At 40.2% G+C, this 72089-nt stretch overlaps 2 protein-coding genes across 2 annotated transcripts in view; one reads left to right on the plus strand and one right to left on the minus strand.

The window, feature by feature from the left end:
- The first annotated feature begins 25591 nt into the window (after nt 1-25591).
- Nucleotides 25592-26615, plus strand: LOC145799684 (uncharacterized). Its single transcript, XM_082889297.1, has 2 exons — nt 25592-25943; nt 26125-26615. The coding sequence occupies exons 1-2, from the start codon at nt 25592-25594 to the stop codon at nt 26613-26615; spliced, it is 843 nt and encodes a 280-aa protein (XP_082745423.1).
- A 36730-nt stretch (nt 26616-63345) lies between these two features.
- Nucleotides 63346-72089, minus strand: part of LOC114261444 (oxoglutarate-dependent flavonoid 7-O-demethylase 1) — an 11063-nt gene continuing 2319 nt past the window's right edge. The window contains exons 3-4 of the mRNA XM_028201721.2: nt 71236-71560; nt 63346-63878 (exon numbers count right to left, since the gene is read on the minus strand). Of these exons, the coding sequence (XP_028057522.2) occupies nt 63612-63878; nt 71236-71560 (592 nt within the window). The 3' untranslated portion in view covers nt 63346-63611. The remainder of the gene's footprint in view (nt 63879-71235; nt 71561-72089) is intronic.

The raw sequence follows: 72089 nt of genomic DNA on the forward strand, positions 1-72089 counted from the left end.
GTGGTTGGCGCCGTCGAGAGGCAATTCTTTATCCATAAAGGATATTACTGGCACAACATCCAAGAGGTGACCAACGACACCAATTGGTCAGTGTTGGTATCAATGGGCAGTTTGGTTCGGTTCATCTCTTCGAGTAGGGCTCGTCTATGCTCTTTGAGACGCCATTATCAGTCCCCAAATGGATATTTCGGCTTGGATCTTCTTTAGTTGTTTCAAGACTAGGTTTTCTTCAACATCCCTCTCCTTTGCTTTCTCAACCTCTCTGTTGGAAGACTCTGGCTGATCTAAAGTCAGGGGTCTAAAGTACCGACCACTGCGGGTCAGATGATCAAACTCATCAGTATACCACATATCATCAGTGGTATCATCTTTCCAATCTTTATCCATGTATGCATGGCTTAGATCGCTATCTTCCCACCATGCGGTTATGGCTAGGCTGCTATTAGGTTCTATTCTAAGCATGTTAACATCACGTACCTGTCAGCATACCATTCTTCCTCCACTTCAGTTCGGGTTTCAACATCCCGGTACCTTCTGCGTTTCCTTAACATTCTCTTTTGATCATTGGGTTCCCACTCGATTTTCTTGGCATTTTGAACACTGCCAGTTGTGGACTAAGCCTCTTCTTTTTTGTTTCCTCTTTTCTGTTCCAGAGCCATCTTCGCCTGGATCTCCTCTATCCTTTCCCTTTGAAATTGTTCTAGTTCTTGTTCTTTCTTAGTCCAAGGTGCAGCCTCAGCCTTGCCACTAGTAGTAATTTTCTCTTCTGTCCTAGTCTTTCCTATCTGCTCCTCCACATCCGACTCTTCCAACCATACATTGCTTGTTTCTGGCTGGCTCACGTTCCCCCATCCTATTTGCACACAGCTTGTATCTTCTTCCTCAAAGAAGTAAAGATCCTCCAGATCCTCTTCCAATTCTGTCAGATCCTCCTCTAGGTTTGCTAAGTCATTCAGGCCTTGCTTGGGCCACTCATTCTGATTCTGTACCATTTGGCCTTCCCCAATAGCATTAATGTTGAGAAACTCCGACAGCATGAGTACCGGCTTCAGCTGATCGAAGGCCACAATGTATAAACTAGGATCATACTACTTCACAAGCGAAACCCCCTTCTCTATGACACGGGTATCAGACGACTCTATGTTCAGTGCATTCTTCTCTCTCTCAATTTCTACTACCACGGGCTTGGATTAGGTTTGTGGTGTTGGATCCATCATGCAGATGCCTGTGCCTACTGGAATAACTACCTTCGATTTTGGTAGGTGGGATAAGGTAATGTATGTTCTAGGGTTGAAGGTGGGTGGTAGTGTATGGATGCGATTAATTTTTCTGGACGGAGGGACTTGGTTGTGTACAGGAAGTGGGTTGGTTGTTACATTGGGTTTGGAAGGTGAAGTGATGACTTTGTTATCAATGAGATCCTGGATCTCATGACGTAGATGATAGCACATCTCCGTGGGACGGCCATGTTGTTGGTGGAAAATATAATACTAGATAGGGTCATGTTTGGGTGGCAATGAGTCCGGGAGTAGACGAGGATCAAGAGGCTTGAGATACCCCTTTTGCATTAATAGCTTGAGGGCATGGGTTGGGCTCATATGAAGGGGAGTAAAAACTCTTCAATTCCGGGGTCGGTCGGTACTTTGTGAAGGTTGTGAGGTTGTGGCAGTAGCAAAGGGATCAGCCGTCTTGGAAATTGAAACAACAGTACTGACATCCACAGGCCATGGAATAGTTACACTGCTAGCATTCATACTCTGGGAGAATGGCCTTCTTGTGGGTTCACTTGTTCTATGGATAATACTCTTTTTTAATGCACTCTCAATATAGACCCCCAGCTCATGGAAGGAAGCAAATGTGGACAGCGGTGCCACTATCATTTTCTGCAACATGCCTGGCTCAAGGTTCTGGATGACTAGTCGGACTTGTTCTTTTTCGACAGGCCTATTTGTCATTCAAGCTGCCTTGCTCTCCACCGGGTGAAAAAATCAATGAATGATTCTTTGGAGTTCCGGGTAGTGGCCTCCAGCTCGCTAATGGTTACTTCTATCTGGGTGTTTTATGAATACTGGTTGATGAATGCCTCAGACAGCTCCTCCCAATTCTACTTTGTTGAGTCTTCCAACTTAGCATACCAGATGGCCGCCACATCAGATAGGGTTCTCCCAAACAAGGAAAGCTTTTGTGTCTTAGACAAACCCATGGGCCTTAATACATCTGAAAACAACCGGACATGCACAATCGAATCCCTATTCCCATCAAATCTGTCGATGTGGGGCATCTTAAATTTCTTTAGTAATCTTACTGAAGCCTCAGTGTACCCATCTTCGATGTCCAGAATGGAGTTGAAGCCCTAGGATTTCTTCAATGGTTTCTCTAATCTAGCAATTTTGACCAAGGCCAAATCAATTTCATTGATATCAAAAGGAAAGATTTCTACAGGAGGTTGAACCGGAGGTCGATAAGCTGGGGCTGGGGGAAACATGTCTTGAGGATTTGGGACTGGCAGATTTTTTACTAGTGGGGGTAGATCCGGGTTTGGCCGAGTAGCCGGGATCGGACGCATGGTTGACGCTGATGGCCTAGATGTATGTCGTAGATCGGCGATAATTTCATCATGTGCAGCTATCCTCCGGTTTACGGTGTCCATGGTTCTTTGGAAAGTTGTCATCATGAGAGCAAATTCCTCCATATTTTGTGCTATATTCTATGCCATATGATTGAGTGAGCACAGATAGGTGTTTACGGAATGCTTTGTATTGGTGCTACCAACTATCTGTTCCTTCTTCGTCGGGTGACTGGCGGAAGTGAGAATAACACTGGCTGGCCACTAACAAGGTCTTGAGCTTTACAAAGCCTGCCAAAATGAGTCAGTGCTGGGGCTCACTCATAGCAACAAGGATGTATTCCTCTCAGGGTTCACTCTGGCTGAAGCCTGGGTAGTGCAGACCATTTTGGCCGCAGACGAGGGCATGTATGTTAGCACCCAGTCTTTCTATTTCAAAAATAAACTCCAGCATCTGCCAAGAATGAGACTCGAAAGAAGTGGCCCGAAAGGCGTGACAGCACTAACAGATGTGCCGCACAACCTACATGCCTTTGGACTGGGCTATGGACCCACCAAGGAGGACTGGATCAGAAAAGGAGAAGAAATCAGAGGCAGAGCCAAAGCCAAGCAAGCCAGGAACACACTATGAGCTCATCCACAGGCTAATCCAGGGAACGCTGAATGGCCGCTTTGCTTGGGAGGGAGAAGATTTCCCCTTTTGCGACTTTCTCGAGCCTTGGGTGAATTCCATGAAGCATCGTGTCCCCAGGTTCGAAATCTTCTTTGATCTGCAGCTGTAAGATAGTGATACCAAGTACTGAAGCTGAACAGAGCATGAAAAGTGACTTAGACAACAGCAATCTTGGAGTAGGGGTAACATTGGCTTCTCTCCAAACAAATCATGTGGCCTACTCAGAGGACTTGTGGGATAACCTTACTATCTCCGTGATCGGGAAAGAACAGGGTGTGAACCCCACCAGTAGCAATTTGGATGCATTAGAGGCACCATCTCTTGTTTAGCAACTGGAGGAAGGTTAACTGTCCGGTTCCGAGTCCGGTGATGAGTTAGAATCTGATTCCACTGAGTCTGTGAAGTCGAAATTAGGTTCAAGCTCGTCTGAGTCTGAGTTTGGTATTTCTGGGAATGGTAACCCGAATACCAAAGTCCTATCCAGGTCTTCATTTAGCTTTTCTTTTGAGTCTGTAACCGAAGATATAGACCTTTTGAATGAGAACTTTGCGAATTCTGTGTACTTCTCTATGCCGTTGGTTTATTGTATTGACCAAGATTTTCAGAATTTTAATGAAGACGAAGAGGAAGGAATTCCCCTGGTTTTGAAAAACTTGATGAATCAAGAGGAAGAGAGGTTTACTAAACCTTGTGCTGCTGAAACCATTGCCATTAATGTGGGTACTGAGAAGGATCTGCGTTTGGTCCAGATCGGGTCCATGTTGTCTTCGGAGGAGCGTGAGCACTTAGTCGTTTTGTTAAGAGATTTCAAAGATATTTTCGCGTGGTCCCACAAAGACATTCCTGGAATCGATCCTGAGATTATATAACATCGGACACCTCTTGACACCGAGGCCCGACATATCAAGCAGAAGTTGCGTAGAATTCATCTAGATTGGACGTTGAAAATCAAGGAAGAGGTCACCAGCCAGATCGAGGTAGGTTTCTTGTTAGTATCTGAGTATCTGACTTGGTTGGCCAACAACATCTAGTGCTGAAAGAGTATGGTAGAATCTAGGTGTGTGTGGACTTTTGGGACTTGAACAGAGCCAGTCCGAAGGATGACTTTCCTCTTCTATACATTGATGAGTTAGTGGACTTCACTGCGGGCCATGCATTGCTATCCTTTATGGATGGATTTCTGGGTACAACCAGATTCTGATGGCACCCGAGGATGGAGAGAAGACCGCATTCACTACGCCGTGGGGTGCCTACTGCTACTAGGTTATGCCGTTTGGGTTGAAAAATGCTAGACCCCTTTATCAGAGGGCTGCAACCACTATTTTGCATGACGTGATCCACAAAGAGGTCGAGGTGTACGTGGATGACATGATTGTCAAGTCCAAATAAAGAAAGGGCCACTACACCGCCTTGAAGAAACTCTTTCAACAAATTAGAGAATACAGATTGAGGTTAAACCTGTAGAAATGCACCTTCGGCGTAACGGCAGGAAAAATGCTTGGCTTTTTGATCACACAGAGGGGCATCAAAGTAGAACCTTCCAAAATCCAGGCCATCCTAGAAATGCCACCACCGAGGACTGAAAAGGAGATGCGAGGCTCTCTGGGTAAAGTGTAATTCATAAGACGGTTTATTTCCAAATTAACCTTAACTTGTGAACCCCTATTTGGTCTCCTGAAAAAAGGGAAGAAATTCCGATGGGATGATTGATGTCAATTTGCCTTTGAGCAAGTTAAGCAGTACCTCCAGAACCCGCCTGTGTTGTCACCGCTAGAGCCGTGGAAGCCTTTGATTCTATATTTGTCAATGACGGACACAACTATGGGATGCATGCTCGCTCAGGAATCTGAAGATAGGGTGGAGAAAGCCATCTACTACTTGAGCAAGAAAATGCTGGAATACGAGACCCCCTATACTCCGTTGGAGAAAGCTTGCCTAGCCTTGGTATGGGCTACAAGGAAGTTGAGGCACTACTTTTTAGCTCACTCTATAATCTTGGTTTCGAGATTAGATCCCATCAAATTTCTCTTTGAAAAACCAGTGCTTATAGGTAGGCCGGCTAGTTTGTTGCTCCTACTCTCCGAATTCAATCTCAAATATGTCACCCGCAAGTCTGTTAAGGGAAGAGCTGTAGCGGAGTTCTTGGCAAACCACCCAATAGAAGGAGATGAGGCAGTGGAATACTTGTTCCTAGATGAAGCAATTCTACAAGTTGAGGAGGAAACTTGAATGATGTATTTTTATGGGGCGTCCAATCAGTACAGTTATGGGATAAATGTGTTACTGATAGCACCCGACAATTCCCATATACCTTTAGCCTTCAAACTCCAGTTCAAGGTGTCCAATAATGAAGTAGAATATGAAGCGTGTATTGCTAGTTCAAAAGTCACCCTAGAACTAGGGGCAATAAGATTGGATGTTATCGGCGACTCGAACTTAGTTGTTTCTCAAGTGAATGGAGACTAGAAAGTCCAAGAAGAAAATATGAAGGTTTATCAACAGACCCTGGATGTTCTGATTCCTAGGTTTGAAAAGCTAACTTTCACGTATCTACTGAGAGAGAACAACCAGTTTGCTAATGCTTTAGCAACTCTATCTTCTATGGTAGACATCCCACTTGGGGTCTAGATGCGTCTGATTATCATCGAGCAGAAATTCACGTCGGCTTATGAAACTATTGCCGCAATAGATGAAGTGTAAGACAAAAAACCCTGGTACTACAATATTTGGAACTTCTTGAAAAATGAGACATATCCACCAGGGGCACATGCCAAGGGCAAAAGGGGAATATGGCAAATAGTCATCCAATTTATCATCTACGGCAGTAAATTATATAAAAGAGGTCATCTGGGAATGGACAAGTTGTGTGTCAAAGAAGAGGAATCAAAGCGCCTGATGGGGGCCATCCATGGAGAAGAATGTGGGGCACACATATATGGAGTAATGCAAGCCCGGAAGATTCTCAGACAAGGTTACTACTGGTCTATCATGGAGGAGGATTGTATTAGTTTTGTTCGGTGATGCCACAAATGTCAAATTCATGCCAATCGCATGAATATTCCGCCGTCAAAGCTTTACAACATGACTTCGCCATGGACTTTCTCGATCTGAGGAATTGACATTATCGGTGAAGTCACACCAAAAGGATCGAATGGGCATGAATAAATCTTGGTGGCGATTGATTATTTTACAAAGTGGATGGAAGCTTATGCCTACGCAGTGGTGAAAGCAGCGCATATGGCTAAGTTCAACATAAATAATATCATTTGCCAGTACGAAGTCGCAAACGAGATCATATCTGATAATGGCTCTTGCTTCAAGAAAGAGGTGATAAACTTGTTGAAGAAATATAATGTGGCTTTCCATAAGCCATCTACATACTGGCCGCAAACTAATGGAGCTTTGAAGCCACCAACAAGAACATCAAGAACATCCTGCAAAAGATGGTTGAGACCTACAGGAATTAGCCAGATAAATTGTCATTTGCACTCTGGGGCTACAAAACTTCAATCCAAACATCTACAGGGCCAACTCCTTATTCTCTCGTCTACGGGATGGAAGTTGTTTCGCTAATTGAAATAGAAGTCCTAGCGTTGCGAGTTATGGCTGAGTGTCAGATAGCAGAGGCAGACTGGCAACATAGTAGATTTGAAGAGTTAATGTTATTTGATGAGAGAAGGCTAAAAGCAATGTATCGTGTTCAGGGCTACCAGGGCAGGATTCCCAGGGCCTTTAACAAGAAAGTTAAGTCCCGAAATCTCAAAGAGGGGGATATGCTACTGAAGGACAACCGAACTCCCATTCATGACCCCAGGGGCAAGTTCAGACCCAATTGGAGTGGCCCTTACATCATCAAAGCTATCTGGTCGGGTGGAGCAGTTATTCTCATGGACTTAGATGGATTGAAATTTTCACAACCGATCAACATGGACAAGTTGAAGAAATACTATCTCTGAGAGGCTCCCTAGGCAGAAAACCCGAAAGGGAGAACCTAGGCAAAAATTAGAGCATGAAAAATTAGAAATAAAGAAAAACTGAGCTCGCAAGGTTGAACACCCTAAAGGGAAACTTTGGCAAAAGTTAGAGCGCAAAAGGAGAGAGTTAATACTCAAATGAACTTGAACCAAACTATGCAAAGCCTGATTCCCATCTTCATGATACATAAGAAACTTCATCCTGAAGTTCGACCGTAATCACCTCTGTCCTATCCATGTGTCTAATCAAGCCATCATTGTCTGTTCTTTACTTGAGAGTTCGATTGTGGTCTTTATTTTGGAAAGAAGAGCAGGTTACAATGCCGAGTCGTAGTGGTATTCAATCAGGGGCATTTATGATCTTTTGATTCGGGGTTGTGCATCTTGAGGATTGATTCCGTGCGTGTCAGGTAGTGATCTTTTTCGAAAATGGTTTTGGAAAGTTTTAATAAAAGTTGATTTTGTTCAAAATTTTACCTTTTACAACTTAGACCATTTTTGGACCAAAAGGAAAATTTTTAGTGCTCACAACTTTAATTCCATTGATTTCAACATAAAGTTCTCGAACTGTCTGATACAAATCGAAGTTTCTTTTATTACATCATAAATTTGAAAAGAAAGGTCAAAGCAATAAACTAGGGGCATGGGTGAGTTAGGTGCTCCTGCGTCCTCTGCTTGTGCTTGCGGAAGCTTCTATGACCAAAGTGGGCCCAACTTGTGCCTCATCCTCAAGCCAAGCCAAGTATTCACCAAAAAAAGGGCATAACTGAAACTAGGGCCAGGGGCCAGCAGTTCCCTCATCCTCCAGACAATGAGGTACCTAGCCAAGTGTCAAGCATGAATCGAGAATAAAGCCGGGTACTCTATCCCTTCCTCTGGGCAGGTCTGATCATGCCCGAACTGACATCCGAATCAGAAGGGAAAGTAGAACAAGCAATGCGTAATGCCAATCAACTGTATGCCAGGCTACCGAGCCAGGCTGTAACTCATCTTGGTCAGATTAAGCCAGGGGCAACGCCAAGCTATGTCGGTTGTAGACTTGCTGCACATCCAGTTGCACTACCATCCCTCGTTGGGAAAATCCACTAGCCAGTGGCAAAAGAAATAAGCTCAAACTAAGTACTCAGAGCAAGAGTGCACTACCTTCAGCTTATCCATAAGCCATACCTTGGAAGGGATGAAAAATAAGAGAGATTAAAGAATAGAGACATGTATGTTGAGAGAAAAGTAAGAAAAGGGCTTTGAGAAAAAAATAGAACATGAGTGCTGAGTGATGTGAGAAACACATATAAGAAAGGGTGGGAAACAATACCTGAAGAAGTAGTGGACTCCCCGCGAACCTGGCAGCCTCTCGCTAATGAAAAGCATCTAAGCCCATCAGAGTCTCGGCCAGCGCCAAACTAATGCAACTCTTACCTTCTTTAAGACCGTGGGCCACTTCGACCAACCGAATGATGGATCCGTCGAAACTAGGGTCAATAAGGAAATGAGCAAGTATACATAAGCAGAGGGCATGTTGCCAAAAACCTCGCCAGAGAAGGTCTCCTCTGTTGCCGATGGCAGAAAATTGATGAATCAGGCTGGGTACGTCTAGCTCTCCGTTATAGGCCAAAGATCAAGCCTTGTGCAAAGTGAGCCCACACATCCGTCCCAAAGCATGGGCGTGGCCAAAATGGGGCAGAGGCATGATTTTCTCATCGTGCCGGGATTCCATCAACGCCCAAAATTCTTCAAGTGTTGAACACATTTCTTGTGTGCTGAAGTGAAAAACATGTGTAATCGGGTCCCAACATTGGACCACGGCATGGAGAAACAGAAAACAAAGCGGAGTACGGCTGAACGAAAAAAATGCATTTATGCCGAAACGCCAAAATTTTACTTTTTCCATGGCGTCCAAAGTAGCTATCCAATCTGTGAGGCTTTCAACTAGAAATGGCTCCATTGGTGGCAAAAACAACAGTAAAATGAAGTTCTGGTGAAGAAATCATGAAGCAGAACCTTTTGTAGAAGATAAGGCTGTAGTGGAGGCCAGCTGTCAACAATCTGGGGGTTCCTCAGAATTATGGCCTGCAGACCACTAATGGTGGCCGGTAGGCCACCTTCTCTGTCCAGTAACTCCCATCTCTGGCCGTTAGCTCTCCTTTATGGCCTGCCGTCTACTTATGTGTTAGGCAGTGTTGGCAGCATGTGCTTTGTCTTGATCTTTGAGTGTTTTAAGGTCTTGTTTTGAGTCTTTTGGTTTTAGCAAGTGTGTTTATTTGTTTCTGAAGTGTTTTTGATTTGTTTATCAAGTTGTATTTTGTATGTTCTATTTTGGTTGTTGGTTGGCTCATTACCTGGTTAAGGACATCGTGCCAATACAAGTGTTCAATATTCATTTTCAAATTCAAGTCCATGTCCATTTCATGCAAATATGGTGAAAATTATGTAAAAATTATAACATTTTTTTCATAAAAAACTACGAGGTTTTATTCCAATCATGGTTTTTACGAAAAAGGAGTACAAGCTTCAAAAGCAAAAATGATAACCTATCTAAAGCTATACATGTGCTAATGCTATAAAACAAAAAAGAAACTAAGCAAAAAATACAAAAACATCAGCACCGGTCATCTTAAGCTTGAGAGGCTCTCTTTGTCCTCTTCCTCGGTGTAGACTCGAGAGCACTATCCCCATCAGCACCACTGTCAGAATCAGACTCTAAACCAAAGCTAGTATCATCTCCACTCCCTACCTCAAAGCCTGCTTCGACGTCACCTCTACTCTCGAACACCGAGCCAGCATCATCATCTCCACTCTCAGATGACTCGGAATGCCGACTCCCTGCCTCCTCGGAATCACTAGTTTCAACATCATCGTCGCTCAAAATGGGCTCTGAAGGACTGCTCTGGCCTCGGGTGCCCCTATCCCTACCTCGACCGCGACTCACATCTCGGCCACGAGCTGGGGCCTGTCTCTCTTTCCTTCCTACTGCTAGAGGAGGTATTACCAATATTGGCACTGCTGCTGCTGCCGTTGGTGCCCTCAATGTAGATGGAATCTGAAAAAACAAATAGTTGTCAACATATCAGCTACAGTTTGTGTATCATATACATGCATAGTACGCAAAATAAGTGTCATGCAGAAATTAGATGCAGTATAAGTATAGTGTGTGAGTACAGTGTGCCAATGCAGTGTATCGGTGCAGTTTAGGAAGGACTACAGTTCGAATACCGATGTATCAGTGGAAATATGATAGTTTGATGAACAAACAGAGTTAGTAATGAAATGCATGTTGAACTGAAGGAAATTACCTGGATACTGTGGAGACCAAGCAACATCTTCCTCCTTTGCACCATGCCCATCAGAGAAGGGACGAGCTCGAGAAGGCTCTTTGTATACTCTATAGGTGCCTGCAAGTGTGTTTGGGTGATCAATGTCTGGGATAAACATATTTGAAATGGAAATACGGGGTGCAAATTATAAAGTATTGTCCATACCTGTCATGTGCCTCGAACTCTGACATACTTGTGCTCAGCATTTGCCAGCTCGATTGGAATCTGATAAGCAGTCCCAGTCGGCCACCAACATGTGAGCGCAGTGGGAAGCTCTGGCCAACAGGTAGTCTACTCAACGGAGGGAGCTCCTCTAGTGTGGGCCCTAGTCACCCAAGTCGCCTCGCCCGCCACAGGAGCCCCTGTTCCCTCGCCTACATGAGCACCCGTCAAAGGAGGCATAAAGTGGGTCTGAATGAATGTGGTATAATCGCCCTCTCTTCTAAAGAAGTTAGTGTCTGGGCCTACCATGAACTGTATGACTGCGTCAACTGATAAGCTATCTGTTGTCCTCATAGACGTTGGGATGGCATCGGAACGACTAGATCAAGCATACCCACAGTCTGGTGAACGAATCTCTGGCTCAGAAACCTAGTCCAGTGGACTGGGCCCTCCAGCAGAATCTGAAAACGCGATGTACCCCAAACTCCTGCATACTGGTCTCACACCTCAGCCGACATAGTCACCCAGGGCTGCCACGTGATCTGCAAACAGCAAATGTATAGATTTTTAGTTATAGTCAGTTGCCAAAGTATGAATCAGAGCAGTATTAAAGCAAACATGACTGCGAGTTTTGAGTTACCTCGTTGGCGACCACTGTATCGAAGTAATAGCAGAAAAATGTGAAAGTCTCACGACTGCAGTGCCAACACCAACCATCGTATCGTGGCGAGCAAGGGACAACAAGGGAGAGCTCCTCCATGGGCTCTAGAGCGAGAGCCAAAATATACACGTAAACCCACAACTACAAGGAAAGGGCAGCGACATTATCAACAGAGCATGAACAGATACAGAAAGTGCAAAGCAGAAAGCATAGAGCATGAATAGATACAGAAAGTGCAAAATGGAAAGCACAAAGTATAAATAGATATAGAAAGTGCAAAGCAGAAAGAACAAGTGTTCAACAAATATAAAGCAGAAAATGTTAAGTAGAAAGTATAAGTGTAAAGAGGGAACTGAAATGTATACCTCCTAGGCTCACCAGTAGCCTCTGATCCGCTCTCCCCTCATGCGGGAGGTGGAGCTCATGTAGCCGTAAAGGGTAGCAAGCCTAGCTCCGCTCCAGTCACAGAAGTAAATCCGAGGTAGGGTCACCAGGGCACTCAGCAAGTATAAACCAGTGGTGTTCCACCTGTTCGAAAACAAGGTGGTACCGAGGACAAACATTAGGAAGGCCCGAGCATACTACTCCATCTCCTCTGGTGTATTAGGCCCGCTCCTACGAAACTACTCGGCGAGCCAACTGTATCTCACCATGGCCAGTCGGTATAGTGGTGGGTGTGCTCCCAGCAGGTGGATCCAAGCGACCTCCCACTCGCCCATATCCTTGTCGAAAGGGATCGGATCACGCCTACTCTTAAGCCTATGATCATAGCAAAGTTGTAGGGAGTCATTGTCATCTTCCTGGCAATAAAGAGGTGGAAGGAGTTAGTGGTGTCCCACCACCTCTCCACCAGCGCTCCGAAAAGGGGGCAGCTCGCTATGACGCGTGATAATCTGAAGTAAAAAAAGTCAAAGCCAGCCTCATCAACGATATCTTAGACCCCGATAGAGAGCTCATCGTACCAGTCCCTCGTCATCGTCGCTCTGTACCCCCTGTAGGCACGAGAGTCTCCATGTGGCAGAGAAAAAGAGTGAATCAAGTAGTGATGAAAATGCAATCAAATGAAACGCAGTGCAAGAAATGCAGTTAAAGGAAAGGTAGAAATGCATGAAAACAGAGTTCATACCTTAGTAGCGCTGGAAGAAAGGTGGGCGTCCGGCTCCCTCAGCAGGAGGTCCTCTGGTATGTCATGAGCGAAATTGTTAAAACATCTAATGCCTCCATGTAGTAATATATGCGTGCGGGGATGATATGTCACCGGATCGAAGGGCTGCACTCTCAGTGGTAACGGCTCTAGGTCGAACTCAAGCACGAACTCCACCTCAAGGTCAGCCTCAATGTCCTCTGCCGCCTCGCCAGCCTTGGCAACTTCTGGCTCCTCTACCTCGGCAATAGGTGGAAACACAGGTGGAACCTTGGGAGGAGCTCCGTCGTGAGGTATATCATTTGCCATCTGGAAAATGGGTGAAAAGTAGGTGAAAAGTGAAGAAAGATAGAGAAAATAGGGTAAAATTGGAAAAGTCAACCCTAGGAGAGAGAAAACAGGAGAAAAAAGTCAAAATCGAGGAAAGTTCACGAAACCCGAGAGAAACTCTAGGGGAACAAGCCTAGAGTAGTGAAAATCCAAGAAAAAGAGACGAAATCAAAATCTGATTAGTTCAAAATGTAAAGAATCAAGAGGCTTTTATGAAAAAAGTTTGTGTGGGGTGTTGAAAAACGCGTGTAAAGCGTTTGAAGTTGTGAGGAAATGAAGTATGCAGTGGTATACTTAAAGACCAGAAGAAAAAAGTCTAATTTGCCCCGAAACTGCCACAGGTGGTCGGCAGGTGGTTGGCAGTTTCTTTTGATGGCCGACAGGTGCTATTCTGAGCTTCTTTTTCCCGAGTAGTGTATGGAAGGTTCTATTTTGGGAGCTTGCAGCTACTTTCTAGTGTGTGAACGTGTCCCACTTGCTACTACGAATGAGGTGTATCCTTTTTAAGCATGTTGCAATGCCTCCGAGAGGTAAATCAGAGGTTGCCACCGAACATGGTTTTTATTTGTTTCATCAAATTATATCTTTGTTCTCTTCTATTGCATAGAACATGCATTTTCATATACGCTTATATCAAATCTGTGCCTTGCATCGTATATGATTCATGCATAGAATGCGTACTCGTATGTGTCTTCTGGTCTTGCATAGACTATGCTTTCAGTAGCCGCATCTGTTGGTTTTCTATCACTGTGGTGATTCGTAATCTTGTTCACTTTGTGCATCTATCACACACGTTCACTTCATTTTGTGCATTTAGCGCACATGTTTATTTTGTGCATCTATCTCACTTGTTCATTTTGTGCATCTATTGCGCATATTCAGTCCTCCTTGTTTTATCTCAAGATGCGTGAAGCATGAGTCCGAGCGATTTTTCTTGTATCTCAAGACGCATGAAGCGCGGCCCTAGGCGTGTTTTATCTTGAGATGCGTGAAACATGAACCCGAGCGATTTTTCTTGTATCTTAGGGCCCGTGAAGCGCAGCCCTGGGCGTGTTTTATCTCGGGACATATGAAGCGTGAGCCCGAGCGATTTTTCTTATATCTCCGGACGCGTGAAGCGCGGCCCTTGGCGTGTTTTATCTAGGGACAAACGAAACGCGAGCCTGAGTGATTTCTTTTTTAGCTCAAGACGCATGAAGCGCGACCCTAAGCGCGGTCCTGGGCAGCTTTTATCTCAGGACGCGTAAAACGTGACCCCAAGCAATTTTCGTTTCTCAGTTTCACGGGACGCATGAAACGCAACCCTAGGTGGTGTTTTCTTTCCTCATCTCGTGTTTTGGCATGGTCAGAGTGTGTTTTAGAACTTTTTGCAGGGAACCTGTGTTGGTTTTAAGCTTGAAACTGCCCATTCATATGTTGTTGTCTTATTTTTGCTTGTTGTATTTGTTATTGCTTATTGCATCATCTTGAATGATCATAAGTTTTCAAAATAACCGGTTCCACGAAGCGTGTGAGTCCAGCTTTCAAAGTTTTCTTTGCATGCATATCATTTGCATCTTGCCTCAGAACTAAGCTGGTTTGATTCCTTGCAAAGGGATACGTAGGCAGTCTGCGGGTGCAATCATTTATTTCTGTATTGGTTGTTTGTCCACATCTTACGGCCTCGTCAAAATGGCTCATCTTCGGGCTTTGACATTCACTCACGTCATTTCATGACTCCGAGTTCTGTCAAAGAGGGGCAACTATAGACACCCCATTTTTGATAGCCCTTACGACTTGGACGTCATCATTTGCACACCCAATGATGAATGTATATACACGTTAAGTGCTCGGAGTCCTCAATGGCATGCCACAGTTTTGAGCCTTTCAAACCCTACACACCTCTTGTCTTGTTCTTTAGACGAAAACTAGAGCTTTTGAAGCTTGCAACCCCTTGTAGTCTGTCGGCCCCTCTTATGGGCTGTCGGCCACTACTTCTGGTTGTCGGTCAGTGATGTGGCCTGCGGGCCAGCAGTAGTGGCCTGCCGGCCACTAGTGTGTTTTGCAGATATTTTTCTGCCTGTTGTGCCAGCTGTTGGCACAGATGCATGCACCTTCTTACATGTGTGTGTATAGATATTTCTGAGGGAGTTGCATGGTTTTCTATATATAGGAGGCCTCCCCTTACATATTTAAGGTTGAAATTTTTAGTGCAAAAATTCTCTCTCTCTCTCTCTCTCTCTCTCTCTCTCTCTACAATTCTCTCCCTTTCTTGCATTTTCTTAGCCTTTTGCAAGCTTTTGCCTATATACTCTAAACCAAACCTTACCATCTTTGAGCTGAGGTACCTTTGAGCCATGTTTGAGCTCTTGAGGGTGTGTTTGTCTTGATTTGTTGCCTAGAATTGGTTCAGTTCTTCAAGAGGTATATAGCTTTGCTTCTCTTCTTGCTTTATTTACTCTTTTTGCTACTGTTTTCCCACTGTTTTTGGGCTATATAAACTCTGTATTTTTAGGCTGAAACTTGTAGTTTAAGGCCAATAAGGGTTGAGGGGTGATTCATCCTTCTTTACACCTTGCTTTCAAGGCCTTTACCCTTGTGTTTCCTATCTTTACACTATCTTTTTTTGAGCTTTTAAACACTAATTTTCAAAGTTATTTTAGTGGCTAAAATCATGGTTTGAAGTTCAAAATTGGAGGGGTTAGCCTCCCCTCCTTGTGTCTTGCTTACTAGCCTAGCATGTTCTATATTTTAGCTTATTGTTCTAGTTATTTTTGTCTTAATTCCAACATGTTTTTGGACTTATTTAGCACTATTTTCAGATTGTTTTTAAGTGTTCATTGCATTTGAGGCTTGTATTACATGCTTGTAGTGCAATTGTCCCATAGGTTTGGTGGTTTAGGCCTTAGCCACCATCCTATTTGAGTTGAGAGCATTTATTTCATGCTTTCCTTACTTGTGATCTCCTTTAATCACCTTTGCAACCTCCCTCCTTTCTTGGCTTTTGCTTTGCTTTGAGAGTTGTTTCAAACCTATTGTTCTTTTAAGCTTGAGATTGAGGTTGTCATGCTTAATGGTTTAATCCCTTTTGGAGGTTCATTACGAACGGCATGACATCTCTCTCACGCCTTAAGCTAACTCTTGGTTTGACACTTCTCTCCTTTAGAGGACTTAAACTCACTTTTGGACTTAATTGATTAAAGAATTGAAAGGTAACTAAAATGGAGTAATGAAATTGGTGACTAAAAAAGGGCAAGATAATAACTTCGATTCAGTTTAATCGGACGTTAATTGAACCCTTGAGTCTTGAGTCATTTCATACTCTTTAGTGATTAAAACGGCTCAAGATTCATTGTCAACTACTTCCCTTGATCAGTCATGATATAGAGGTGGTATTGAGAGTCTTGTTTTGTTGCGTTCATTGAACTTGCACCCTTTGGTTCACGGGCCATCATGCAATGAAATTGCATCCATTGATGGTTTGTGAATCAAATTTTGCCACTCCTTTGAGCTGTTTGATGATAAGGAGGGGTGAGTTGTGCAAACTACCCTTGAGAATACTCTGTTCCTACTCTGTTTGATCTCTGTTGCAGCAGAAAGAATCAGGCAACAGTGGCCAACAAGCCACCGTCAGCAGACAGCAGGCCACCACTTCTAGCCTACCGCCCACCAGTGCAAAATTCAGCAGTGTAATTTTGAAGCATAATAGAATTGGTCTTGTGGTGGAAAACAGTGCGAGTGTTCTACTGTGCAACAGAGGCATTTGGCAACAGAAACAATGACTTTTTCGGGTGGAAAGTCCTTGCATGCATAAGCATTCCTCGTTTCCCGAGGAGGAGTAATTACAAGTAGTTAATTCAGTTACTTCATGTTATAATTAATTAGTTAGCTAATGTTGTCTTGCAATAATTAGTTAGCTAGAATAGTTAATTAATTTATTGTAATAATTAGTTAAGTAGTTTAGCTAAATTATTCGTTTGGGTTTGTAATAGTTACTTAATTAGTTTAGCTTTAATTAGTTAGCTAGTTAGTTCATTCAGACCCTCCTGTGTGAGGGCGCAATGTTGTAATAATGTTATGTCTTCCAACCCCATGTCTTTCTCCCTTTTATTTAACTACTTACGATGGTTAGTTTAGGGCATCATGCTGAAATTAGCATATTTCATGATTTGCATCCACTTGTATTGCTTGCATTGAGGCTCGATTCATCATTCTAACTTGTATTATCGATTAAGTACTTCGTTCAATACGTGCTTAGACTGCATGCTATCAAATTAATTCACATTTCATATTAGTAACCAAGCATAGTAATTGCATCATGCATACGTTGCATTACTCATATTGCATAGTTAGGATCATGCATTGTTCTAACTCCTTTATCTTTTTTGTCTTGGAGTACTAGGTGAGCTTTTACTTGCTTTAGCATATTGCATGAGTGTGATTATTGCCATGTTTATCATGTTTGCCATAAGGCTAATTGCATAAAGGATAAATTGTTTGAATGCTTGTGGATGAAGGCTAGTTGCTTGAATTGGAATAATTTGAGTAATGTTCATATGTGATCATTTTTTCAAATGGTACATATTCAAAACAATTTTCAACACAAACACGAAATCAAGTGTTCCAATTTTTGCAAACTAGTCTATACTTGTGTGTGTGCGCATCACATAGTAATGTTGGCCTAATAACCAAAACAAGAGCATATAATGTAGATGAGATTCATATCATGATTAGTAGAGGCCGATCATTGATCGAGCGAGCAGGGGTGCTCAATTCATGACCTTCCCCTCTCGTACCTAAGTTCCCGAGCCAAGACAATCTTGGTAATGGCAGACACGTGGCCTTTGGCACAAGTCATGGGTTTTCTAAATTTCCCAAAAAATATTTAGATGGGACTCTATATCTGGCAAACCAATCCATTTTTGACAATTTGATTCAAAATCGATTATCCAAAAGATTTGCCAAATTTGGACTCTTTGGTGTTTATCTATTTCACATTGCACTTGTGGAATCAAATTCTGAACCACGGAAGTCCGAAACTGTAGGGCTTATTCATCTTCCGAAAGGGGGCACAAAAAGTCAAGCTACAAGTGAGCAGTGGCCGGCATTTTGTTTGGAAAAGACGAGGTCTGCATTTGTTCAAGGGGGCTTTTGGATTGCAAAACAGGGGTCAATAAGGAGCTTTAGCAGTGGGAGATTGAGAGGTTGTGTGCAACATGTTTTGTTGTGTTGGTGTAGATTCTCCATTTTGACTGACCTTAAGACTTCAACCAGTTGTAAGCCTCCTAGTGATGAAATCGTAATTACTTCATCTTTAGAATGTTTAAAGGATGTTTAGAGTTGCTTTGTAAACCTATTTTAGCCAAAATTCATTTTTTGCGAAAATGACCATTTTACCTCTGAACCTGTTTTTAATTGAAAACCAATTTTTTTAACCCCGAAAAAGAGAGAGGAATGCCCGGTTGTCATTTCATTAAAAGTATTTTCCAAAATTAGTGGCCGATTTTATCAAAAATATTGATTAGAACCCAATTTGGGCTTACTTGTACCACAAGCAAGCTAAGCGCATGGGACCTTGCACTTGTGCATGCATGCATGGCACGTGTATCAAGACAAAGCGTGTGTGCGTATGTTATTTGTGCATACACACGAAGTTGGTGCGTGCGCACATCGTAGTGTCGCAAAACCAGTTATGGAAATTCAATCTTGGTGCATTTTTGGTTGGAACGGTGGAGGGGGAAACGATGAAACCCTAGAAGGGTTCCAGAACCTCCCCCTTGCCTATAAAAGAGGCCCCTCCCTTTCCCTTTCAAGGGGCTAAGAATTTTGAACCTTTTCTAAGCTTTTGAAAGAAAAAACTCCTCTCTTCTCCTTCCTTTGCCATAGTGATGAAATTTTTACACCCTCACAGCAACTCTAAGCCAATGAAAACACCTAAGGACTGAAGCTCTTGAACCCTAACTTGGAACCAAAGCTTGAGGGAGGCTTGCAAGCGAGGAACTCGATTTTTCTTACTCCTTTTTTATGTGCGCTCTTTAATTTACATAAATCAGCAGGTAAACCCCCATGTTTTTGTCAATTTCAGTACCTATTCCTTGTTTATTTTCAATGTTTATCCATGCTAGGACATTAATCCATCCTAACATCACGCAGTTTAGGCATCTTTATTCACCATCTCGCCTCCTCTTGCATGTATTATTTATTTTCATTAGAACATCATGTTTAGGTTCATTTAATCGTGTAGAAATCATGTGTTAGGCCCTGTTTGGATCATCATGTAGTTTAGTTCATATTTATGCTTTTTACTTGTTAGTTGTATTTTGTGCATAAGCATCATTAGTAGCCTCAAACCAAGCCTAGGTTCATGTTTTTGTATGTTAGTTGCATGATTAGGACATATTTATTTTATGCATGCATGTAAGACATGTAAGTGAACATCCGGTAAGTCCTCTCTATCCTCTTGGCATGTGTGCTTCTTGTAATGTTTTTGAATTATGCAAGTTAAATGCTCTTTCTATGCAAGATTGTGTGTTTTGTTTGATTTTTGTAACTGTTGCTTGTTTTAGTTTATGTTTAAAGTCATGGATTAACAAAAATTCGTTTCAACGAAAAATTGCTTTTATGAAACATATGACTTTATTCATTTAATCTAATATAAATCATTCTTGTTTTATTCAAATCACGTAGTTGTTAGGTAAGTTAATGGTTTTAGAGTCCAATAATTAACTTGTGTGAAATAATTAACCGCAAAAATCATAAAATAGAAAGTGAGCAGAGGCCAATCTTCGGATAGGGCAACAGAAGGTGCTTCCATGTAAATGGTGTTCCCCTTTTCTATCTAAGCTCCCGAACTCGAAATTTTCTTGGTTGTGATAGATTAGGCCTTAACTTAGTTTTCATTACTAAAGGTTTCTTCCCCTTTAGAAATTAAGTGGTGATTCTTTGTGTCAAAACAAGTCGATGTGGGAAGCAAGGCCTTAGACTGTTAAAAGGCACGTTACCCACAATTGGCGACTCTACTAGGGACTTAAGTTAGCTTGACGCGAAAAATTCTATTTTATGAAATTACACTACAAAAAATTAAAATTTTAGGGACCCAAATTTAGGGACCAAATATTTTTGTTGCAAAAAATGTCATTATTATATTTTTAGCAACAAAAATTGGACATTAGTGATGAATTATTATCTTTTTGGAACCAAATTTTGTCTTAAAAAATGAACTTTTTTTAGACCAAATTATTTTGTACCTAAAAGTGTAATTATTAGCAACATTTTCAAAATTTCGTTGTTAAAAGCATTATTTTTGCAACCTTTTGGTGACTATCCTCACGACAATAGAAATTGGTCCCTAAATATCTTTTGCAACAAAATTTTCACTTTTAGGGACCAAAAAACTTGATCTCTAAAACTCTTATATGTTGTAGTGCTAGTGGTTAATTATTTATTACATTGCATCATTATAGAACTATGAAAACCTACTTTGTTGCATAATATCCCAGGCACTATTCGCAAGCTATGCTATGTCAATAAGGCAAGCGTCAGATTATCCTATTAGTACTATTTGATCACTCCCTTGTGAAATGAGAGGTATATTAATAGTAATAATTGATGTACCCTTTTGTGACCAAACCTACCTTCTGCATATAGAGAACATTAGGACCTTCCAAACTAGGACACGATACCCTCCTTTCTAGGATTCTATTGTTGCCTATTTGTATGATTTAGTGAATTGTAAATCTCATTTCCAAATTAGGACAGGGCAACCCTACCCCGAAATAAGCATCAATGCAAATTATGTGCTTTTATGGTAAATTGTCTTGAATAGAAATTATTTGATTTGATTTCAGCGATCAACAATCAGAAAGGCAATGATTTCTTTCCAAAAATATGGGTAGTCTAACATAGCAGTGATTCGATTCTAGGGAAATCTGAGATATTCTGGGTAGTGATTCAATTCCAAAAATTTAGGGGTTCAATTTAGGCAGTGATTCAAATTTTGATCATGATTTGAAATGGTAAATTAGGGGGTGCTTTCCCAATTTAAAGGATTTGAGTTTGAATTTGAATTCTTACTTTAGTGATTAATTGAGAATGATTGACTTTTCAAAAAATTAAATCCCTAAGAAAACATGTGATCAAAATATAATTTATAGAAAGAAAATTTCCAACTTAAGTAGAGCTATGGAGATTATGGAAGGTATTTGATTGAATAAGAATCTTTAAATCATTGACTTTAGATGGAATTTCAAATTTTATGAAAAATGATAGACAAGGAAATGGTGACCAAATTTCCATTTTGAATAAAATTACGATTCCCCTAAAAGATATTTTACTAAGAAGACAATTGTTTGATTAGATATTTGGAATAGAATCAAAAGCTCATTGGGAGAAAAGAATTTTGAAACAAAACCCGAGTAAAATTTTGAAAATTATGAAAAGTTTTTTGTTAGACGGAAATCTTTAGGTTTTTGAATTGAGAAGGAATTCGATTTTATGGAAAAGTGTTAGATAAAGAGGTAATTCCCAAGTCTTTCACTTTGAAATGAAATTTTGGATTTCCTTAGAAGACATTTGACTAGAAGATAATCGTTTGATTGATTTCTTCAAATAAAATCCAAAATTCCTTGGAAAATTTTAAATAAAATTTGAGTAGAGTTCGGAAATTATGGAAAGTTATTTTCATCAAGTAAAAATCTTTGGGCCACTAACTTTGAGGGAACCTTAATTTTATGGAGAAATGTTAGACAAAGAAGTGATAACCAAGTCTCCCATTTCGAATAAAATGTATGTTCCTCTTTAAGATATTTGGCTAAAGGATGATTGTTTGATTGATTCCTTAGAATAAAATCAGAACTGCTCAAAACTTTTAGGAAAAAAAGGGGGAGGGAGGGGGGGGGAGGCAGGCAATTTATTTTGAAAAAGGATTTTGGAAAAACAATAGAAGTTGAAATTTGATCATGCACTTTTGAAAATAAATTGTGGCACTTTTTGTTGAAACAATAAATAATGGAAAGGTAATTGTTTAGATTGATCACTCTGGTAGGAATCCTTAAAATTTCATCAATATTTCTTTGATTGGGCAACTATCACCTACTGGGTGATGATGATGACTTCGAGATCCAATGGTAAATGTCAAACAAAATTGATTGGGTCCATTCACCTATTAACAGATTTCTTTAAAAACATCACTCTTAGAAAAGAAGTTTCCCAAGCTAAGTGGGCTAGACTCAGTCATCTGTCTCATACTCAAGACATAGTGGACGGAAAACCTGTGTTAGTCTCACTCAAGCAACCAGAGAGGAACATCAACAAATCCATGCCCAAACCTATTCGAGCAGTTCAGCCTACTTCAAATTTGGTGGATATAGAACAGGTTAACCCCCATTTGTCCACTCCCCCAGGTTTGGAGCACTTCAAATTTCCAAATCCGAAACTAGAAATATCAACGGCCTAAACCCAAGAGCTGAAAGATCTAATTCGTGCATTGCAAAGGTCTATGGACACTTTGTCTGTAACTATGGACGCCTAAGCTCAAACTCTGAACTAGTTGCAAGCTCAAGTGGCCACACCACCACCGCCGCAACTAAAGCTGCAAAAGTCCCAAGAGAGAAAGTACCGGTGGTCCTCGTTTCACCGCTGGATCTACCAAAGAATGAACCCAAGATTGAAGTGTTGAATCTTGACATCAATGTTGACAAAATAGCCAAGTTGGAGAAGGCCATGAAGAAAACTAAGGGGTCTAACTGTATTCCGAACCTAGGCACTGGTTTAGGGGAGCTGACCATGTGCCTTCTCGAGAAGTTCAAGATTCCGCACAATGATAGGTATGATAGCTTGGGGGACCCCATGGTTCATGTTCGACTTTTTGCCAACATCTTAAGGCCTATGAGACTTACCCGCCAACAAAACCCTATCTTTGTTTGGCCACACTTTGTCCAAAGTGGCAGCCAATTAGTATGCCAAGCTTGTTAATGTGATTAAATAGAAGTAGGATGGTTAGCCAAGGCATTTGTTGCCCAATACTCCTACAACACTTCAGTCGGAGGTGACCATGAGGGAACTTAAGACCACCACGCAAGAACCCAATGAGAGTTTCAGTGACTTTGTCACAAGATGGAAGATTAAGGTGGCAAGAATGACTAATTGACCCGATGAGAAAGATCAAGTAAGGACTATTGTAAAGAACTTCCATCAACCACTGCTCGGCATGATGTTTCCTCTACCCTTGTTTAGCTTTCGAGACATGTTCGACATTGAAATCAAATACAAGATGGGATCAACCAAGGCATTATCAAGGTAGACGCTACTACCCAACCTCAAAGGAATCCATTCACCAAAAATATCACTTACACATCATCCAACACCAAACCCACTGAATTCCATGCCATAGGAACCCAAGCCATTGTAGACCCCTTCACTAGAACCACCCAAGCTGCCAAACCACCCGAGCCCAATGAACTTTCCACCTGCTTCATATGTCTTTGTCTAAAGTTATGCAAATTCTCATAAACGAGGGCCACCTTAAGCCCGTTAGCCTTAGGACTCTCTTAGATCCCTTGACGGATCCCACAAAATGCTGTGCCTTCCACCAACAAACTAGCCATGAAATCGACCGATATGTTTGTTGAATGTATAGATGAGAAGGAGAAGAAGAAGTTGCAGAACCGAGAGAGAGAGAGAGAGAGAGAGAGAGAGAGAGAGAGAGAGAAGCACCTGCTGTATTATTAATTCAAAACTTAGGGTTTCCCTCTTACACACAATTATTTATACTAATAAGAATAAGATATAAAGACCAAACTACCCCTAACACTTAACACTCCTCCTCAAGTTGGTGCAAAGATGTCTCTCATGCCTAGCTTGCATCAAATAGGATGAAAGACTTTACTACTAAGACCCTTAGTAAAAACATCAGCCAGTTGATCTTCAGGCTTAACAAAAGGCATACATATCACTCCCTTATTCAACTTCTCCTTAATGAAATGTCTGTCAATCTCAATATGCTTAGTCTGGTCATGTTGAACAGGATTCTGTGCAATATTAATAGCAGCCGTGCTGTCGCAATACAAAGTCATGGGATCACTGTAATCAAGCCCTATATCACTCAACAAAGATTGAAGCCACATTAGTTCACATGTTCCATGTGCCATAACCTTGTATTTTAGCTTCAACACTAGATTTAGATACTACGACCTACTTCTTACTACGTCATGTGACTAGATTCCCCCCTATAAAAACACAGTAACCACTGTCATCTATAGAGCCTGCCCAATCTACATCGGTGAACGCTTCCAACCTCAAGTGACCATGATTAGAGAACAAAATTCCTTTTCCAAGGGCATATTTAAGGTACCTCAAACTGTGATAGACTGTATCCAAATGAGTTACACGAGGATCATGTATAAACTGACTCACTAGCCCAACTACATAGGCAATATCTGGATGAGTATGAGTGATATATTAGTCTTCCCACAAGTCTTTGGTACCTTTCGTTCTCCACAAGCTCACCAACCCCACTACAAAGACGATGATTAGTCTCAATCGGTGAATCAGCTGGTCTGCAGCCCAACATGCCCGTTTCCTCAGAAGATATAGAATGTACTTCCTTTGAGAATTGAAAATGCCTTTATCAGATCTGGCAACTTCAATCCCAAGAAAGTATCTCAATGGGCCAAGATCTTTTATCTCAAACTCCTTGGCTAACTGCATCTTGAGATGGGTCACCTCCTCCTCATTTTTACTTGTCATAACTATGTCATCCGCATATACAATAAGCATTGGCAAGGAGGAGTGACTGTTCTACGACGTATGGTGGTGAAGGAATTTGCAGCTCAAACAATGGTGAGAACATTGGTGTAGGGGTAACTGCAAGTGATGTGGCTGTAGAAGATGATGACTGGAATGGTGAGTCAGCTCGAGAGCTGGACCACGCTAAGGAGGTGTGTATAAGGGATGGGTCAGGTAGAGTAAGGTGTAATGATGAGGTGGATATGGAGTTACCTAGGTGATCTGAAATGGTGGTGGCAGAGTCTGTTGGTAATGAGCTCGAAGGAAAAGCAGATAGTATCATGAAGGCAGCTGGGAGCGTAGGCAACTACTGTGAGTTGGTAGGTCAGAAAAGCATTGAGCAGGTTGTCACGCATGGTGTTGTTAGAAGCTTAAGAGGCTCTAGTCTACTTAAAGTCGGGGTCCATTTAGAGGTGGAGCTGGGTCGGAGCATTGAGGTGGGCCTATGTAATGGGCTTGTTGATATGAGGGCATGGGTGGAGATGCATACCCAGGGCTTCAAGGCTAGTCTTCAGTGTGGGCTTAAAAATGTAGTAGGTCCTTTAATGATATGTTCAGACCTATCACAAACACAAAGTAACGATATAAGCTCAAGTAAAAAGCTTCAGAAGAATAAAGGGAGGAAGAGAGTAGTTAGAAAGTCTAGTGAGAAGAAGATCAAAGAGTTGAAGAAGGGTTATCTTGAGCTTCCAAAAAGATATAGTCACAAAGGAGCTTCATCTGGTAAATTGGGTCCTAAAGGGCTTTATGGAGAGCAACAGCTGCGACAGTATCTAGTTCGGCACCAGCTGCTAGTGAAGTAGCTAGAAGCAGATCCTGCTCAAAGAGGCTCAGGAAACTATTCAGATGGGAAAGTCGCTGGGCATAAATTACAAAGGTAAGGAAGAGGAAGTGTTGGCCAAAATTATGGACCTTGAGGCAAATGATGGAGAAAAAAGGGGAGGGGATTTAGTTTCTACAGCTTAAAATAGCTTTTGGGGGCCAGAGTTCTGTGTATATGGGTAATGATGAAGCTACTAACATGGAATGTGAAAGGTTTGGGGAGGATGGAAAAAAAGAGCAAAATAAAGAGTATGTTGAAAGCTAGAGGAATTGATATTGTTCTTTTTCAGAAAACAAAGAAGGCATCTATGTCAGAAAAGGAGATCAAAGAGCTTTGGGCTAGGGATAGAATGGAATTTATGACTGTGGATGCGGAAGGCTCTGCAGGTGGCCTATTATGCATATGGAATCCAGGAGTATTTCAGGCGTCAAGTTGCTGCTGTAATAGAAGGTTTATCCTTTTCACTGGGTCCTTGTTCTTCTCTTTTGATTGTGTCTTGATTAATTTGTATGCACCAAATGAAGTGGGCCAAAGAGGTAAACTGTGGGAGTGCCTTTTGAAGTTAAGGGAGGAGTATTCTAATCCCTGGTATATAGGGGGGATTTTAATGAAATTAGAAATATTGGAGAGAGGAAAGGCTATTCTAGGAGGGATAAAGGTATGAAGGAATTGAATGACTTTATTGATAAAAGTGAGGTGAATGACTTGCCTTATTAGGCAGAAGGTTCACATGGTGTAATGCCAGGAAAGGGGAGAAATGGAGCAAAATTGACAGGGTTATGGTGGATCCAAAATGGTTGGGAACATTTAATTTGAAGTTGTGGGGGCTACCTAGAGTAATGTCTGATCTTAGTCCTTTACTGTTAATGGAAGATGAGAGAGACTGGGGCCTCAGACCCTTTAGGTTTGTAAATGCTTGCAATTTATATCCAAATTTCTTACCTTTTGTGGAAAAGTGGTGGATGGAGCATCAGGTGGAGGGATGGGCTGGTTTTAGGCTATTCCAGAAGCTCAAAGAGTTGAAAATAGCACTTAAACAGTGGAATAGTGAAGTTTTTGGCAATGTAAATACTAAGTTGAAGAAGGTAAAGGATGAGCTTCATATTTTTGACTTGTTAGCAGAGAAAAGAGAGCTTGAAGAGGCAGAAAAAACAAGTAGAAAAGAGGCTAGAGTTGAAGCTTGCAGTTTAACTATAATGGTGGAATAGTTGTGGCTTCAAAAATCAAGGCTCAACTAGAATTTTAATGGTGATAAAAACACAAGATTTTTTCATGTGTTAGTTAAGTGTAGGCAGGGGAGAAATGAAATTCATTCTCTAACTATTGGGGATATGGTATTTGATGATCCATGCAAAGTTAAGCAAGAGGTCCAAGCTCATTTTCAGAAACAGTTTTCTGAGGATTGGCAGCATAGGCCTATATTGGAAGGACCATTTCAGTCAGTAAAGGAAAGTCCTTTTTTTGATTTGTTGGTAGCAGAGTTCTCTGAGGAAGAGGTTTGGGGTGCTGTTAAGGGCTGTGATAGGAATAGGGCTCCAGGTCTAGATGGGTTTAACTTGGCTTGTATTCAGAAATTATTAAAGGTAATGAAGTCTGATGTGCTCAATTTTTTGTTCGAATTTCATAAGAACTGTAAGTTGGTTAAAGGGATCAATAGCTCTTTCATCACTTTGGTACCTAAAAAGGAGAATCCAGTGGGGTTGGCTGACTACAGACCTATCAGTTTGGTTGGGTCATTGTATAAAATCCTTACTGAGGTTCTATCCTCAAGGTTGAAGGCAGTGATCCCTCAGATCATTAGTGAAAACCAATCAACATGTATTGAAGGAAGGAACATTCTAGATGGTGTTTTGGTGGCCAATGAGGTTGTAGATAGTTGGACAAAATCTAGAAAGAAAGGCTTGATCATAAAGTTAGATTTTGAGAAAGCTTTTGACTCACTGAACTGGGAGTTCCTACGTTCTATGATGGTTAATTTTGGGTTTGGAGGAAAATGGGTGGAGTGGTTCTCCAATTGAGGAATTCAGTCCACAAAGATGGCTTAGACAAGGGGATTCCTTGTCCCCTTTTCTGTTTATCTTAGCTGCAAAGTGTTTAAGCATTTTAATGTCTAGAGCTTTGGATCTGGGGCTAATAAAGGGGGTGAAGATTGGCTCAAATGGGTTGGTTCTTACTCACATTCAGTTTGCAGATAATTCTCTGATATTGTATGAAGCTAATACATTCGAAGTAAGAAATGTAAAGAAGATACTGAGGTGCTTTGAGATGCTACCAGGCCTGAAGATAAACTACCATAAAAGTGTAGTTAGTGGTATGGGTGTTCCGGATGAGGAAATGTTTGTGTTTGCATCAGTATTGAACTATGTAGTAAAATCTCTGCCATTTCAGTACCTTGGTCTACCTCTGGGAGCTAACCCAAGTAGGAAAGCATCATGGAGACCTGTATTAGCCAAATTTGGAAGTAAACTAGTTAGATGGAAAAGGAAACTTCTGTCATTTTTTGGGAGACTCACTCTTATTAAATATGTTCTCTCCTCTCTGCCTCTTTATTACTTGTCATTGATTAAATTGCCTCAGGGGGTTGCCAAAGAGTTGTACAAGCTTCAAGCTTCTTTCCTCTAGGGTGGATCTAAATTGAGGAGGAAGGTCCATTTAGTAAAATGGAAGGAAGTGGCTAAACCAGTTCAGCAAGGGGGCTTGGGGGTTAGGAGAGTTAAGGAGGTTAACAAATGCCTTTTCTTGAAATGGTGGTGGAGGTTTAGTGTGGAAAACAAAGCTTTGTGGAGAAGAGTCATATGTAGTAAATATAGGATTGAGAAGGAGAATTGAAGCCCTCTTGTAAGCTCTAATGTCAGGTGATCTACAATGTGAAAGGATATACTATTACAGTCTGAACAGAGTAACAGTCTGGTGGGATTTTTTCTGGACAATTGTAAGGTGAAAGTGGGTAATGGTCATAGAATTAAGTTTTGGGTGGATAAGTGGTGTGAAAACTTATGCCTTAAAGATGTATTCCCACTCTTGTACAAGTTGGTAGTTGACAAGAGAGAGACCCTATCTGCTATGATGGACAGGAAGGAGGAAGCTGATGAGTGGGTATTCCAGTTGAAAAGGGCTTTGTATGACTGGGAAAGAGTAGAGGTAATCATATTGGCAACTCAGATTGAGGAAGGCCCTGTTATTAGGTACTCCTCAGATGATTCACTAGTTTGGAATGCTTCGAAATCTGGGAGATTTTCAGTTCAATCTATGTATATATTCTTGGTAGATGGCTTCAGTAATTTCAACCCAATAAGCAAAAGGATGGGGGTAAAACATGTTCCACCTAGAGTTCAATTTTTGGATGGCTCACATGGAAAGGAAAATTAAAAATGGCGGAGTTTCTCCTTAGGATTGGTGTTCTGCCTGCTAGTACAACTATAGTATGCTACCGGTGCAAATCTGGGGATGAGTCACTTATCCATGTGCTTCTATTATTCCCAATTGCTTGGAGAGTGTGGTCTGCAATGCTTAGTTGGTGGAAGGTTCAAGGTGCACTGCCAGCTTCAGTGAAGGCCATTCTTGACTGGTGGGCAGGGGTAAGGGTTAGCAAAAAGGAAAGGATGATGTAGAAAGCCCTCCCTTTATTTGTAATGTGGTCTTTATGAAACCATCACAATGAGTGCTTATTTCAGGATGTTGTCCCAAGTGTGGAAGGGGTAATGAATCTGATTAAGTTTAAAATGGCTGTGTGGTTTAAGGAAGTATTTAAGGATCATATGTTCTTAGTGCATGACTTTATATTTAATCTAGAGCACATCAGATTCTGCTTGGGAGGTGGCCAGAGTGTGTGAAGCTTTGTGGAGGCCTAGCATTGTAGCTTTCCTTCTGCTAATCTGTGGTCTGAGCTGTGGCTGTGTGTCTAGGGTTAAAGATGGTGTTAATGCTGATATGTTTCTGGTATATTAGTTGGCCTGTAATTGGTTTGGTGCTGGTGAATAGAGATGGTAGAGCTGCTGTAACTTAGGAAAGTTGTATGTGTTGTATTTCTCAACTTCAGATTATGCAACTGTATAGAGAATGTATTATGGTCTATTTGCCTGCTACTGGACGTAGAATCATGTGGAATGGTGTTATGCTACTAGGCTTCTGTTGTGAAGTTTCTGCATTATGTGCTTTCTTGTGGTTTTGTTGTTGGCCTGCTATGCCCCTCTGGTTGTTATGCTGGTAGGCTGCTGGTTTGCTATTGCTTTGTGGTTGTACTCTTTTGGTCTAATTAGCTAATATGTTGTTTGGTATATGGCTTGAAGTTGGCTTGGAGTTACACTATCTTGTTCATGCTGGTTTGGAGTTCACTCTGGTTGTCCTGATATGTATTATTTTGCGGATGGGCTTTTGAGTTACATTCTTTTTGTTTCCATCTAGTTTTTGCTTTTCTTCGTTGGTCTCTCACCAACTAGGAGGTTGGAGCTTTTTTAGCTCCAAGCTCCTCTTTATCGATGTAATTTTCATACTCTGTATGTGTTTATCATCAATAAAGTATTTTCTTTTGCCAATCAAAAAAAATAAAAATACAATAAGCATTGTTACCTTATGTACACTACGTTTGACAAAAAAGGTGTGATCTGCATTGTTTTGCTCCCAGCATTGCCTTTAGGAATCTACCAATCCAGGCTCTAGGAGATTGTTTTAAACCGTACAAAGCATTCTTCAATCTACAAACCTTTCCAACTGTAGACTGAGATGAGAATCCTGGAAGTACATCCATATATACATCCTTCTCCTCCAAATCCCCATGAAGAAAAACATTCTTTATATCTAGTTGTTGTAAAGGCCATCCCAAATTAGCAACACGTGACATAATAGCTCGAATGGAATTCATCTTTGCTATCGGGGCAAAAGTTTATTGATAATCTATTCCATATGTCTGGGTAAATCCCTTAGCCACTAGTCTTGCTTTGAACCATTCAATCGTCCCATCTGCATTGTGCTCAACGGTGAACACCCACTTACATCCGACTGATTTTTTTCCATTAGGAAGAGACACTAACTCCCATGTATTATTTTTACTCAAATCTTGCCTCTCTTCTACCATAGCTACCTTTCACTTAGGATCATTGATGGCTTCTTTCCAACCCTACGGAATACACGCAGAAGAAGGAGACGAAACCAAAGCATGATATAGAGAAGACAACAAACCATATGACACGAATTTAGAAATGGGGTGTTCAGTACAGGCTCTAACACCCTTTCTGAGAGCAATAGGAAGGCTCAAATCATCAGCAACAGGACTATCAACAACTGGTGAAGAAACGGGTTGAGGATCATTACTTGTAGAGTTAGTGGAAACTGGGTGTGAAACTGGCATAGGGGATGATGATTGACTTGGTGACATAGGAGAAGCCTGCTCTTTCTAACGCCGTGAATAAGTCTTAAGATCAGCTCTTCCGAATGACCACCGATATCTGACTCCTCATCAACAGAACTGTTAGGCTCTCCTCACCACAAATAATAGCCCGTTGATTAGGATGGAAAAAAAATAACTCATGCTAATATGATGCCATCTCATTGACAGTCTCATCTATACCACTCTCCCCCTGAGGAGATAGAGGAGGACCATAATAAAAAATAAAAAAAAAGACTCAGATTCACTGAAAGTGACATCCATACTAACATACAACTTATGAGTGTGAGGGTCATAGTATTTGTAACCTTTCTAAGTAGCAGAATAACCAAGAAAGACACAATGGACAGTGTTAGGGTCAAGCTTCCCACGAGTACAAGGTTGAAGATGAACAAAACAGACACTACCAAAAACTCGAGGTGGAAAGGAAGAAGTGGGATAAGTCATAGGAAAAAGCCCAAGAGGAAGTTGGAAGTGGAGGACACTAGAGCGCATACAGTTAATAAGGTAAGCCGCGGTAAGAATAGCATCCGCCCAAAAAGACTTAAGAACGTTCATGGTAAACAAGAGAGAGCGAGCAATCTCAAGGAGGTGGCCATTCTTGCGTTCAGCAACTCCATTCTGTTCAGGAGTGCCAACACAACTAGGCTGATAAAGAAGGCCATGTTCCTTGAGGTATGCGCTGAAAACTCCATCAACATATTCAGTCCCATTATCACTTCTAAGAATTTTGATAGTAGCATTGAAGGGATGGGATACCATTTTATGAAAACTTTTGGAACATGAGAAAACCTCATTTTTAGTGCGAAGTAAATAAATCCAAGTCACATGGAAATAACAATCAATAAACGTGAAAACCACCGATAACCAGAGGTAGAAACCATAGGGGTAGGACCCCACATATCGGTATGAATAAGCATAAAAGGAAAACTACTTCTTTTATTAATTGAAGGATAACAAGTATGTTTATGCTTAGCAAGCTCACAAGCATCACAAACAAAGTTATTCCTAGGACAATCTCGAACTAATGAAGGAAAAAGTTTCTCTAAAATACTAAAGGAAGGATGCCCCAAATGGCAATGTCACTGATGAAGAAGACGAAGGGAGGAGCCAGAAGTGCATTGAAGAGCTTGAGAGGACAAAGTTGATACAGGAATGGCATCTAGAACATACAATCCACCTTGTGCCTCACCACTGCCAATCATTTTCCCCGTAGCCAGTTCCTGAAACACACAATGAGTCGGAAAAAAGGTTACAAAGCAATTAAGAGCAGTAGTAAGGCTACTAATAAAAAGTAAGTCAGTTGAATAATTAGGAACATGAAGATGAAAGCGAAAGTAAAGAAGTGAAATGAATAGAACCCTTGCTGGATATAGAAGATAAAGTGCCATCAGCCACTCTAACCTTATCTCGCCCAGAACTAGGTGAATAAGAATGAAAAAAGCTAGAAGTACCCGTCATGTGATCGGTAGCACCGGAATCAATGATCCAAAGAGACGACGACGAGGTACTAAGTGCACTAGCTAAAATACCCGTGTGGGGAAAGTTATAAGAGGCAGAAGATGAAGGAGCTAAGGTAGATGAAGAATCAAGTCGAACCATCAAATGGTATTTCAGAGCCTATAGTGTTGTTACACTTCCATGTTTTCCACCCTTTAAGTGCTCTTGAGAGTTGTGTCTTGTGCCTTAATCTTGCATTAACATGTATGCATGCTTGGCTAGTCCTTGGAGTCTCCATTTCAGCATGTTTTGCCACTGTTTTGGGGATGATGTAACTTTGTTTTGAGCTGGTTTGGATGTTTGAGCATTCTAATGCATGCTTATAGTATTATCCTCTTCACTAGCCTTGGTGTTCTTGGCCCCTTAACATGTGGTGCATGAGTGTTTGCATGATAGAGTCTTGCATGCCATCTTAACATGTCAAGATTAGCATGAGAGTTTGCATGTCATGTTGTTTGTGTGCATTGCATTGTGTTCATGCCGGTGTTGTGTTTGAACACAAAGTGGATTAGCTCATTTCATACTTGAAGTGATGAAATGAGCCAATTTCCCTTGGTCTCCATTGCCTTTGATTTCTCATGATAAGGAGATGGACTTGGTGTCTTGTTTGTCATGCATTTATTGAATTTGCACATGTTGGATCATTGGCCATCACGCATCGAGATGTGCGATTGATGGTCTTGGATCCAATGATGCCCATTCCATTGATGTTTTGAAGCGATATGGAGTGGCATAGCGCGTACATACCCTTGGGAGACCCTCCTTTTTCTCTATTTTGTGCTCTGCTGCAGCTTGGTGTCCCAGCACATCAGTGGCCAGTACCCTCTTATTTCTGGCCAGCAGCCTTTCATCCTTTGTCGGCAGTGTGCATATTTGGTCAGCAGGGGGGTCGGCAGAAGCTTCTCATGGTCGGTAGGCCACTGATGCACTCCCCAGTACTGTTTTAGTGAGATCCAATAGCTAATTCTCAAGGACACCCTGCAGACAGAGCCTCTAAAGAGCATTTGGAGAGCTTTTCGGGACGAGAATCAAGAGCATGCATCCTTCTTTGTTCAAGGCAGAGCTGAGGCAGCCTGATTTACGGGTTTATTTGTTAATTAGCATTTGGTGTTGTAACTTAATTCATTTGATTGGTTAAAGTTTTGTAATAATTAATTAGCTTAGCATAGTTAATTAGTTGGTTTGTAATAATTAGTTTAATTAGCTTAGCATAGCTTACCTATCATTCATTCAAACCCTCCATCGAGAGGGCGAATTTTGTAATAAGTGTGCGTGTTTGCGATGCATGTCTTCTAACCCCCATTTCTTTCTCGCTTTTACTTATCCGCTTTCAGTAGTTAGTTTTAGGACATATTTCAATTAGCATCCTTATGCTTTGCATGCGTGCATCATTCATCTGTTTTGCATGCACCGGGCTCGGCGCATCATACAAACTGCATTGTATTTCAATACCAATTTGAATACATGTTGTCCAATTACATTCACATGCCATCTTAGAATAACTGAGCCTATCTTAGTTGTATTTTGCATGTGTTGCATTAGGCATTCTTGACATAGCTAGGGTCATGCATTGATTTCTAACTAGCTTTCTTTTTTGGCTCGGAGTACACTGTGAGTGTTTACGCTTTAGCATACTGCATGAGATGTGTATGTTGTTGTGTTTAACATGCTTGCCATAAGGCTACCTGCTTAATTGATTAATTGCATGAATGCTTGTAGATGAAGGTTGGATTGCTTGAATTGGAATAATTCATCAAAATGTGCGTTTTAAGCCCACTTGAGAGTGACAAAATCATGTTTTTCTAAGCCCACTTGAGGGTGGCAAATCCATGACTTAGCCTACTTGCGAGTAACACCTTCAAACCGTTTTCAAACAAACGAACATGAGATGTTTTGTTCCAACTTGAGCGATTTAGTCTATACTTGTATGTTGTGCGCATCACATAGTAAGCTAGTCTAATAATTGGAATAAGAATACATGTGTTTTCAAAAACAACACATCATGTTAGTAGAGATCGGGCGAGCGAGGGTGCTCATTTCAGGACCTTCCCCTCTCGTACCCAAGCTCCCGAGCCGAGGCAACTTTGGTGATGACGAACACGTGGGCTTAGGCACGAGTCAGGGTTTCCTAAATTTCCCCAAAATAAAATATTTAGGTGGCGACTCTGTATCTGGCAAAGCAGTCCATATTTGGCACTTCTTTATTAAAATCGATTTTCCAAAACGATTTGCCAAATTTGGACTCTTTGGTGATTTATCGGTCTCACATTGCACTTTGTGAGATTAGATTTAGAACCGTGACATGAGTCCGAACTGTAGTAGCTAATGAACAAACGACTCGCGCCTTCGCGCATGGAGAGCGAGTTCCGGGTAGTCTATAGTTTCTGGCGACCCCGCTGGGGATTTAGAGAACTTGACTCGAACTCGTGATATCTTGTTTGGATTGCACTTATGTGTCTCTTTGCATTTCATTTGCATTGGTGCGCCTAGGACACCGTGTTTGCCGTATGCTATTCCTGAACGGTTTGCTGAAGGCTCACTTTGAGAAGTGTGCCATAAGGCTGACCGATTGCGGGCTTTGCCACGACGGGAACACAAACCTCAGTTTTTACTGGGGCACCCTTTTTGACCATTTGACCTAGTGCATTTCAGAAACTGTAGTGACCATTCTAAGCTAGGACAGGTTGCTTACCCGATTATAGGCTATTTGAAACCGTTGTGTGCATAGTGAAACCCTAGCTCCTGACAAGATAGGACAGGGAAACCCTACCCCCCATAGGGGCGTTTTCGCTCTCACTTGCTTGCTATGTGCTTTCAGAGTGTGCCTCTACAGGAATGCATGTATCAGTTTGCAAGTCTGGGTATCACGCCTGCGGGCATCAGAATTTGATGAATCAATTTTACCTAAGGGTATCTGTTTACAGGCGGAATTTAGTAGAGAGCATAGTCATTCAGCTATGCTAATAACTATTCTGGTGAAATCAGGCTGAGATGCTATCTGTTTTCTTCTTTTGCAGTGCAGTCTTGGAACCATAGCTTCAGAAGGCTCCAATATCTCCCGGGGACATTGGACTTGTGCTGATAGACTTTGTTAGGTCAGAGATTCAGTTCAAGGGCAACCAGTTTTCCTTCGCCAGAGGCAGGGTAAAAAGGCCAGTCAGGCACAGATCACCAGTTCAACAGTCTCCAGATCAGCGGTCATTATCCACCTCACTTGTGCGCAGTTGGCTGAGATATCTGCTTCCACCTTAGAGAGGGAATACAAACCTATTTAGTCAAATCCGTAGTTTTTAGTTAATATGGAGGACATGATGTGTCAGCTCCAAGAGACTATGCAAGCCATACAGCGAAATGCTGCCCGCCAAGCAGAGTTTGTCGCACGTCCGGCTGAGGTTGTAGCCCAGCAAACAGAGTTGATTGCCAGACTTCAGCAACAACAACAACCGCAACCGCAACCACAACAAGCCGGAGCATCCGCTTCGCATCCACCCCCGCCCCCATCTAGAATCCCAACACTCGGGGATACTACAAACGTCCAGGAAGAGACAGACGACCCAATAGGACCAGTTCCGCCACCAATTCTACCGCAGATTTCAAAGACACCGAGCTTCTCAACAGATACACCATTTGAATCTGAGATGGACCCAACCGTCCTAAAGGTTAGTAATCTTGAGAAGCTATTCAAGAGGGCTCAAGGTGTGAATTTCATTCCGGACATAGAGGATGGTTACACCAACTCAGCAGTGACATTGCCGGACCGGTTCAAGATGCCACAAATCGACCGCTTCGATGGCTCTGGAGACCCAATGGTGCACCTCCACTTGTTTTCTGATGTCCTGAGGCCAATGGGTTTGACCACAACCTAGAAGCTGTCACTATTTGACCGAACCATGTCTGGGATAGCTGCAATCTGGTATGCAAAATTGGAGAACTCTGTGAAACAGAACTAGGAAGAGATGGCTAAGGCCTTCATTGCTCAATACTCCTACAACACACAGATCGAGGTCACAACTCGTGATCTTGAAGTCACCCGCCAAGAGCCAAAGGAGGGTTTTTCAAAGTTTGTGGCGGGATGGAGAGCAAAGGCCTCAATGGTGACTACAAGGCCTTCTGACAAAGACCAGATAAGAATGGTCGTGCGGAACCTGCAGCCTAAGTTGATGCAAAAAATGATCGTCTCACCCCTTCCCACCTTTGCGAACCTACACGAAATTGGGGTACAAATTGAAGACGCAATGAAACAAGGTCTGATTGACCACGAAAGGGAGTCACCCAATAAGGGTTATACACGCAGTTCTAATGCAACCACTAGTGGTGATGTAGCTGTAAGGACTTTTGAAGTTGGAATGGTCACCACCACTCCGAAAATAACCACCCCCTTTGTTGATACCTCCAATCTAAACCCCCAAACATTGAACTATCTACCTCGAGGCAAGAGGGTTTTCACCCCACTTTATATGCCTTTATCTAAAGCTCTAGGGGTCCTACTCAAGAAAGGACATCTGAAATCGTTAGAACAACGGCCTCTACCCGATCCTCTCCCTCCAAACTATGACCCGGCTAAGTATTGTGCTTTCCATCAACAAACCGGTCATGACACTGACAGTTGCGTCCGTCTTCGCCACAAGATACAAGATCTGATTGACAACAAGGTCATCGTCGCACCAGTCTTGCAAAGTCTAATGACATTGGGTCAGTGAACTTGGGGGATAATGTGATTATATGATCGGGGGATGAACCACCTGCAGATGGCACTCGATTTACTCCAGATGTGGTGGATGGCACGCACTATTTTAAGCATTTGTGAATGCTGTTTATTTTACTTTCTGACTTGGGTACTGAGTTAGTTTTGTTGTGTTGTTTTGAGTCTGTCTCGTTGTTTTGAGTCAGTTTTTTTGTTTGGAGTATGTCTTGTTCTATCGAGTCAGTCCTGTTTTGTTAGAGTCGGGTGATTTCGGGGGTGTTACCTCGGACATCACTTGTTTGTTTCGTATTTTTCTTTTACACTCTTTCTTTTGAGTCTGTTTTTGCCTTGGGGCTAGTTGCACCAAGAGATTTGAATGAAACAACAGTGATTTTCACCCTTTTGCATCTATTTTTACCTTTCTGCCAGTTGTGCCGGAAGTTCTGAATAAGATGGCAGTATTTGACTAAAAAACTGTGCCTTTTCTGTGCCTTGAAATCATTGCATTGACCTAAGTTTTTCAAAACTTTTTAAACACTGTGATGAAAACAAAGAGAGAGGAATTCCTCTGGATTTGCAAAATTTGATCAAACTGAGAGAAAGAAAGGCATGCTAAGCCCTTGATGAATGAGATCATGTTCGGTAATGTGAGTACTGACAAGGATCCTGGCTTGATCTAGATTGGTTCTACATTGTCTTCAGCGCGAGCGACTAGTCGCTTTCTTAAAAGATTTCAAAAAATGTTTTGCGTAGTCCTGCGAAGACCTGTGTGGAATCGCTCTTGAGATTGTGCAGCATAGGATCGCTCTCAGCCTCAAGACTCGATCCCTTTTCTTTTCAAACCTTGAACCTTAATTCAGAACGTTCAATGGTCAACCACAATGTGAGGCCTGTGTGGCCAGATTTGAAGCAACCAACGAACTGCGGGCAAGAAGATCATATGTGATCAAAGGAAGCTTGCAAAGTTGGATAGGAAGAAACCCTTGAACTAGGGTGGAAAATGTCAAATGTGCTCGAAGAGTCAAAAATTGGGACTTTTCTCGAGCTAACGAAGATCGGCAAGAATGCCAAATCCCAAAATGGAGGAAAGAAGAAAGTATTGCTGAAGGACAACCGAGTTCCTATCCACAACACTAGGGGCAATTCAGACCCGGTTGGATGGACTCTTACATCATCAGCAAACAACAGCCATTCTCTTGGATTCAGAGTGATTCGAGATCCTACAACCATTCAACATGGACTAGTTACATTTTTTACCCTTGAGAGGCTCGTTGGGCCGAAAACCTGGAAGGGTGACCCAGGCAAAAGTTAGAGCAAGAAAAAGAAGAAAACGAACATAAAAGATAAAGTGCAAAGAATGAAAAAAGAAAAGAAGAAAAATGAAGAAAATGAAAAGAAATGATGAAAAAAGAAGAAAAGAAATGAAAAGAATTGAAAAGAAGAGAAGAACATAGCTCGCAAGGTTGAAAACCCGGAAGGGCGGCCTTGGCAAAAGTTAGAGCGCAAAAGGAGAGGTTAATACCCGAGTGTACCTTAACCCCGAACTACGTATGGCTTGATTCCCATCTGTGGGATACGTAGGCAACTTCATTATGAAGTTCAGCAGTAAACACTTCAAATTCAACTGTCCCGTCCTTGAGATTGAACGGGTCATCTTTGTCATTTATGTATCCGAGAGTTCGATTGTTATCGTCACCTTGAGGACTGATTACAGTGTGTTGCGGTGCCATTCAGACAAGGGCCAACTTTCCATTGCCATGCAGTGCCATTTAGACAAGGGGCAATTTTCCATTGTTTTGGAACTTGAGGTTGTGCATCTCAAGAGTAAATTCTGTGTTGGTCGAGCAGTGGCCATTTGTAAAAATAGTTTTTGAGAATTTTTAATGAGTTTGACTAATTTTCTCTTGAAAATTATTCCATTTTTACAAAACTGGACCATTTCTTGGACCCAAAAAGGAAAAATTTTCAGTGCTCATAGCCTGACTTGCGTGATTTCAAATCAGAAAAGTTGAACAAGTATGTTAATCTAACTCTCGTATTGGTCAAAATTGTTTTAGTAGAAAGCAAAAACAAAAAATGGTCAAAATGATGAACTAGGGGCACAGTTGAGTCAGGTGTTCTGCCTTTTCCCCATTGTCAACATACTTGACAGAAAAGGGCATTCTACTTGGCAGAAAAGGGCACCACTGAAGCTAACAGCAAATGGCAGAAAGCTCTCTCATCCTCCGAGCAGCGAGGTATCAAGTCAAGTGCAAAGCACGAACTAGAAAGGGAGTAGGATATTCCACTTCCTTATCCGAAAAGGTCGGGTCACATCCGAACTAGCCAAGGGCGTCATCAACCGATGTCAGCTGCAGATTTGCTACGCACCTAGTTATAGCGCAACCCCTTCATGGGAAAGTTCACTGTTGTGAGCCGAAGAAAAAGAAGAATCTAGCGGAATGCTAGGGGCAAGTGCCCGTAACTTTCTATTTATCCATCAACCACCCAGGGGAGGGATTAAAAAATAAGAGAGATTGAAGAATAGAGAGATGTGCGCTGAGGGAAAAGTGCAGAAAGGCTTTTTAGAGAAAAAGAGATTGAGTGACAGAGTGATGTGAGAATCACAAATGAGAAAAGGGTGGTAATCAATACTCGAAGAAACTGGCTCCTCACAAACTGAAAGATTTCTTGCCATTGGAATACGTCTGAGTGTCGTGTATGTTGTTTTGATTGTCTCGATTCTTGTTTTGAGTCGTTTTGAGTGTTAATAGATGAGTTTAGGTTGTTTACCTTGTCTTTCCTCTTTGCTGAGTCGTTTTGGCTGTGGTCAGTCGTTGGCTCAATACCTGGTCGAGAACTCATTTCTCAATTTCAAATAGTTTTCTGCTCAGAGTGCTGCGTCGTTCTCCACATTTGTGCAAAACAAGATTTGTTTTTCCATAAAATTATAGGGTTCAACCCAGGTCATGTGAGAACAGTTAAACCAGGACCTATCTAAAGCTATATTAGTTCCGGACTGCAAAGCAAAAGAAAAGAGAGAAAATTTGGAGCATTTGAGTTTGTTTCAACTTCTGCAAATTCTGAGATTGTATTGTGGATGTACCTCCTCAAGTCTTGTCAATGCTCTGAAGTATGAGTGTGCCACTACCTTAAGCTCAAGTCTTGTCAATGCAAATTTTGAAACTCAACAGCTTCAAATACCGTACATACAATATTGTGCATGTTGAGTTTCTTTCTTATGCAGGCACGATATTGTATGTACGGTATTTGAAGCTGGTGCAACCAAACGATATTGTATGTACAGTTCACTTAGAGGAATTCTGGGTAACACCATTCCGCTCCCTTACCCTGTTGTTTTAATACCTGGGTGCGCCCGGTGTTTACACTAACACCCTCTTAGAAGCGTTTGGACTGTGTGCCCGATGTAGACACCTCATTTTTGACCGTCCTCAAGACATCTAGCCACAAGCTCGATTGCTCATCGGGTATTCGACTTTTGCGGCAGAACGTCACAGGTTCGAGCTTTCCAGACCCTATATCCTTTCTGTCCCATTCTTGGACCATGGCTTGGTCCTTTCAGAATGCTTTCCTTGGTGCACTGTCGGCCATGGTCTGGAACTGCCGGCCATGCCTTTGTTTCTGCCAGCCATTGATGATGCCCGCCGGCCATCAATGAGCCACTACCGGCCATTTCTGATGGCCGGTAGACCCCCTGTCTCAGCTGGTTTCACTCCAGATCTTTTGAGCCAACTGGAATCCTTTTATCTCCTCTCCATACACGTATATGGAGGGATGAAGCTCTTGCCAAGCTTCTTGAAGAAGCTTTGCATTTTTTTCCTTCTATATAAGGAGAGAGCCTCTCTCCTTAGCAGAGGTTCAGCATTTTGAGAAGAAATAACTCTCTCTCTCTATACTGTTGGTGATTTATGCCTTGAAGTCCATTTTCCTTGCACTTTTACAATACAACACTTAGAGATACACCACCACCATTGGACTAAGGTTCTTGGGAGGGTTTCTTGAGCTCTGAAAGTAAGGTTTTAACCCCTGAAGTTGCTGGTTACAAAGTTGATCTTCAAGGGTGAGTTTCTTCTCCTTTTTAGCACTTTTTTGTACCTCATTTTGGTCAACCTTGCATATTGTTTTAGGCCTTTATTTCAACTAAAAAAAGTCTTGTATTTAAGTGCTTTTGGTGGTTGTTTAAGGTCTTTTTGCTGTTAAGGGTCTTCAACCCTCTTGTAGCCTTGTTTGGCCTTGTTTTGAGCCATGCCTTAAGGCCTCCGAGCTAGCCTTGGTTTGGCCTTTTAACCACAGCGGATTTTCAGTGGTAGGCATGTGGTTTTGAGTCCTCAAATCAGAAGGGGTGGCCCCTTCTCTTTTGATTCTTGTTTGCTTGAGTTTTTGGCCTTCCAAAGGAGCATGCCCCTCCCTATTTTTGAGGCTTGGTTCAGGCCATTTTTTGTGACTTTTAGGACCTTTGTTAAGTCTTTCCATGGTTGGTTTGGTTATATTTTGCATGCTTCATACATGTGTAGTGTAATCTCATTTGTGGCTCATCAAAGTAGCATGTTTTCCAAGCTTATGTTAACTCCATTTCAGAATGTTTTTGGTGATGTTTTACCATGACATAACTCTATCCATAGTTGGTTTGGTCATCCTTTGCATGCTCCATATACTTGTAGAACAAATCTTGCTTACTAGCTTTATATGCATGATGTTTTGACTCATCATCCTAGCATATTTTGGCTTTGCTCCAGCATGATTTTATTCTTATTTTGGGCTTTCCTAGGACTTGTTTGGGCTTCCATGGCCATATCACTCATGTTTTGTATAGCTATAGTGTAAATGCTTTGACTAGCCTTGGGTTTTGAGGCCCCTACCATGCCATGCATGTGATGTTTCCATGCTTTTCCATCATTTTGAATGTTATTTCAGTCCATGAAATGTGGTCATGCATTTGCATTTGACATGCTTTCAATGCCTTGGAGAGTTTGTGTTTTATGCCTCATGAATGGATCATTATGCATGCCTCTATGCTTAGGTCCTTAGGTTGTCATCTCAGTGGCTTTTTGGGCTTATTTTGACATGCCTTAACTCTGATTTTTGTTAGTTGAGTCATCCCATGCTTGGTCTTAATAGGTGTAGTGTAATCCACCTTATTTGCCTTGTATGCATCATGCCTCATGCTCACCACGCTAGCTTGTTTTGGCTTCCTTCCATGCATGTTTTAGTCCCATATTAACATGTACTAGGACTGTTTCGGGTTGCCCCTTGCCATATCCTTCATGCTTTATATAGCTGTAGTGTAATTGGCCTTGCAAGCTTTGTGTTTTGTTGACTCATGCATGCTATCTTTGAGCTATTTAGATGATTTGGCATCACTTAATACTTTATTTCAGAGAACGTAGCATTGCCATATTCCTACTTCATTCATTCTTTAAGTGTCTTTGAGTGTTGTGCATTATTGCCTTGTTTAGGGCCTAGCTTGTATGCTTGCATGCCTAGGTCTTTGAGCCCTTATCTCAGCATGTTTAGGTCCTTAGTTAGACCTAACTAAGCTCTGTCCATGCTTAGTTCGTACATATTTTCTTTGTATTGCATGCTTCCTTTGTAGTCCTCTTTGATGGCTTTGTGCCTTAGGTCCTCTTGCATGCCTTACTTGTGTTGTTTGAATGATTTGGTATCATTTCACACTTGATTTCAAAACCTTTACTGTTGTCACACTTCCATGTTTATCGCTTTTTTATCATGATCGAGGTTTGTGTTTTGAGGTCTAGTTGTTAAGCCATTGCATTGTGCATGCTTATATGCTTTCATGCCTTAGTTTTGATGCATTATTGGCCACTGATTTGGGCCTATTCCAGAGCTGCCCATTTTGGTTTAAGTCCATCTTTGCATGATGTTGCATGCTTACCTTGCATAGTGTTCTATGCTTGCTCCATCTTTGCATGTTGTCGCATGCTAGTTCCATTACATGTTGTTGCATGTTTATTACACTACATTTTGCATGTTTAAGTCATATTGCATGATTGCATGTTCGAGTTAGCATTGTGTATGCCATCCTTGCATTGCATTGTTGTTTGGATTAAGTGTTAATCCGAGCGCGAGAAATGAGAAACGTTTCATACTTCAAGTGATGAAACTGTAATACCCCTGTTCTGTAGTATGCTAATTGGTCCTTAATATGAGTATGGTGATGTGTTTAATATGATTTTATGTGCCATTTTGTGAATATATGTGATTTCGAAGTTCTATCTGTTCACCGCAGGAATATTAGTTTGAATAATCTGCTTTGGAAATTAAATTGAAGGCCTTATCGGCCACAGAACCCGAAATTGATTACGTCATTGTGATTGGCATAATTTTTAGAACCTACGGTGAAATTTAATTGAAAATTGATTCGGGTCAGATTAAATCGATTAAATTGATGAATTAGAACCCAACTACTTTATTACTATTATATTGGCCTTAGTGGGTTTTGTTGTAAAGGCTTTATACACTCAAACTTCCCTCTTTAGTTTATTTGGACTGAATCTAACTCAAGAGAAGGAGGAGGGGGTCGGCTAGAGAGAGGGAAAGAGGAGAGTTGGGTGTTTGGCTCAAATTTGTGAAGAATTGGAGGATTGAACTCAAGAAATTGCTATAGTTTGGAAGATTGAGCCTCTAGGTAAGCATTTAGTCTTGAATTCATGAGACTTAACTTGTGATTTTGTGAATTAAAGATTAATTGGTGATCAAGAACAAGAGTTGTGCTATAATTGATGAATTTGAAGCTAATGTGCACATGCATGTGTAGAATCACCATGATTTTGCATAATCAGCATGTTTTTGTTGTGTTCCATGAGAATGATCACCATTTGTGTTATCTAAGTTGAGAATGTGACTAATTCATCACATGCATATACAATTTATGAAGATGGGAGCTTTGAATGCATGAATGTGTATGTTGGAGTTGAGTTTAGTGCCAATTTGGGACATGCATGTGGTTAATTCATGAAAGTGGGCTCCATGATGTTGTGTTTTGGTGTTTATATCATGTTAGTGCAAATATATGTGAAGTTGGAGCCATTTTATGCAGGAAATGTGGTTGGAAGGTTGAATTGGAGCTCAAGAACTCAATCTAGAAAACCCAGATTTTTGATGGCCGCTCGAGCAGGGGAAGAGCCACTCGAGTGGGAAAATCGTGCTCCCAGCAATTTTTGCAGAGTTGGATTTCCGCTCAAGCAGGATAACTCACGCTCGAGCGGGGGTTTTGTAGACAGGCCTTACGCTTGAGCGTATTTTTCATGCAACCAGTACTTTTGCAGGCCTTAAGGGTACGCTCGAGCGGGTAAGTTGACGCTCGAGCGGGGACCCTGTTCTCTGAAATTTTGTATGCTCGTTCTGTGTTTCGTTTTCCGTTCTCTTTCACTTGTAAGCACTCGTAGGCATATGTTAAGCACTGTAAATGAGTTAATGAGATAAGAATAAAGCCTAAAGAGGAATATGTGAATCAAAGAACGGATTGAACTATTAGTGACCCCTTTTGTGTTCATGAAATGTGTAGGGTCAAGCTCCCAGGCAAATCCACAAGCCGATCACTGTGAGTAATATCGATATTTGAAAGCTTAGCGATGTCCAACTGTTTATTCCCTTATAAGCTTTATGAGTTGCTAATTGGGATTGTGGACAAAAGTCTGACATGAAAGAATGAATGGACCGAAGGTCATTTCGATATGAATAAATGGACCTAAGGTCGTTTTGATAGAAATAAATGGACCTAATGTCGTTTTGACATGAATGAGTGGGCCGAAAGCCGTTTTGACACGAATGTATGGGCTGAAGGCCGTTTTGATGTAAATGAATGGACCAAAGGCCGTTTTGACACAAATGTATGGGCCGAAGGCCGTTTTGACATAAACGAATGGACCGAAGGTCGTTTTGACAGAAATGAATGGACCGAAGGTCGTTTTGACCGAAGGTCGTTTTGACATATACAAATGGACCTAAGGTCATTTTGACATGAATGAGTGGGCCGAAGGCCATTTGACACGAATGTATGGGCCGAAGGCCGTTTTGACGTAAATGAATGGGCCGAAGGCCATTTTGACAGAAATGAATGGGCCGAAGGCTGTTTTGACATAAATGAATGGGCCGAAGGCCGTTTTGACATGAATGGAAATCTGAATGGGCCAAAGGCCAGAATGTTTGGAACTACAGTCACTTGATTTGAATTTCATATAGTTATATATATATATATATCTGTTAAATGGAAATATGAATTGGGCCCAAGGCCGTTTGGAACATGTTGTTCTACATTGTTATGTAACTTCTGTATTTGATTTGATATTATTCACTGAGCTTTCGCTCACGGTCATTCATGTGTTTGTAGGTGAGCCAAGAGAAGTTCAAACCCAGCCTCGGTGAAGTCTGTATGGAACAACTAAGGTTTTGAGAGAGTCAGCCCTTGTGTCTCACGCACGAGACCCGTCTTCACCCTTTTGTCATGTATTTACATTTTGTCAAGTTGGCGATGTTTTAAATACGTCTGTATGTAGTTTTGCTTGGCTGACTTAGATTTGAATGATCCTGTCTGTACAGTACTTATGTTACTGTACTTTCTGTCGTGAGTTATTAACATATGTATGTCTGGAATGTTATGATGTGCATATAAGCACTGCTCTATGGACAAAGTTTTAAAATTGCTTCTATTTGGCCCCTTTTACTCTGATGAGTTTTGTCTTATTTGGTTTGAGGCCGTAGGTAATCTCGTGATTACTGGCCGGTTATGGCCTTAACCCAGAGGGACAAGTTCGGATCATGACAGAAACGTGTCTCAATTCTCGGTCGCCGACGCTCTTGATTATCCATGATAGAGTTCTAGGAACTTATGTGTTTTATTTGTGCATTCATTTCACATTGATTTGCACAAGTTGGATCTTTGGCCATCATGCATCGGGATGCGTGATTGATGGTCGTGGATCCAACTATGCCTCTCCCTTGATGTTTTGAGGTGATATAGGGTGGCATGGTGCGTACATACCCTTGGGAGACCCTCTATTTTCTCTATTTTATGCTCTGCTGCAGCTTGGTGTCCCAGCACATCAGTGGCCGGCAGTGCTTTGCAGATGGCCGGTTGTCCTTCATTCTTGGCCGGCAGGGTACCATCTTTGGCCGACAGGTGGTCGGCAGCATCTCCCCATGGCCGGTAGGCCACTGATGCATTCCCCAGATTGGTTTTGGTAAGGTTCAGTAGGAAATCCTTGAGGACACCCTGCAAACAGAGCCTCTAAAGAGCAATCGGAGAGCTTACCGAGATGGGAACTGAGCATGCATGTTCACCTTCTTCAACTTGCCGGGGCAGCATTGTTTAATTGCTTACTTGTTAGTTAGCATTTGGTTTTGCAATTTAATTAGTTAATGTGTTAATTAATTAAATGTTATAATTAGTTATAGCTAGTTATTCAATTCGGTTATGTAATAATTAAATAGCTTGTTAGTTAGTTAATTAGCTGGCATGTATTATTTATTCGGACCCTCCGTCGAGAGGGCAAATTTTGTAATAAGTGTGCGTGCATGTGTTCATGTCTTCCAACCCCACGTCTTTCTCCGTTTTACTTACTTGCTTTCAGTGGTTAGTTTTAGGTCATTTTCAATTAGCATACTTATGCTCGCATGTTTGCATCATTCATCTGCATTGCATGCACGGGTCTCGGCACATCATACTAATTGCATCGTATTTCAATTCCAAGTTGAATACATGTATCAATTATTGCATCTCATATGTCATCTTAGAATAGCCGAGCCTATTTCTAGTTGCATTTTGCATGTGTTTCATTAGCCATCTTAACATGAACTAGGATCATGCATTGATTACTAACTAGCTCTTGTTTTGGCTTGGAGTACACTGTGAGTGTTTATGCTTTAGCATACTGCATGTGTGTTATTGATTACCATGATAGCATGCGTGCCATGAGGCTAACTGCTTATGTGTTTAACTGCCTGAATGCCAGTGGGTGAAGGTTGGATTGTTTGAATTGGAATAATTCATCGAAATCCGTGATTTAGCCTACTTGCGAGTAGCAAAACTCCAAACCATTTTCCAAACAAATAGATATGCAATGCTTTGTTCCAAATTAGTCGATCTAGTCTATACTTGTTTTGCTGTGCGCATCACATAGTAATTCTAGCTAATTAACCAGAATAAGAGCGCATGTGTTTTCAAAAACAAGATATCATGCTTAGTAGTGGCCGATCTTTGATCGGGCGAGCGGGGGTGCTCATAGCTGACCTTCCCCAATCATAACCAAGTTCCTGAGCCGAGGCAACTTTGGTGATGACGGATACGTGGCCTTAGGCAACGAGTCAGGGTTTCCTAAATATTCCCAAAAATAAAATATTTATGTGGCAACTCTGTATCTGGCAAAGTAGTCCATGTTTGGCACTTCTTTCTTAAAAAATCAGTTTTTCGAAACGATTTGCCAAATATGGACTCTTTGATGATTTATCAATCTCACATCGCACTTTGTGAGATCAGATTAAGAACCGTGACATTTGAGTCTGACCTGTCGTAGCAAGGCCCAAGGGCGCGTCCACACTCGACGCTTGTCCCTTTTTGCTTTGGTTAAGAGCATTGGGAACGTGTTCCAATGCTCATACCACTCCTTTACTCCGAAACAGCGGGACGTGTCCCCAAGTTTCTCCCTCTTTGGTTAAGAGTATTCGGAACGTGCCCCAATGCTTATACCACTCTGAAACACTGAGACGTGTCCCTATGTTTCTCTCCCTTTGGTTAAGAGCATTCCGAACGTGTCCCAATGCTTATACCACTCTGAAACACCGGGACGTGTCCCCATGTTTCTCCATCTTTGGTTAAGAGCATTCCAAACGTGTTCCAATGCTTATACCACTCAGAAACATCGGACGTGTCCCTATGTTTCTCCCCCTTTGGTTAAAAGCATTCGAAACGTGACCCAATGCTTATACCACTCCGAAACACTGGAACGTGTCCCTATGTTTCTCCCCCTTTGGTTAAGAGCATTCGGAATGTGTCCCAATGCTTATACCACTCCGAAACACCGGGACATGTCCCCATGTTTCTCCCTCTTTGGTTAAGAGCATTCTAAACGTGTTCCAATGCTTATAGCACTCCGAAACATCAGGACGTGTCCCTATGTTTCTCCCCCTTTGGTTAAGAGCATTCGGAACGTGTCCCAATGCTTATACCACTCCAAAACATCGGAACGTGTCCCTATGTTTCTCCCCCTTTGGTTAAGAGCATTCGAAATGTGTCCCAATGCTTATACCACTCCAAAACACAGGGACGTGTCCCTATGTTTCTCCCCCTTTGGTTAAGAGCATTCGGAACGTGTCCCAATGCTTATACCACTCCGAAACACCGGGACGTGTCCCTATGTTTCTCCCCTTTGGTTAAGAGCATTCGAAACGTGTCCCAATGCTTATACCACTCTGAAACACCGGGATGTGTCCCCATGTTTCTCCCTCTTCGGTTAAGAGCATTTGGAACGTGTTCCAATGCTTATACCCCTCTGAAACACCGGGACGTGTCCCTACGTTTCTCCCCGTTTGGTTAACAGCATTCGGAACGTGTTCCAGTGCTTATACCCCTCATTTTCCGTTCAACGCGTTGGAATCTTATTTGAGACCTCAGGTGTGCCCAACGGTTGCTTTTAGTCTTTCTTGCGTGGGCCGTAGTTAAGATTGCATAATTTTCTTGCGCCCTTTTTGTGTGAAATGTGGTTTGACTTGTGAGTCTCATGCGTAGCGTGTTTGTATATTTGTATTTCTCATGTGTGAGATTACCTTATGGGTTTGCTTCAAATGTTGCATTTATTTTGCATAATTGCTTCATCACAGCTTTCTTTGCATGATCATAAGTTATGTTCGGCATTGTGTATGTCATTTGCATCTTGCCCCTGCCTACGGGCGCATCTCTTTGTTATCTTGCCTGTTTGTCTAAGTCTTCGGCCTTGTCAAAAATGGGTCGTCTCTGGGCTTTGACATTCACTGCCGTCACTTCTTGACTTCCGAGTTCTGTCAAAGAGGGGCAACTATAGACACCCCATTTTTGACCGCCCTTAAGACTTGGACACTACTAATGGTTTACTTGGTGGCGAAAGTTGTGCAGTTCAAGGGTTCGATTTCTTCGGCGAGGAGAGAGTCAAATCCCAATTTCATATCATTTTTTTTGGACCAAAACTATTTTGAATGGTTTTTAGACCTTAAAACCCTCTCTTTCAAAACATTTTTGAAAATAGGTTCCTACGATGTTCCGACGCTCGCATTTTGTTAATTGTCACGCTTTTCTGTAAACCGAGCAAGGATAAAGTGGAAATGAATGAAAGAGAGATGAACTCTTTGAAAAATCTTTCAAAACACCTTGTTTAGGGGTTTGGAGTTAAAGAAAAGAGGAGAGGAGAGAAGAAAACAAGTTGGGGGAGAAAATGGGCATGAACCGTTAAGAGAGAGAATCGAGCAGCCCTCGCTAAATCAGGCCTATTCATTTGCACACTTGAATTTCAGCTATGAGGCCACCACTATTGAAAATAAGAATTCTGGGGCTTCATTTTGCACTCAACAATCTCCTTAAGCCGAGGCCAGATGAGGGACATATGATTGGTTGAAGTTGGGCATCATTCCGGTTGGACCGAAACCGAGCAGCCTTCACTAAAAGAGGGATATCTCTTAGGACAGTTGGAATTTTGATGAAAGGCTTCCAGCATTGGAAAGCTTACTTCCGGGGCTTCAATTTGCACACAAGAATGACCTGAAAAGGCATCCAGATGAAGGAGTTAGGCTTACTTCAAGTTCGGGACTAGGACTGATTTTTGCTGCCGGCCCCTATGGGAGTGTGCCGGCCATAAATGGCCAATGCTGTCCAAAAGTGACCCCTGATGGCCAACAATAGTGTGCTGCTGGCAAAAAATGGTAAAGCTGCCGGCCATTGATGAAAAGATCAGTTTTGGACAGATATTTTGCTCCAACTTGCTCCAGCTATCTATCTTGAGATATTTTCAACCAAATGCTCTATTTTTTCTATATAATGAAGCCATGTATCTCATATTCAAGGGTCAGAACTTCTTAAGTAAGTTTGAGAGCTTCTCTCACTAAACTCCCTCTCTCTCTACAATTTTCAGAGCTTAATCTCTGCCTCTCTCTCTGAAGCCTTTCTCTCTTGCCTTTTTATGCTAGAAGGCTTGCATATAACCATCTTCAACCTATTAACCCTTAAGAAGACTTGATCACCATTGGGCTAAGGTCCCTTTCAACTTGTTTTGGGCTGCTAAAGGTGGTTTTGGTTAAAGAAAAGTGGCTATTTGTTGGCTGTTTGCTGCTGTGCTTCAAGGGTGAGTTTCTCCCTCTTTTTAAGCTTGTTTTTGTACACAACCTTGGCCACCTTTTCATGCTGATTTTGGCCTAGTTGTCGACTGAAAAACCCTTTGTTTTTAACTGTTAAAAATGGTAGTTTAAAGTGTTTTTGGAGTTAAGGGTGTTTCACCCTCTTTGGTGGCTTATTTGCTAAGCTTCTTGCCTTCTTTTAAAGCCTTTGAAATTATCTTTTTTTGACCTTTTAACCACTGAATTTCAGAGAAATTTCAGTGGTGGAAAACCTATTTTGAGGCTTAAAACAGGAGGGGGTTGTCCCCTGTAACAACCCTCATACTGTTTACCGATTAATGACTGATTGATTATCGATAAACATCGATTACCGGTAAACTGAACTGATTACGACTGATAATTGGACTGGTTAAAGTACTGAACTGACTGACTGAAAAACTGGAACTGAATTGACTGAGTGTGTTTTTTAATTTGTATTCTATCTGTTTGATTGATTATTTGATCTGTTCGTGTTTTATGTTTAAACTGCTAATTGAAGGCCTTATCGGTGGCCGAACCGGGAATTGATTGATATTTTATGACCCTCATAATTAATATGATTTTATGGTGTATTTACCTGAAAACTGATTAGGTATGATTAAAATAGTTTAAAGTGAGCTAATTGAAGAGTTGGCCTTATTACCAAATTGCCACCCTTAGTGGCCCACTCAATCTAACATATTGGAGCCCTTGCATACTTGAATCAAAACATTTCATTAGTTCCTTCTCCTTGTTCAACCGGCCTTAGAGAGAGAGGAAGGGAGAGAGGTGAATTGTTCTAGTGAATTGGCTTGAATTGCTTGGTAATTGAAGGAATTGGAACATAGGTTGCAAATTAAGCTTTCTCACCTTGTAATTGAAGCTCTAGGTAAGAAATTCAACCCCTCTTTGTTGTGTTTAAGCTTATTCATGCAAGATTCTTGAGCCTCTAGTGATTTAAGTCTAGAATTGGTTCATTGTTGTTGAAATGAAGCTCATTTCATGCATGCATGTTTGAATTGGTGAGTTTTGAGTTGAATTCATGGTAAAATTGTACATGCATGTTCATAATTTTGTAATGGTCCATGTTTTCAACTTGTTTTTGGATCAATTGGCTCCTTAGAGCATCAAATTGAACTTTGAAGTTGTTTAAAATTCATGCATGTTTGCATGCTCATATTGTACTTGAAAAATGGTTTGAAATTGGGTTTGAATAAAACACCCTTGGGCTTTGATTTCTCACATTGAGTTTTGAATCATGTTATTCCATGTGTTTATAAGAGTTTTCCAGAAAATTCAGCCCAAGAGGTCGAGTTTTGAGTTGCTAAAACTTGGTTTGAGCTTGGAGGTGCAATCTGGAATTTCCAGATTTTGCACTTCCGCTCGAGCGGGGTAAGTTCCGCTCGAGCGTGGAATCCGAGCATCCAGTATCTCTGCACTGTTTTACAGACCGCTCGAGCGGAGGATTGGGCGCTCGAGCGGAGTCATGTGTCTCAAGCTCGAGCTGGCGTCGAGCGTCCGTCGAGCGGAGATTTCACCCATCCAGTACTTTTACAGTACGCTCGAGCGGGAAAGTTGACGCTCGAGCGTTTACCTTTGTTGCATGTCCGCTCGAGCGGGGAAACCTGCGCTCGAGCGAGACTCTATTTTTCTGAACATTCTGAAACTGTTTTCTGATCACATCTTTGCATCCTCATCCTATTCTAGGCATTCTTAGACCTAGTTTTAGACATCTCGTTGAGGGTATAGATGTAGAACACACCAAGGCAAATTAAAGATTAAGTTATGATATTTCCCAACTGTGTAGCTTAGTGTGTTCAATCTGTTAACTGTGTAGGGTTGGCGACTGGGGAGACACGCTCTAGCTTACTGTAGCCCAAACTCTGTGAGTAACGATTGTGTAAAGATATGTTCACAAATGATTATTTTCTGAACAACTGAACTGTACTGTTTTCTGAACTGATTACTGGTAATTGAATGAATGTATGTCCTATCTTCTGAACTGTATTGTGGCATCCTTAGCACCTACTGTTTACTGTTACTGTTACAGAGATCTCTGTCGGTTCCCTCGTGGAACCACTACTGTTTACTGATTGATGGCCATCATTACTGTTCGGTCTTTAAGACCTACTGTTTACTGTACCGTTATGCTAATGGGTGTACCACATACGACTGTACTGACTGAACAACTGAAATACTGTTTAAATGAACTGTTTTCATACTGTAAGGACATTCATTCTTAACCCCTTTACGCATTATGTTATTCACTGGGCTTTAGCTCACTGCTCATATATATATGTAGGTGTACAGGCACCAGACCGTGGCTAGGAGCGTCAGGGTTACTCTAGTTTTGTCAAGCCAACTAGCGTGTCTCACTGCGAGGTTCCAAGCCTATCATGCTAAGGCTTAGGGGTGTTTTAGGACTCCCCCTTCTGCACTGTCTTACTGTTTTGTAATAACTGAATGGATTGTATAGACTGAATGTTTACTGTACCGTTACATAGGGATTGAGTCCCTATTCTGCATGATTGTATATATTGTGCATACTGTTCTGTACTGATTATGTATATGTATGAAAAATCTTTTTGGCATACAGACTGTCACAGCTCAATGGACATTATTTATTTACTGTATTGGCTTCCGCCAGGCCCTGTACTCTGTTTTATTGTGTTACTGTTCTGCAGGCCTTCGGTAATATCGGATTACTGGCCGGTTACGGTGCTAAACCCATAGGGCCGAGTTTGGGTCGTGACATCCCCCCTCCTCTTCTCTTGTTTACTTGTGTTGATGGCCAACCAAATAAGCATGTGTTTTTACTTCTTTGTGGCTTTGTTTAGGCTCATTTTTGTGACTTTTTAGACCTTCCATAACTCTGTTTTTGGCTGTCTTGGTCACCTCTTGCATGCTTATTGCACTTGTAGTGTAAATCCTCTTTGCTAACCTTACATGCTTGATGTTGTAGCCTATTATTTTAGCATGTATTGGCTCCATTCCAGCACTTTTTTGACAATGTTTTAACATGCTTGAGGTCTGTTTGAAGTGGTCTTGGTCATGTATGGCTTTCCTTGTAAGGCTATAGCGTAAATGGCTTCACTAGTCCTGAGTTTTGAGGCCACTATCATGCTATACTTGAGGTCGTTGCATGTTTTGGCATCATTTGGAATGATTTTGGAGTGCCTGTAGTGTTGTTACACTTCCATGTTTTCCACTCTTTAAGTGCTCTTGAGAGCTGTGTCTTGTGCCTTAATCTTGCATTAACATGTATGCATGCTTGGCTAGTCCTTGGAGTCTCCATTTCGGCATGTTTTGCCACTGTTTTGGGGGTGATGTAACTCTGTTTTGAGCTGGTTTGGATGTTTGAGCATTGTGATGCATGCTTATAGTATTATCCTCTTCACTAGCCTTGGTGTTCTTGGCCCCTTAACATGTGGTGCACGAGTGTTTGCATGATAGAGTCTTGCATGCCATCTTAACATGTCAAGATTAGCATGAGAGTTTTGCATGTCATGTTGTTTGTGTGCATTGCATTGTGTTCAAGCCGGTGTTGTGTTTGAACACAAGGTGGATTAGCTCATTTCATACTTGAAGTGATGAAATGAGCCAATCTTCCTTGGTCTCCATTGCCTTTGATTTCTCATGATAAGGAGATGGACTTGGTGTCTTGTTTGTCATGCATTTATTGAATTTGCACATGTTGGATCTTTGGCCATCACACATCGAGATGCGCGATTGATGGTCTTGGATCCAATGATGCCCATTCCATTGATGTTTTGAAGTGATATGGAGTGGCATAGTTCGTACATATCCTTGGGAGACCCTCCATTTACTCTATTTTGTGCTCTGCTGCAGCTTGGTGTCCCAGCACATCAGTGGCCGACTCCCTCTTATTTCTGGTCGGCAGCCCTTCAACCGTGGTCGGCAGGGGGGTCGGCAAAAGCTTCTCATGGCTGGCAGGCCACTGATGCACTCCCTAGTACTGTTTTAGTGAGATCCAATAGCTAATTCTCAAGGACACCCTGCAGACAGAGCCTCTAAAGAGCATTAGGAGAGCTTTTCGGGAAGGGAATCGAGAGCATGCATCCTTCTTTGCTCAAGGCAGAGCTGAGGCAGCCTGATTTACGGGTTTGTTTGTTAATTAGCATTTGGTGTTGTAACTTAATTCATTTGATTGGTTAAAGTTTTGTAATAATTAATTAGCTTAGCATAGTTAATTAGTTGGTTTGTAATAATTAGTTTAATTAGCTTAGCATAGCTTAGCTATCATTCATTCGGACCCTCCGTCGAGAAGGCGAATTTTGTAATAAGTGTGCGTGTGTGCGATGCATGTCTTCCAACCCCCATTTCTTTCTCGCTTTTACTTATCTGCTTTCAGTGGTTAGTTTTAGGACATATTTCAATTAGCATCCTTATGCTTTGCATGCGTGCATCATTCATCTGTTTTGCATGCACTGGGTTCGGCGCATCATACAAACTGTATTGTATTTCAATACCAATTTGAATAGATGTTATCCAGTTGCATTCACATGCCATCTTAGAATAGCCGAGCCTATCTTAGTTGCATTTTGCATGTGTTGCATTAGGCATTCTTGACATAGCTAGGGTCATACATTGATTTCTAACTAGCTTCCTTTTTTGGCTCGGAGTACACTGTGAGTGTTTACGCTTTAGCATATTGCATGAGATGTGTATGTTGCCGTGTTTAGCATGCTTCCCATGAGGCTAACTGCTTAATTGATTAATTGCATGAATGCCTACGGATGAAGGTTGGATTGCTTGAATTGGAACAATTCATCAAAATGTGCGTTTTAAGCCCACTTGAGAGTGGCAAAATCATGTTTTTCTAAGCACACTTGAGGGTGGCAAATCCGCGACTTAGCCTACTTGTGAGTAGCACCTTCAAACCATTTTCAAACAAACAAACATGAGATTTTTGTTCCAACTTGAGCGATTTAGTCTATACTTGTATGTTGTGTGCATCACATAGTAAGCTAGTCTAATAAACAGAATAAGAACACATGTGTTTTCAAAAACAACATATCATGTTAGTACAGGCCGATCTTTGATCGGACAAGCAGGGGTGCTCATTTTAGGACCTTCCCCTCTCGTACCCAAGTTCCTGAGCCGAGGAAACTTTGGTGATGACGGATACGTGGCCTTAGGCACGAGTCAAGGTTTCCTATATTTCTCCAAAATAAAACATTTAGGTGGCGACTCTGTATCTAGAAAAGTAGTCCATGTTTGGCACTTCTTTATTAAAATCGATTTTCCAAAACGATTTGCCGGATTTGGACTCTTTGGTGATTTATCGGTCTCACATTGCACTTTGTGAGATTAGATTCAGAACCGTGACACGAGTCCGAAACTATAGTAGCTAATGAACAAACAATTCGCGCCCTCGCACACCGAGAGCGAGTTCCAGGCGGTCTACACTACGCGATGAAGGAATAACTTTTGAACCTAATAATGGATTTGGGTTACTTCCAATAACTTCTGGAAGTGTTAAAAATTTTGACCATTCAATGTGTTAAGAAATTTCCAAGTTCGGACCTGCATTCTCGAACATTACTTAAAAAATAAAGACTTCTGCAAGCATTAACAATTTTAAATGTTCAATGTGTTAAGAATTTTCCATGTTTAGACCTGTTTTCCCGAACAAATAATAAATGTTCGGTTACTGGTTTCCGAACAAATAAACAATGTTCGAGCCTGTGTTCCCGAACTTATGTTCAGGAGCTCAGTCTCGAAAAAATGACGAATAGATTTTATTATTTTTGCATTTTTTTCAAGAAACTTACCCTTACAAGACCAATTTCCTCTAAACTAAGAACAACATCAAAGTTATGAACCTCCTCTATGGGTTTATTGTTATACTCTCCTCTTATGGAGTTGTGGTTAACAAAAAAACTTCCATTCATTGTCATTGTCGGAGAAGTGTAAGTAGTCAAATGGTTATCACTGTTACCATCGAAATATTGCTACAAAAGGATTTTTAAGGTTTTGAGACTGGGTAGGTTTTGAATGTAGGATTTGAGAAAGATGGATGGGTAGTGATGGAGATGGGTGCTCTCATAAACCCTAATTCATGATGTAGTGGATGTGCATGTTTAATTATGAGGTGGGGTCAGGCCTCAGCTAACCAATGGGTACAATTTGCTAGGATCATATCCTTGGTCTAGTAGCTTCCCAGCCTCAATCACAGGCACTTTGGCTGTTTCCTTTAACACTACCACCATAGGGCTTTTTGGTTTTGGTTGGGTTAGAAATATATCCATCATGCACAGATTAGTGTTCTCAGGAATGTGTACTCGGGTTTAGGTAGATGAGAGGATGTGATATAGATGATGGGGTTAAAAGTAGGCTGTGGTGTATGGATAAAGTTGAGATGAGAAGGTGGTAGGATTTTGTCACGGGGTGGCAATGATTTGGTAGTGACATTGGGTTTTGGTGGCTATGGGGGAGCTATGATTTTATCGTCAATGAGATCTTGAATCTCATGACAAAGATGAAAATAACGATCGGTATCATGTTTAGGCTGTTGGTGAAAGGCACAATATTTGGCAGGGTTATGTATGGCTGGGAAAGGATCTGGAAGAGGTCGTGGTTCAAGCAATATGAGATACCCTCTTTCTATCAAGATCTTCATCACTTTGGTAAGGGACATATAGAGAGGGTTAAAGTTTCTGGTTAAGGCTCAGGCTAAGTTTGTTGTTTGTAGACCAACCTGGGCAAAGGGGTCAACTATTTTTGGTGGTGGTGGTAGTAACTGAGTTAACCTCAAAATGCTTCTAAGCCATACTACTACTGGTGGTAGTGTTTGGATTGCAACCAAAGTTCTTTCGTACCGGTTCTTTTTCATCCAATATAATTCCCTGCTTAATGGCGTCCTTTATCTGAACTCCCATTTCATGCAGCTCTTTGAAAGTGAAAAGTGGAAGGACTATCATTTTTTGCAACTTTTTTCCATGCAAATTTCTTACTACTGTGAGGATTTGATCTTTCTCCGACGGTCTATTAGTCATCATCACTGTCTTAGCCCTCTATCTGATAATAAAGGCCACAAAACCTTCGTGTGGTTCTTGTCGGGTTACTTCTAACTCCCCGGTAGTCACTTCAATCTGAGTGTTATATGCATATTGTGTGACAAAAGCCTTGGCCAATTCTTCCTAACTTTGTTTCACCGAATCTTCAAGTTTGCCATACCAGATGGCAACCACTCCTGATAGAGTTAATCTAAATAAAGATAGTTTTCACGGATAAGCCAAACCCAGAGGCTTTGGAATATCAGAAAATAAGTGGATATGCACCATAGGGTCACCAGATCCATCAAATCTATCAATCTGTGGCATCTTAAATCGTTCAGGAAACTTGATAGTTGTTTCTGTATACCCATCGTCGATGTTTGGGATAGAGTTGATTCTCTGTAACCTTTTAAACAATTTCTCCAACTTGGCTAGTTTTAGCATAGTCGGATCGAACTCATTCATTTCCAAGGAAAATAGCCCTCTCGTTGGTTGTAGAAAGGGAAAAGGTTCTCCTGATGATTGCGCAGGAACCCTTAGGTCTTCTGGTAAGTTGGGTTCAAGAAATTCCTCAGCTGGTGGCGGTGGGATTGGATGCATCACCGAAGGTAGTTGAGTAATAGATGCCCCAAATGGGCATCGCCATTCAACAAGAGCATCGCCATAGGTGGCAACTATATTGGCAATATCATCCATACATCGTTAAAGGGCCAATAACATGTCCGCTATATTTTCTGGAGCCTGAGCCATCACTGATTCCGATGAATTGAGCAGGGATGATCTAGCTAGTAAGGAAAGGGTACTCTAGACAGTTGATTAGGCTTTCACTTTTCTTCTTCGTATATTTGATGGTAAAAAAACTAACACTGGTTGTCCTTGAACCAAATCTGCAATCTTACAGAGTCTACCAACGCAAGTCCACAAAACTTGAGCGATATCAGACCTTTCTGACGCTATGGTGCCACACTACCTTTTAAAATTAAAATAAAACCCCCAATAAAAATTTCAATAGCATGTCGGCTCAATTGATTATTACTAAATCATGTTGAAAAATTGAACTCAACCTTACAAACTAAAATGCCTAAACTATTCATCTGAATTTGAGAATCCCTATATTGATCCCATACATTGCATATAGCACATAGCACGAAAGAAAACAAACACCCGTATGAGGGGTAGGGTTACCCTATCCTAGTTTTGAAATGATCTAGGGTTTCACTATTCAAACAAACATTATCATACATCCTAGAAATTGGAGAGCGTCTTATCCTAATTTTGGAAGGTACTATGGCTCATTATATGTACAAGGTTAGCTGTACTCTACGGATTAAAGTCAAGGTGACATTATGAAAGAGTCCTTTGGGTAATAACCATTGAATTTCCTAGGAAGTCGGAAAAGTCAATATAGCCTCTCTTCGAAGTCTAAGAACCTTAGATAGCAGAGCTACCATTTTGACAGATCTTAAAAGGTCATTAACACAAGGTCTCAAAAGTAATGTAAAGATAGGTATAGTGTCACAAAAGCTTGCATGTGCTCCAACCAGTATCTGGGCAACACAGGAACATTAAGTGCACCAATGCATGCAATGCCATAAATAATGAACATATAAGTGAAAATAAAAGGCATATCATGGAGTTTGAGTCAAGGTTTCATAAAATTCCCAACAGAGTCGCCAAAAACTATAACATCGCCTGGGGGGTACCCGTGCGTATTTAAACAGTTCGGACCCTCAATTCTTTGATCTAGTCTCATGAGTGCAATATGAAACATAGATGAGAGTCTAGATTTGGAAACTTTTGTAGAAAATCCATTTTATTACAAAGCCTTTTCCAGAAATGGACTACATCACCAGATCGTAAAGTCGCCACCTAATATTTTGAAAAAATTAAAAAACCCATGACTCATGCCAAGGCCACTGTTCGTCGTAACCAATGATGCTTGGCTCGGAACCTTAGATATGAGAGGGAAAGGTCATTAATTAAGCACCCCCGCTCACCTGATCAAAATCGACCTCTACTAAATCATGATATGAATTTTATTAACTTTATATGTTTATATTTCGATTATTCAATAAATTCTAAAATTTTCTATGTAAAGCAAAAAGTATAGACTATGCCATTCATTTTGGAACTATCCGATTTCATGTATTTTGAAAAAGTTTTGAAGATGTACAACTCAAAAAAATTAAGTTCACAAACATGAAAAATCAACATCATTCCAAATTATGCGACACAACCTCTATTCACCAGCATTCATACAGTTATATCAAGTAAACAAGTAGCCACATGGTAGGATGCTAAACATAATAAGAAAAACACACACAAGTGGGACGTTAAAGTATAAAAACTTACATATTTACCGTCTCGTGAACAACTACAAGACAAAGTTAGCAAAATAAGCATGATCTTATATACAAAATCCTAATGCAATTCACTCGTGAGATGCAACTAAAGATTCGACTTCTAATGTTTGACATGTGAATCATCTCAAGAACATGAGGTAGCGCACATAATCACATAGGAATTGATTAAATCCATAAATACAAACTTGGTCGAATCAAGATGCATAAAACATAGATTCAAAGCATGGATATAATAAGAAGCAAAATATGATGCTTATGTATAAATAAGGAAAGCAAGTAAAAAAATGAGATAGAAAGAATCAGGGCGGGGAATTATTACAACACTTTGAATAAATAATTACAAACTGAATGTGAGAGAGAGAGAAAGAGAGAGAGAGAGAGAGAGAGAGAGAGAGAGAGAGAGAGGAAGAAAATATTACAACAAAATAACAAATAAAAAACAAAACCTCACAAAACACTCAAATGAAAATAAAATAGAAGTTTCAGGTGTCTCGAGGATCGCCGGAAACAATCATGCTCTATGCAGGGCAAATACTTTGTTCTAAGTTAGCCGGCCGACCAACTAGGCCTAGCAAAACTTGTCTTGTTGAAACACCGAGAAAAGAACAAACAAGGAATATGTAGGTGGCTCAACTAACCACTTCCAGTTAAATTACAGCAAAACCAATATGACATTAAAGCAAAAAATAAGTTTAAGGTAGAAAATACAAGAAAATGAAAGAATTGAAAATTCACCTTCTAATGAAAGATTGAACTTCTTGATTTTCAAACTTCATTTCAATCACCCTTAAGGTTGTGTATTATGTTCTCAATCCTCAATTCAAAAGTTTGGAATTTGAGCCATACCAGTGGCTTCAGAGAAGTGTAGGAAATGATTGCTCGGTTCTTAAACTTGGCAAAGACTACTCTCTCTCTCTCTTATCAAAACTCCAGGACTTGGTTTCAATGAGTTTCTTGGGAGGTTTTTGTAATGAAAGATGAGATAAATGAGAGCTAAAGACAACTTCACTACTTTTGGCAAGATAATATTCTTGTTTTTAAAGCTTTCTTTTCTTTCTGAAACTCTATTTCAAACTCATCATTCCCTCTACACTTCTTCTCGCAAATTCACCTCCCCAAATTCAAGACTTGAGCTCTCCTTATATAAGCAATGCAAGTGAAGCAATGGTGGAAGACAAAGTGGAGAACTAATGGAGTGCAAATGGAGTTAACGGAAGGCAAATATGGAGTATTACCCTTAATAGATCAAGCACTACGATAGAGGCTAAGTATACATGCATTTGGTGCAAAAATGAGTCAAAAAATGGAATGGTGATGTGCAATACCTGAGCCAAACAAAAAAATCAATCTGCACTGTCCTTCGGTGGTTGACCAACCGAACGATCAGGCGGTCAACTGACCAAGGAGAAAGTTGGCCGTTTTGCTTCGGTTCAGTCCAGCTTCGCGCCAATTGTCCGACGGGGCTTAAACACTTGACCAAAGCAAGCTTAGGATTGGGAACAAAGCTCAAATTCCATCTTTTTACTAAGGATTTTGTGGGAAACACCTGCTTATTTTCATCTTTAGGTGATAAAAAAAAATGCCCAAGTCTTAGAGTTGGTCAAAATAGGGTGTATAATTTGTTATAATGCTTGGCCACGCTTAAGGAACGCCACCCTATGATGTACTCGAAACAATAAGAAATTTCTGATTTGTCAGCTCTAATTTGGAATTGAATGTACTAAGACTAGTTGAATTTATCCTAACACCCTTAAAAACTCATTCATAACCAATTTGAGCCTCATTAGGTCCCCACGATCCAATCATATTCTATTCTCTCTTGACTTTGCACAAGTTCAAAAAAAGATATTGCCTTCTACGTGTTATTTCATGTGTAAAAAAAATTTAAAAAAATAGCTTAGAATTTTCAAAAGTCATTCATGTTAGTCAGTAAATTTTTCAAAGAGGTTTCCAATAATATGAAAAATCTTATTTCAAACAAAATTTTAGTAGACATTTTCCAATCGCTCGACTATTTTCGACGAGAGAGGATAAAATGGTCTTTTCACAAAATCTACAAACCATAATTGGACAGAGTTTTTTATATTTTATTTTGGGCCTATTTTATTATTTAGTTTGGAATAATTTTCAAAAAAAAAATGTGGCCCAAACCAAAAATCCATTTTGAAAATATTTTTCCTCACTCAATTAGGGTTGGCAAAAAATTACAAAAAATTGCGCACAACCCTATATGGCCAAATCGGTCCTCTCCTATGGTCGAATTGAATCCGACAGCTAATTTTTCGCTATGGTAGTTTTTGACTTTTCTGCGTAGTTGCTCTTATTGGTAGTTGCTCTTATTGGTATCTAAAAATGTGCAATCCCACATCATTTTTTAGCTAAAAAATACTCTTCTAAGAGCCTATATATCCCCCTTCACCTTCAATATTTTTCGTTCAAGGTTTGAGTTCAGAAGCCCTTTTCTGAATTTAAGAGATTACTCTAAATACTTAGAGAAATCTTGGCTATCTAGCATCTTTGTGCATTGACTTGGCCATTCTAGTATAAAGTTTATGTGTTGAGTCTAGTCTCGAGCCATTCATCTAGAGATGAGTGGGAGTTCTGCCAAACAAAGAGAAAAACTTAAGGATAGCAAGGAATTCACCATTGCAGTTCTATGGTTTGAAAGGTTAGTGTTTTTCTTTCTTTTTATTAATGTTGTTCATTTTTTGTCTTTCATTTTCAGTCATATTAGGTGAGTCCTTTTGTGCAAACTTAGTTGGGATATATGGCCTTCACTTTGATGCTTATAACACCTACTAGGTCTTGTTCTTTATTGATGTTTGGTGTAAGGTTTTATCCTTGATTCTTATTCAATAAAGTTCTTTTGCCGATCAAAAAAATATATATATTGGCATATGACCCATATGCGATCAAGTCATTGTTGGCTTAGTTGCATATAGATTAGCTATCTAAAGTTTTTATTTATTTTGTATATCCCCCATGCATACTTCCAATCCTTGTCTACCCTTTTATATTTTGCTCATTCCCCTCTTTGGGCATACCTCTTATTCTAGCTCTCACATACTTTTATTTATTGATACTTGTCATGTATAAGTCTTGCCAATTTTAGATCTAAAATTATCATGACGATTAGTAGAGGTTAGGTGAGGTGGGTGCGTAAAATATTCGTATCTCGTACCTAAGCCCCATAATTGAATTCTCTGGTAATGATTGATCAGTTGCTTTTGGGAGTCATTTTACGATTCTTGGTTTTAAAACCAAGTGGAGACTCTGAGTTTGGATTATTTTTTGTTTGGATACTTAACCTATGTGGAAAAAAAATTAAAAAAAAAACTATATAGGTCAGATGATGTATTTAAGTGGGCTTCAGTTAAACTCTATAATGCGATATGAAAATTATAAGCCGATTGCGCTTATCCTCCAAGGTGGCCGGTTGCATTTACACCTACCGCTACTAGTGAATAGCAATTTACCTTTCATCTACTAACGTATACATTTTGACCCACTTAAAAGAACAAAAAGTAGAGCTCCCTTCTACAGGAGTAATTGGTTTTTTGGTGGTCGTCAATATGTGCATACGGGGTCATAAATACAGGGGTAAAATGATTAATTACTAATAGTCTAAGGGTTTTTGGTAATACTCAACATACAGACCACACAATTTTTTTATTTTATTTATTTATTTTTCTTTTTTTTTTTTTGTACATTACTTATACATAAAAAGAAATCAAACAACTAGTTTGACTGAGCAAGCTAGTTACATTTTGGGTTATCTTACACATGAAGGGAGGTTTTGTCGTTGTCACAGACATGACCTGTTATTCAGAGGTTGTGTTCCAAACCTTAATACACTACATAGTACAAACACCAATATTTTATTTTTCTTAATTTATTTTTAAGAGTACTAGTGATGGCCATCAAGCAGTGTCATCTTCTCCATTTTCAATCTTCATTTGCTCTAAGAATGACTTTCCGTTGAGCTTGCGAGAGAAAAAATATTTGTAGTACTTTTCCGTACTAATCCTTTTGAATAATGGAGGGTTTTGTGGGTTTAGAAGGCTAGCTGCAGGTCCGACCTCTGCTTCAAACTTAGGGTTGAAAAACATTGCAATGGACATTCTCTCTTTTACTGAATTCACCGTTGCTCTGTGCTCAATACTATTGTAGAGACCATTGCTCAATATCTGCAAATTGATACCATAAATCTCAATAAAATATCACATTATGTCACTTGGCAAAACGTAGAATTTTACAGACCATAGCCTGAGGAAATCCATGAAAATAGTTTAAAAATTAATTTCATACATTGTTCACTTAACTATTATATTTTTCTTACATTGATAAGAACCATCCAATATTTTTGTACAATACTTAAAGTCAATACTATTTTTCATGTATTGCCCTCGAATTTGGGTCAGATAAAATGTCATATATCGTCTAGTGGTGTCCAAGTGGCTTTTTAATTTTTTTTTTTTTTTATTTATCAAATTTTGAACAGTGGTTCGTTATTGGGCCAATTAAGAAAACTTAAGATTTGACTATTGTAATAAAATAAACACTAAATATTTTATTTTATTATTTTAAATCTTAATTTTTTAATTTGTTTTCAATTTAAACCATCAACTTATTTCCGTTAAATTTACCGACGTAAAAAGAATGTTTTAGTTATTAAACTCAATTAAAAAAATTATATTTTAAACATTTTATTTACACTTACATTAAATTTAATAACTAAAATACTTTTTTTTCTGTCCATTTTACTCAACGAAAATGGGTAGATGGTTTTAGATTGAAAACAAATTAAAATAGGGTTTAAATTAACAAAATTTAAAACTCGTAATTTATTTTGTTACAAAAGTCAAACCTTAGGGGTTTTTTAATTTTTCAAAAATAAAGTTTTAAGTACCAAATTAAAGTAAAATGTGATAAAACTAAAAATTGAAATTTGAATACTAAATACTTAATATTTGAAGTTGAATGCTTGTTTGATAAAAATATGAGTATTGAACTAAAAAAAATTATTTGAATTTGAAATATAAAATATATTATTTTAAATTTTATCTTTCAATTTTTATGTATTGTGGTAGTGAGGTGTTGGTGGTGGAGGAGGAGGAGGAGAAAGCGGCAATGTTTATGGCAATGGTGGCTATGGTGCTAATGTCAATGGTAGTGAAAATGGAGATGGAAGTAGAGATAGAGGTAGAGGTAGAGGTAGAGGTAGAGATATAGTAGTTGATGTGATAGTGGGAGGTGTAGTGGAGCCTATAGATGTGGCAAATGGACGGGTATGGGCGGATCTGTTAGAAATTGGGCGCCCATGTGGCATGACTCAAAACCCATGACCCTTTTGAACCTTATCCATGTAAGTTTGAATTTGAATTCAAACCTTATTTGGATAACCTACTCTTGATATCTATATTTATCATATCAACTAATATGAATAGATTGATATATATGGTTAGAGATCTGATTATATATTTGAATAATATATTGAAATCAGATACGTTATGTGGTTTTTACCCTCATAACATATTTTATATACTCTCTCTAACTCTCTCCCAATAAAATAACGATCGAACTTTTTTACACTGTGACTTGTGTGGGTGATACTCATATTGTGGTATTACTCCACTGCTGGGTGTTTGTTGTTCACATTTTTAAAGCATGTGATTTACCCACAAGATTCTCCACTTCAGGTTCTATCACCTAAGTCATGATCTGAAATTTTTACCCGCTGCTTTATACTTGTTTTACATTGGTATCAGAGCTTTAATGAGTATTTTTGTGCTTATTTTTATGCATTGAAATAGATGTATAATTTTATATAAATATATACACGATATATGCATGAAAATTAATAATTTTTTAAACTATCTCCGATCGACCTGAAATTTACGTATGTTGTAGTATATTTAATGTTGAATATATCTGCAAAGTTTCATGAAAATTTAACAGTTAGATTTCAAGAAAAATGGAGACCAATTTTATATTTTCGATGTAACTAAGTCACATAACGTTTTCTTAGTAAATGTGACGTGAATAGAGTTTTGGAACTCTATAAGATAAAGAATTCTAAGCATAGCACTTTATGTAGCCTAGTTAAGAATGGAGAGAAATTTCTAATATCCTAGGGACAGTGGGAGCAATGTGCCTACTAGTGGATTACTCCATTAGAGAAGAATACTTTATATTCTTTGTTGCGTAGTAGCGAATGTGAAAATTTTTCACGTCATCACTAGGTGATTGAGAGGGAAACATTCATGATTGCTCCACAAGATGATAAGGAGCCTAGGATAATGCTAAAGGCTCTAGTCCCCTGTTTTAGAAATTGGATCAACATTGCACAGTTTAAGACAAAGCCTTTGAGAATTAACCATTTCAATAATTTGGTTGACTTTCCATTATGACGCGAAACTGTTCTAAAGTTATGCACAATTTGGATAGTCATTGTTGAGACATAAGACTCGCTACATACCGAAAAGTCGCACCATTGAGAAAAGTGTAGACCATGAGAAGACTTCCTCCTGGAGAGTGAGATTATTTCGACTTAGGCCATGATTGACATAAGTTCGGACCATTGATTTGTAGACATTGTGACCCAACTTCTCGTTAGAGAATTGGATAAGTAGATCCGTAGGGATTTTACCTTCTACTTTTATGGTGAAAAGTTAGGAGCACAAAAAAGTTGCTAGTTCCAATAAATCTTTTATAGCCTAAAACAATTATCCAAATAGTGGTTCTTAGATTTCGTCAAGCCATGATAGGCCAACGATGATCGATGAAGGCCACTGAGGCGTGATCAATGGTCCAAAAAAAGTTTTTCCTTACTTAGTCATTATGAGCTAGGAATTTATAAGGTTGTCGCCACCTAGGGTGGGCGGTCCTCTGTTTTAGATATGATGGACATGGGTGATGTAATTTATATGCTTGGATGTACGATCCTTAGGGATTGTTTTGGGAGAATTCCTAGTTTGTCTTTGATGACTTACATAAGGAATATCCTATAATGATTCTAGATGCAAATTGCAAACCCATTAATTTACCTATCGGTAAAAGCTAGAGCCTTAGCTATTGAGTGAATCCTCGGATTGTTTTTGAGAGAAACAGATGACCTATATTCCTTGTGTGTTTTTTTTTTTTTTTTGTTGTAGAAGCCTGAAGTACGCTATGTGGGCATATTCAGCATAATAAGTGTTATCTTTGGTAAATGGTCAACTAAGTTGTTTAGACATTAACCTTGCTCATTAGACTGTGGATAGAATGTTTTACTAGTAGTATATTAATTTGCTCCTTGTAAGATTCAATGCGTTAGTTGAGCGCATCTTGAATGAACACAGATTGGTCACCAAAATATCTTTAGAGAGGTTATTGCGCAAGAGGTAGTGATCTTGAATCACTTCATGTGAGGCGCACATGGTGGATTCCGTTGTATATACTTATCCCAAGAGGTGCTAATAAGGCTTATGTTTAGAATCTAGAATTGTGCAAGCTGTGATCGTGTTTTTTTAAAAAAAAATCAATCACTTATTTGTTGTGAGATGTTGGAATGTTGACACTATTATGGTTTGTGTCTTAATGATTAACAAATGATGATGTCAGCAGGTAAGATTGGCTCACTCACACGAGCAATCGCCCTTGGTGCTTGGGAGCAAGTAAGGATGAGACTAGTGGTTTATTTTAATTTAGAGCCAAGAGAGGCTTAAATTATCCACTATGTATGCCGCCTTGGTTACAAACCAAGATGAGGTCGTGTTAAGGACCAAACATGGATGTTAGTATCCACTTTCCATGTTGTGCCTGTTATGATTGGCCAGATGCGAGATCTCATTTGGCGCCTGGAAAGTGAGCAAATAGAGAATTTGGATTAGGTGCTAGAAAACGACTAGACTAAGATCTGTACGGTGTATTGAGTATGATGTCACTCTTTTAAAAGAGTTACTCCACCGTAACATGTATTCATACTATATGTGATTGGCGACCGAGTAATGAGGTGAGAAAATGGATCCATGTTTCCTCACCATGTGAGTCTTACGTGTCATTATTTATATGACTTTCATTTATGTACCATATTGTGACCTTTGACTATGTTATACGGTAAGGGGTTGATGTTCTGCTACTTTGGTATATTGTCTGCGGTCATATATGATTCGTTTTTGAGGGACATCACTGAGAAATCGATCAATCCTAAACTACATGGCATGAGGGCAAAGAGAAAATCATCTAGTATTACACCACTGTTGTATATTCATTGCCGGTAACTTACACCGCTCTGCATGAGAGGTGGATTGAGTGTGAATATATTGCAAGAATTGAGAGGGTCAAACATGCTCTTTTGAGGGATTAGAGATGTTTTTTTGGACCAGTGTAATTAGATTGATCTGGGGTATATGAGATATTATTTTTAATTTGGGATTGATGTCTCTATGCTGGCTCATTTTTTAGTTTCTGGTATAGAGCTCCCACATGCAGGTGTTCTCAGCGGTCGAACGGTGCATTAGCTAATATGAGATTGTTCATTTTTCTAAGGAGATTGAGATAAGAGATGTGGCTGTGTCATGCCAACTCATGTGCGAGTGGGAGATGTTAGAAATTGGGGGCCCATGTGGCATGACCTATGACCCTTTGAACCTTATCCATGTAAATTTGAATTTGAATTCAAAACTTATTTGGATAACCTACTCTTGATAGTTATATCTATCATATGAACTGATATGGATAGATTGATATATATGATTAGATATCTGATTATATATTTGAATAATATATTGATATCAGATACATTATGTGGTTTTTACCCCATAACGTATTTTATATACTCTCTCTCTAATTATCTCCCAATAAAATAACGATCAAGCTTTTTTACACTGTGACTTGAGTGGGTGATACTCATATTGTGGTATCACTCCACTGTTGGGTGTTCGTTGTTCGCATTTTTAAAGCACGTGATTTACCTCACAAGATTCTTCGCTTCAGATTCTATCACCTAAGGTGTGATTTGAAATTTTTACCCGCTGCGTTGTACTTGTTTTACAGGATCAAAATGTGCTATGTGTTTAACGCAGCATAACCCAAACTAGCCCATTTAATAAATAGGTTTAAACGGATTGGGTTGAATTAGATACAAGTTGGACAAATAAACTCAATCAATTCATTTCCTTCATCTATTTTTTTAAAATTATTTTTATTTTTTTTAAAAATATATTTTTATTTTTTTTATATATTTTTAAAGTTATTATTATTTATTTATTATTTTTAAAATTTTTAGCTTTTTTTAATTTTTCAATTTTTTAATGACGATGATAACAGTGGCTAAGAGAAAGAGGTGGCGGCAAAGTAGTAGTGGTGGTGGTGGAATGGCGGTAGTCAAGGAGAAGGTTGTGTTGGTGGCCTGTCAGGGGCAGCGGTGGTGGAGTGGTGATGGCAGTGGCAGTGGTAGTGGAGGAGTGACAATGGTGGTAGTGGCGTGTCTGCAATGATGGTGGTGGCAGCAAAGTGGTGGTGATCGAGATGGTAGTAATGGTGATGGAGGAGGTGTTAGTGGCAGTGATGGTAGTGGTGGTGGTAGAGTGGTAATGGTGGTAGTGGAGTTGTGATAACGGTGGAGGAGTGACGATGGGGTAGAGGTGGATTGGACATAGAAGTGGTGTCCATTTGGACAAGCTTAAATGGATACCCACGTCTAACCTATGTAAACCCAATTTTAATTAGTTGACAATGAACAATCCATTTAAGCTCATTTATTGAATTGGGCTATATGGGTTTTAAATGTGAATAATTGGGTGGGTTCATGAGTTTAGATTGGGTTTGCCACCTCTAAGTAGAAGTAGACAAGTACTGATGGTGGTTATGGCAACAATGACTACAATGGTGGAGGTGGCGAGTTCTAATAGAAATTAAAAGTGGAGAGGTGGTGATAGTGATGGTGTGGTTGTAGTAGTGAAATTATAGTAATGACTGTGGTAACGATAGCAATGTTGATGAAGTTAGTAATGGTAGTAGCAGAGGTGGTAGCGGTGACAATAACTGTGGTGGTGATGTGATAGTAGTGTTGACGATAGCGGTTGCACGATGGAAGTGTATTAGTGATGATTATGACAGTAACAACAATGGGATAGTGAACAAACTTACGTACCAGCACTTACAAATTTAGTTAGAATCATATTATTTAAAATTTTTAATTTTAATTTGCATTTTAAAAAGGAAAATGCCCCGTGGCTCGAAAGTCTTCGGCTCGACTAGCTCGAAAGTACGTTTTCTCTCTCCTCTCTATCTCTTTGGCTTTTCTCTCTTCTCTTCTACTATATTCTCGAATGAAAAAAAGGATTGAAACACTCATCACTCTCACCTCTCTCTTTGCTCATCCACCTCTCTCTTTACTCATCCCTTTCATTCTACAGATCTCTCTCATCTCTCTTGTCTCTGGTAAACCTTCCCATCGCTCTTTGGTCGCAGTAGGAGGACGAACGAACAAGGACGGACGACGACGGAGCAAGACGAACAACGACGGAGGACGAACAACGACCTACGACAGCAATGGCGGACGAAGGCTTAAAAAATGTTTGATGTTTGATGTTTTCAAACAAAGTTGCTTTCATTTAAAAAAAAAAATTGGAATCAGTTCACTGATCTGTGCATAAAAAGTGGTCCATATATGTAACTTGTGAAGAAAAAAAGAACAATTCTTGAACCCGTTCAATAGGTACCGGGCACAATTCTTGAATCCCTTTGTTTTGAAAATTTAAACACTTAATTGTTTGATGTTTCCTAACAAAGTTGTTTTCATTTAAAAAAAAAAAAAAATGGAATCAGTTCACCATAGCAAAAATGTGTTTGGTAATAGCTGCCTCTCTCTCTCTCTCTGTTCTACCACACAGTGCTCTTCTCTCTCTCTATTCTATTTTTCTTTTTTTGTTCTTTTTTTTTCAAATGAAATGTCTGGGTGTGGTGACCAGCAGCAACAAGTTGAGTACAAAACTAAATTCGGGCCTCTCGAGCCATCACATTTTCGAGCTACATAGCGGCACCGTTTTAAAAAATATTTAAATTTTTTGGTGATATGAATTCTGGTTATTAATTTTCACTAATTTAGAATTGTTTGAATATCTACTATTTCTTAAACATCCTTACCTATTAATTTGTAAAAATAAGATTAGTACTATACATCTTATCTGAACATGTGGACACCTAATATGTTGATGCAATTTCCCTCTTTATTTCAAAACAAAATGGCAATTATTGTTCTATTAGGGTTATGTAAATGAAATTGTTTAGAATAAAATATAAATAATAAAATTGTCTATCTCTCTTTTAAATGAGTTAGTGGTCAATAATTCAATATGATATCAGATCAATAAAAACAAATTACAAAAGAAAGAAAGAAATAAAAAATAATAATGAAAAATAGGTGAATGATATATATATATATATATAATTCACCAAGAGGTTTGAAAATGATTGGTAGGATTTAAAAAATTTAACCGGATCAGAACAAGTAATTTGAAAGAAATATTTAATTTTGAAGAGAGAGTATGGAAAACAAACCTGTAGAGTGTCTCCTACATTAACAACAAAGGCATCTGGGAGGAAACTAACAGGAATCCAAATCCCATCTTTTTTAATTTGGAAGCCCTCAACTCCATTGACTTGCAGAAGGATGGTGATGCCGGTAGCATCGGAGTGAGGCCTCAGGCCCATCACCTTCTCTGGTTGGGGACATGGAGGATAGTATGACATTCTCACTGATTGCACTCCATCGTCAAACATCTCCTCCATCTCTCCCTTGTCAATCTTTAGAGCTTTTGCCATCAACCCAAAAGCTGTCATTGCAAGTTTTTGCAACTCTGAGATGTAAGACTCCAATGTTTCCCTACGGAAAAAAAAAAAAAAAAAAAAAAAAAAAAAAACCGTTATCCAATACATAAGCTACGTTTGGTTTCAGCCAAGAAACAGCCACTTTTTTGGATATTTGGCTATTTGGAGACTTCCAAATAAATCTTTTTTTTTTTTAAACATTTCGTCTTTAGCGACTTTTTTTTTTTCGAAATTGTCAAATTTTTTTACTTTTCTCCAATACGCTTGAGTAGGCGAATCTAAAAATTAATTTTTTTGAAAAGTTCCCAAAAATAAATTTTAAAAGTCAAAATTAGTCAAAAAGTCTCATATTTTTGTCCTTTTTTGGACTTTTTAAAAAAATTTAAAATTTTTCAGTTCATCTCGTCAAGTAAAATCTAGAAGCCTAAAATTTTTTGAATTTAAACAAAAAAAAAAATCATTAAAGACGAAAATAAGCTAACAAAAAACATTGTAACAGTTAAAATTCATCTTATTCGGTTGACAAATGAGAATGTATATATATTTTTTGAACATGATCTACCATGATCGGTAAGTGCTAAAAT

Source organism: Camellia sinensis, chromosome 9 (assembly GCF_055761805.1).
Source record: "Camellia sinensis isolate YWXY chromosome 9, ASM5576180v1, whole genome shotgun sequence".
Lineage (NCBI taxonomy): Eukaryota > Viridiplantae > Streptophyta > Magnoliopsida > Ericales > Theaceae > Camellia > Camellia sinensis.

Bases quoted from the DNA above. Each gene is read 5' to 3' on its own strand.
- LOC145799684 (XM_082889297.1), top strand. From the start codon at position 25,592: ATGAAGCTACTAACATGGAATGTGAAAGGTTTGGGGAGGATGGAAAAA. The intron at 25,944-26,124 runs GTAAACTGTGGG...TTGCCTTATTAG, and splicing joins AAATGAAGTGGGCCAAAGAG to GCAGAAGGTTCACATGGTGT.